At 35.5% G+C, this 72,089-nt stretch overlaps 3 protein-coding genes across 4 annotated transcripts; 1 reads left to right on the top strand and 2 right to left on the bottom strand.

Annotated features, from left to right (window-relative positions):
- The first annotated feature begins 18,180 nt into the window (after positions 1 to 18,180).
- Positions 18,181 to 24,190, top strand: LOC142849057 (prolactin-3D1-like). Its single transcript, XM_075971174.1, has 5 exons — positions 18,181 to 18,211; positions 19,163 to 19,320; positions 20,811 to 20,918; positions 22,724 to 22,903; positions 23,996 to 24,190. Exons 1-5 carry the CDS (start codon positions 18,181 to 18,183, stop codon positions 24,188 to 24,190), a joined length of 672 nt encoding a protein of 223 aa, XP_075827289.1.
- Positions 24,191 to 29,508: 5,318 nt separating this feature from the next.
- Positions 29,509 to 34,192, bottom strand: LOC142849058 (prolactin-3D4-like). The gene is made up of 4 exons (XM_075971175.1): positions 34,043 to 34,192; positions 32,487 to 32,594; positions 30,803 to 30,982; positions 29,509 to 29,697 (listed from the first exon to the last, which is right to left on the bottom strand). The coding sequence occupies exons 1-4, from the start codon at positions 34,190 to 34,192 to the stop codon at positions 29,509 to 29,511; spliced, it is 627 nt and encodes a 208-aa protein (XP_075827290.1).
- Positions 34,193 to 38,124: 3,932 nt separating this feature from the next.
- On the bottom strand, positions 38,125 to 46,017 carry LOC142848812 (prolactin). 2 transcript variants are annotated; one of them, XM_075970987.1, is made up of 5 exons: positions 45,990 to 46,017; positions 44,136 to 44,305; positions 42,468 to 42,575; positions 39,769 to 39,948; positions 38,125 to 38,316 (listed from the first exon to the last, which is right to left on the bottom strand). In XM_075970987.1, exons 1-5 carry the CDS (start codon positions 46,015 to 46,017, stop codon positions 38,125 to 38,127), a joined length of 678 nt encoding a protein of 225 aa, XP_075827102.1. The 2 variants fall into 2 exon arrangements, with proteins under 2 accessions (XP_075827102.1, XP_075827101.1); XM_075970986.1 differs by having other exon boundaries at positions 44,136 to 44,308.
- Between the last annotated feature and the right edge of the window lie 26,072 nt (positions 46,018 to 72,089).

A 72,089-nucleotide genomic window follows, 5' to 3' on the forward strand; every position in this document is an offset into this window, starting at 1 on the left:
TGGAAACTTTGCACAGTAGAAACCTGAAAATTTCCTGCAACCTCTGCTGGTGGCCCTGTGGAAGACCCTAATAAAGTGGGATTCAGAGCCTGATTCAGCCATTTTACTTTCTTATTTTAAAAAATTCCATTTTTGGACTTTGTATGATAAAGTGACAAGTCATGAAAAGATTGAATTTTTGAATCTTACAGTAAGAAACCTTTTAAAAATTTTTTAACCTTTATTTGCACACTTATACACATATGACTCTGTCTAGGGACATGCATGTAGTTGCACACATTTTGCTTTTCTGTAGAGGTCAGAGGACATCAGGACAGGGTTGGTTCTCTCTTCGAATAGTGAGAGTCTCAGGGATTCTAGTCAATTTGTCAGGCTTAGAAGAAAATACCTTTAAGTTTTGAACCACATGATTATCCCCGCAAAATTATTGTCAAATAAATGAGTTGACTGGACTTACAATGCGATTCCCACACTATTCTTAGAGAAGATGCCACCCCTAGGTATGCTCATATGACTTCAATCACTGACAGGCAAACTGTGTTTCTGCTTTTATGCGGGTGTTCTCCTACTTTCTCATGAATCTTTTTCTAAACTTCTATTGTTTTATTATGGCTTTGCATCTTTTCTATCTAAATATGTTTTGGCTATAAATGATTGCAGTGGGAGGCTGCTTGTCGGTTCCTGGCTGCCTGGCTAGCTTAGACCTGAAATAATCACACAGAAACTGTATTATTAAATCACTGCTGGGTACGTTAGCCAGTAAGCCACAGCGTCATGGCAATATATAGACTACTAGCAATGGGTTAAACTAAGATGTAAGAGTTAGTTAATAAGAAGCTAGAGCTAATGGGCCTAGCAGTGGTTTAAAATTTTTAGTTATTTACTTCCAAAGTAGTGTTACAGTTTAGTCACTGATGAACCCTGAAATCTTTCTAACTTCTTCTAAATGTGACTTCAATATAGAACTTTCTCCTTCCCCACAGCTTTCCAAAGTGCCCAATAATATGCAGATATGCAATTTCTACTTGAAATCATTTGGTGTGGGAGGTCCTTCTGTCTGTATGTTGCTTTTATTGGTTAATGAATAAAGAAACTGCTTTGGAACTATAGCAGGGCAGAACTTAGCTATGCAGGGAAAACTAAGCTTAATGCTGGCACAAACTCAAATGATTTTTCATCTTCTCACCCAGAATCTTGCTCAGATATTCATTCTTGCTCATTTGTAGTATCCAAAATTAGAAATAGCATCAGTGTCAATCATCTGAAATAGAGACAATGATGAAAATGTGGCAAATTTATACAATGTAGTATTATTCTGTTCTTATGAAAAATGAAAATTTCAAGAAAATGGATGAAGCCAGACAAACCTTGGATCCAGAAAAACAAATATTAATTTTTCCCTTATATGTGAATGCTAGATTATATATATACTGTAGAAATTTGAATGTCTTTAGACTAGACAGCTTACCTGGTTTATATCAACTTGACACAATAAAGAAGCACTGTGAAAGACTGAACATCAATTGTGCCATGTTCTTTGCAAACCCACTGAGTTTCAGTAAGTCTTACTTTCTCATAGACAGGGTAAACAACCAAAGGAAACTGATCTCATTACCAGAAAAATAGTAGAATGAAGAGTAAACACAAAGTAAGATTATTTTGAACAAACAATAGAAAAACATATTAATATCTAATTAGTTTTCTTTAACAAAATGGAGTACATAGTTGAAAATTTATATTTCTACATTTAGTCTATATTATGAAATGATTAACAAATACTTATCAAATACAAACGCATGCTACAGTCCATGTCCTTTCTGAAAAAAAAAAAGGTACCTTTGGAGCTGCATGTCACCTAGTTTAATATGATGTCCAATGATGTTTGCTAACAGTGAATACTTTCTGAAATCAATCATCAATATTTCTCATGCCTGTGAAGAACTGCTGAAACACCTGGCCGCAGTGGCTGCTCTCCAGGAGGGCTTCTGGTAATATGCTGAACACAGACAACGTTGTGAAGGACAGAAACAATGTGCTTCTGGAGGAACTCAAGACTATACTCAGCAGGGTTAGCAATTTCTACAAATATCCTTGTTTGATCCTATGCATAAAATTGGTGAATTGTATAATGGGAAAAGAATTTTGACGTGCTTCATTTACAAAAGTGAAATATAGCTATCCAATTTGTTGACAGTGCTAGTGAGGGGCTGCATGCAAAGTCAACACTCTCCCCTTTTCTCTTATAAGAAGCCTACACATGAGCGTTCTTAATCTAAAGTAGCGGTGCTGCACTGTAATTTGGACAGTATATTTCCTGGATGTGTTGAACACTCTTCCTAAGTCAGGTCTTATAACTGTCATTATCTGGATCTCCCTCAGCTTTGCACTTTAGATGAAATGCTCATGTTGTGTATGGTTACAGACAAGAACATAAGATGTAGGATGTGTTCAGTAGAAACTTAAGAGATAATCGGGGCACACTATCAGAACCCCTGAAGTATGAAGGAGACACATCAAGGAATGCCCTGAGGACACCTAAAACTCACCAAAGTGAAAGAATTGTTACATGAACCTAATTGCCCTTTAGTTAAATTCGTATTCATAGCTAAGCAGCACCTTGCTCGTCACCATGTGTCTACTTGTGTATGGATATACGTCATCTGAGATCAGTGATACATCAAGAAATCAGAAATTGTTTCCCTTCTCAGTTTTGAGGGTTAATCAATTTACCTAAAAATTCAGGATTTTTTACTAAAACTTTATACTCTACTATTTTCTTACCAAACCTTTTTCAAAACTTAGAAAATTTGTGCTGGGTCTAGGTGACGTCTTATCTATGTAAGTCTCTTTTTTTTTTTTTTTATGTGTGATGGCCTGAGTCCTGTTTCAGAATTTGTATAAGAAAGAGATATGAGGGATTTGATATTTTCCTTCTAACCCTAACAGTAGGTAGGCAGAATGAAGATTTTTCTATGACTTCCAGATAGAAGTAATGTCAGTTATCTCAAAAATCAAGGCAGAATTCCTTGAAGTAACTTTAACCAAAGTTAACCCCTGACAACAGAAACCATGTGCATATAAATATTCATGCACATATACCCACGTCTATATACAGTCTTACATACTTGCATACATACAGAAAGTGTTAAGGAAATACCCCTGGTAATAATGTCAATAATAATTTTCCACTTGATGTTTAGTGTTAGATTAGAGTTGTAGAAAATGCCTATCATGCTTGGTCTGGATGAGCAGATTTGCAGTCGTTTGACGAAAATACTCAACTTTTTTGCCTTCATAAAACAAACCAGACTCTCTGAATGTGGCTGATGGTGGAGGCTGACGGAGAAGCCAAGGACAATAGTGCTGGGTTTTGATTTTACTGCATGGACAGGCTTTGTGGGAGCCTAGTCTGTTTGGATGCTCACCTTCCTGGACTTGGGGGGAGCAGAGAGGACCTTGGACTTCCCATAGGGTAGGAAACCCTGACTGTTCCTTGGACTGGAGAGGGAGAAGGAGGGGAGGGGAGAGGGGAGGGAAGTGTGAGGAGGGGAGGAGGTGGAAATTTTCAATAAAAATTAAAATAAAAAACTACTTAATAAGATATTTTTTTAAAAAAATAAAAAAGATAATTAAGACATGGTGTTAACCTCCATTTTTCCCATGTACCTATACAGGTAATCACAAGCAGATACATGTATATGTGTACACCACACACACGTATCCATGGATATCTAGTAGTTTACAAAGGCAACTTTCTGTGAGTGAATTTTCAGTCTAATAGTAGAAAATACAAGTTCTATTCTACTGTAATATTGATAAATACCCTTAGTTTTACATGTTCCCACAAGTACTAAATGCATCAAAATTCCTCCAGGGCCCCTCCGTAAACTTTATCCTCCTTAGGGACATCTTAGACCAATTCCACATGTTTAGATTTCTGTGATTCTAAAAAAACATGCCATGTTATATGTATTACATTATTAAGTCATTCTTCCATCAGCCTCTAGTTTTTAATTCACATAGCAGTGAAGACTCAGTTTATATATTTGTATCATTATCTCTGTCTTTTTTCTCTTCTTCATACTGAGGTCCCTGACAGTTTCATGAGATAAGGACAAGTGTGAGACTAAGACACTAAAGTTGATAGCTAAAGGGTTCTATGGACAATGCCTCAATACCTCTGAGAATCAGATGATTCTCTTTTTCTGACACTAGTGCTATCATGACACATTGAATGGTAAAATATCAAGGAATAGTGCTTTGATTAGGACCCAACCCATGATAGACTGTTCTCTCCATCTGTGTCATCCTTTCCAGATGCTGTGGATAGTCCTCTCTCCAGGAGGGCACACTGCTCATAAAAACAAGTAATGCCCTTCCTCCAACTGATGCACTCGTCACAGGCTTCAGTTCCAGTCCAATACTCAGACAATACAGCAGTGAGACACTGTGGATGTGATTTTTACATAGGAACCCCAGTTACTTGATTATATCTATACCACATTTTTAACTGAGTTATTTATTTTCTGGGTACCAAGTTTTTCAGATTTTTATATGGTTGAAATACTAGTCCTGGTAAACATCTTTCCTTATATTGTAGCCCGGCAGTTTATCTGAATGATGCTGTCCTTTGTAGTAAAGAAGTTGTTCAGTTTCTTGAGCCCAATTTATCAGTTGATTTTAGTGCCTGAACTATTGGAGTTCTGTTCAGAAAGTCTTTTCTTGAGCTGATGAGTTCAAGAGCATTCCCCACTTTCTCTTTTAACAAATCAGTGTATCTAGCTTTATGTTGAGGTCTTTGATTTATTTGAACAGGGTTATAGGTATGGACCTATTTATACCTTCTACTTTCAGCCATATATTTGAGCAATACAATTTTTTGAAGACGTTGCCTTTTTCAATGCATATTTTTAGCTGTTTGATATAATATCAGGTATCTGTAGTTATAGGGACTGATTCCTGGACCTTCTATTTGATTTCATTGATAAATGTATCTGTTTTTATGCCAATACCATGCTGGTTTTATTGCTATAGCTCTGTAATAAAACTTGAAATTGGGCACACTGATATCTGTAGCAGTTCTTTTATTGCTTAGGATTGTTTTAGTGTTGTACTGAGGTTTTTTTTGTGTTTCCATATGAAGCTAAAAACAGTCCTTTCAAGTGCTGTCTTCAGGCTGATGAGGGAAGGGGAGTTGTTTGGGGGAGGCGGTGGTGGTGAGGAGGCAGAAATCTTTAATAAATAAATAAATAATTAAAAATTAAAAAAAAAAGAAAATTGTTTGGGCTTGTATTGACTCTATAGAATACTTTCAGTAGAAGCCGGGTGGTGGTGGCGCACGCCTTTAATCCCAGCACTCGGGAGGCAGAGGCAGGCGGATCTCTGGGAGTTCGAGGCCAGCCTGGTCTACAAGAGCTAGTTCCAGGACCGGCACCAAAAGCTACAGAGAAACCCTGTCTCGAAAAACAAACAAACAAAAAAAAAAGAATACTTTCAGTAGAATGGCCACTTTACTATATTAATCCTACTGATCCATAAACATGGGATATCTTTCTTATGATATTATCGATAATTCTCATTTCTCCAATGTGCTTAGTAGCTACCAAACTCTTTTTTTTTTTTGGTGGGGGGCTGTTTTAGGTAGGGTTTCAATTGTGATTAACATCATGACCAAAGGCAACTAGAAGAGGAAATGAAATGTTTATTTCACTTCCTCTTCCAAATCACACTTCATCACTGAAGTGATTCAGGGCAGGAACTAAAGATAAGAACCTGGTGGCAAAACCTGAAGTAGAGGTCATTGAAGAATGGTACTTACTGGATTGTTCTTTATGACTTGCCTTCCATGCCCCATCTCTGGTGCTGTTCAAATCAATAATCAATCAAGAAAATGCACAGCAGATTGCTCACAGGTCAATCTGGTGAAGGCATTTTCTTCAATTGATGGTCCCACTTCCACAAGGCCTCTAAATTGTATTATGTGACAGATAGAGGCCAACACAGAAGTCACATAACAATCACATTAATATATACGAAGTGAAATCTAACATCCACATATAAGCAATAACATAAAATGTTTGTCTTTTTGCACCTAGGGTATCTTAATGACTCTGAGAATGAACAGGATGATTGATTCTGGCTCCATTCATTTAGCCCCATTTTTTTAAACAGCTGAATGACGTTACACTTTGTAAATGTAGCAAATTTACTTATATGGGTGACTTTTGTGGAATATATATTTTTAGTTTTATGACTATCCAACTCTACTGATTTCCTTAAATGCCTGTACTACTTTGTACCCCTACCAGAAATCTCTTTCTCTGCATTTTTATCACCATCTAATGTCATTTGTTTTATTATTTTTTCTATTCTTACTTATGAAGAATAAAATATGAAAGTAGTTCTATTTCACATTTTAGTGGCATTGAACTTTTTTACACGTTTTTCAACCATTTGTGTTTCAATTTTGAGAAAAATTTATGTAGGTCCATGTACCATATATAGTTTTTTGTCTCAAAGATCAGTTATTTTAAGTGATTTGAATTTTCTGTATACTGGACATCTGTCGAACATAACTGATAAAGATGGTAAAGCCCTTTTGTTGAAGATACGACTTAATTTTATAAAATAAGGTAGAAAAATCTAGCTGGTACTCAACTGGAAGCTTCACCCCTACTGGCTAGTGCTTTCATGCTAGAGTTGCTAATCGTCCTGCCAGAGTAGAAAAGAAGTCTACTCTTGAACAGCTTTCACTCAAGAACTACAATAATGACCTGTCTGCAGGAAATGCCTACTGTTGCAATAGCACTGATGTTACATTGGCAACAATGTTTTGAATGGACTCAAAGACTGCTCTATGAGATAGAACATACATAGACAAGGTATGTAAACATAGCAATACTCACAGAGATTGTGGCAGTATGTACAACCTCTGCATTAGATCAAACAGGACAAAATCCCATCAAAGAGGAAGGGATATTTGCCCAATGTCTCACCCATCACCAGACAACTGTTGGCAACAGATAGATTCCAGGTGAAAAATAATCAGTTCTCTTAAATGTTGTGTCACTGAACATATCTACCAAACAAGAGCAGTTCAGTCTTAGGAGTGGTTACTCTAGATAAGATGAGTTCTATGTTTTTGTTTATTTTTTTTACCCTTTTAATTGAGAAGTAAAATATGAAGTTGGATGTGTAGAACATGGAGGAGGATCTAGAAAGAGTTCAAAGGAGAAAATATATGATCAATAATTTGTATACAATTTTCAAATAATATAAAAATCATTATAAGGGGTAAATGATTTTAGGCATCTGCTTTAAAAATAATACTCCACTTTAATCACTGCTGAAACTTGAAAGCTTCCTAAGTTTCTAAAAATGAAGCTTCATAGAGAACTGATTCCTTCCTAGTAACTTTCTAAATGCTCAGTAGTAGCCAGAAATGCCCTTTCTATATAAAATCTTTCACGCCACAAAAATAAACGTGTATAGAAAAGGCAGGAAGTCAAAAAAAAGCAATGGAATATTATGGCCATTAATTCTTTATCAAGTGAGAAATGTCACACATGCTTAAAAGCAGGACCACAATTTACATGTCAACTTCAATGAGCAAAGGCATATGAGCTTACTTGGAAGTGGCTCATTTTTTTGATTAGCAAAAAGAAGTAGTTTGTTTGAATTAGTAAACTTTCATTCTAGTTAAACAGTGTTTGTTAAACTTTATCGCCAAATGTAGTTTTTACCTTCACCAAAATAGTAAATATAAATGTTTTCTATACATATTTGCCGAAGGAAAATAAATTTAGTTGTATTTGTTCCAAACTCAGTTGTAGAAAAACTGTTATAGCAGTTTTTAAATTTCATAAAAAAGAAATGAAACACAGGCCCGAATATAGGCAGCTTTTCATTTTTCTTTTAGGCAAAATTATGTTTTCTTCAAATCTATTTTCCATTACTTCCCTTCATTTTATTCCCTGTGTACTTCCTACCAGTTTTCTTCCAACTTCATATCTTGTGATTTTACATTTGGAATACATCCATTTAGTGCAGCTGGTATGGGTCACGGGGTTAGCATCATCTTCTTGAGCATGGGTAGCCTCTCAGTGGGTTAAGTCTTCTATAAAATTATCTCTCCTTCCTCGAATAGTCACCATTGACATTTCTAACTTGTTAAATGTGAAACTTCTTGGAGCAATAACTCAGAAAACTAGCTCAGCAAGTTGTAGGCTTTCATGAAGTCCCTTTTCAGCAATGATGGGTTTTTTGCTGCATTGATCATACACAGCACTTATCAAAATATTCACAGCTGTGATTTAATATGTGCAGTGCACAAGTCATATCCAGCAAATATTATCTTACCACAGATATCCATTACCTTTAGCTCTGACATTATTTCAAGTTCATCTTCAATGATAATCCCTGAGCCTTTTGAGAAGACAACATTTGTTGGAGGCAAACACTATTTTATGTATTTTACTGTTCCTGTTACCAATTGTCAGTTTCTGCTCAAATACACATGAGGCTTCCTGACCTCATGTGTTCCTGACCAGAATGCATTTCCTAGTTTGTGACGTTGAAGTTGACAAAACAACATGTTCTCTGGCCTCTATAACGGTACACACACCTTACACATGCAACACGCACACACATACACAAACACACACACATAAAGACAGACTTGAAAATGCCTGAGATCATCAATAAAAAAAAAAACAAAAAACCAAAAAAACGACCCACTTACATGATTTTTACTTAGTCATCAACTATGAGTCAATGTTGAAGTTACAACCCCTGTTTGATATCAGACTACCTTGGCAAGTCTACCAGTGTAAAGGAATTCCCTGAAAAGTAGAAGCCTGGGAACTGATGGTCATGAGCTTTCCCGATGGCAGATTTACAGGAAAACTGACCATGTACGGATGGATTCTCTAAGCCAGTTTCCAAGATTTCCCTAGAAACCAAGGAAAAAATAATTAGTAAAGAAAAATGAACTTGATTTTGTTTTTTACCTTCTGCCAGAACTGCGGAGAGTTAGTTTAGGGTGGAATGTATGAAGTGCATGATTTTATAAGTAACAACAGACACTGCAATGGAAACTCCTCACCCTTCTTAACTTGCCTGAGTAAAAAGACTTGGTAGTAAGCAACCTGTAGACAGCAGACTCATTTAATACAAATACACAACATGAGTTGGAAGCAACACTGCGGTGGAAATCTTAGCGATGCAGCTGTCTTTGACGCTTGCTGTCACTAGAAAGTAGTCATTTGTCTATGTACCTCAAAGGAAATGTTATCAAAGCATATTTGTTTCGGAGAATATTTTCTTTGGTATGATCAGCTATGCATCTCTGTCGAATAGTTATTCGATCATGCTTCCTCTAGAGACATGGCAACATAGTAATTATATAATTTTAGACTGTATTTGCTCAATTAACTTTGAAATCAGTGTTTTCAAATGGGAATCATCTTTGTGTTACAGACACAGGACAATGCTCATAATTACTTTGCATTGTCTTTATTATGAGAAAAATAAAGAGGACAATGTTACTAGTATCTAAGAAGCACCAGCTGTTTAATACTTTCATTTGCAAACATCACCTTCCAGAACAAAAATTAATACAACTCAGAATGGTCTATTTACATTATTGAGATTTTGGGCTTTATTTAGAACACAAGATTAAATGAAGAGTCTAATGTATTATGTACAGAAACAGGAAGTTTTAGTGTTTTCAGGTCTTGGATATGTGTTCACAAATAAATCCACCTGAACAAGCATTCATTTATGAAGTCTAATGTAGACAGTGATAGTTTTGTATCTTTAGGAGTTTGGAGTATGTCAAATGAAATGCTAAAAAGAAAAAGAAAATAAGACTGGTGCCCTCAAACCATTTTGCCTAAGTGGTACCTGCAAGGGTAATTAATTAGTTAGAATCATAAAATTTATTTAATTAAAAATAGTTTGCCATATATTACCAATATTTTCAGACGTGTGTACACAATAGCAGGAAGACTGGCTCAGAGTAATCAATGCTCCGTGTATTTGCAAAGTGTAGAAGTTCTCCCAGAGCAAGTTCAGAGTGTGGGAAGTCTCTAATATTTCCTACTCTGTTCTGTACTGGGAAATGTAACTATTGCTCTATACATTCCTAGTTGTAAAAGTGAATACTCTCTGTCATCAGAGAAAACCAAATCATGTAGCAGAGGGCCCTGAGAACCATGACATTCCAAGATAATTTAATGGTTGCAACTTCATTTGAATACACAATCTCAATGTTGTTTCACTGACAGCAGGGATGCACCTCTAGCTGTTGGTATCAAATCTGCTCCTCTGGTAGCTTGTAACCTCCAAAAAGATGTCTTTGTATCCACTGAAGACCTGTATTGTTTGGTGTGTGAAGAGTCTCATACTGCAAATGTCCTATATGCGGAAATGTACCATGAGTTTGTAAGTGCTTTCTTTGCTTCTGAATTCTTAATCAATTCCAAATAATACACTTGTATAAGTAATAAAAAGTCAGAAACTAAAATGTGGCATGCACACAATGGAGAGTTTTATAAAATCTCAAGAATTTGTAAAGAATGAAATATTTCAAGGATTTCTATAACAACTTTAACAATAACAACTTGATTTCAAATTTTTCTTTAGATATCAGTTCCTAAAAGTATTCCAGAGAACTGTGATTTCCTGGGTATACATTCAGAGGTTCAGTCTTTGGGGGCTTTCATTACTCATAGTTCTGAAGATATCTAGTGCAGGAGACCTGCATGGCAGGTAGCTGTGTGTTGAGACTATAACCAAAGTAAATTGAATCTCTATAAACAGGGGAAAATGAACACAAAACAAAACAAAATTATGTTTTAAGGATTGATTTAGCAGTAATAGTCTTTTTTTGAAACTTTGCAAAGAAGCTTTTATTTATTGTGTAGCATGTACATTACAGGAAACCAAACACAAGATGCCAAGAGCAGTCACCCAGTCATGTGCAGCTCAGCTTGATGTGTCCCTCTGGATGCAGCAAGTGTACATACATTTGGTAATTGAGGTTGGACAGTATGTTCCATGCTTGCCCCCACATAAAGAGTCTTAATACAATAGATGGATAGAGTAGATGAAAAGAAATATATTCTTTCTTCTTTACGGATGTAAGTGACTTTTTTCAAGATCTGTCAATGAGAAAAGCACAAAGAAGAATTCAACTCCAAATCTGAATTCTGAATATTTTTCTAGATTTGCAAGGAATGCAATTTCCTGTTGTTATTTCTCCTCAGTAGAGTCTTTTTTCTAAAATTCCTTATTTTTCATTCGCAGTCTCTCAACTACACAGTATTTTTAGAAACCCAATATACTTTATAAGCTTTCTGATAGTTATAATGAAATAATTTGCATTGTAAATAATAAATAACTGAAGTATATATAGTTTTTGATTGTTTAATACATAAACCTTTTTAAAGAATATTTTATGAATTCTTCATTCAATAATTGCTAGTTAAATACCTTAAACTATTACTAGAATTTTAGGATTAATTGTTGATTATTTCAGACTCCAGAGTGATAGTCATTAAACAATAGAACCTCCTCTAATGATCATATCAATTTTGATGAATTGTACATATATCACAAACTTGTTAAAGACATAAAGGAAGGTTTGATGATATTTGAGAACAATGTGATAAATACACGAATCGTAATTAAAGGAAACAGAAAAGTTTTACACCAATGAGAAACAAGATATTAGTAAATACATATGAATAACAGCAATCTTATAACACAAATCTCAACTCCTAAAGAATGTTAATCAAAACCTGAATGAGAACTCTCTCCCTCTACTCCACTCCTCCAACACCTGATCACCAACTTCTGCCCTCACCTGAGCCCAGTTTGCTCATAAATTCTATTTTATTCTCCTCTCTCAGGAGATCAATGCTTTGGGGAGCAATGAGACCCCAGATCCTGAATTTCTTGTAATCCCCTGATCTGAGTGCCTACAGCTGCTCTGAGCACGAGACTTTCAGGAGTTCCTGATGGCAGGAGAGTGGTTTCTGGTGGGTTTGGCTGGGGCGTGGCTATCTCTATATAATCTGCCCCTGAACACATTAAAGGGGGCATTCTTGGGGAATTCAAGGATGACCCGTGTCACTGTCTCTCTGTCTGTGTGTGTCTGTGTATTTTAACCTCCAGCCCCCTTGCCCGAAGCTCGCGAGCTGGGTGCCAGAGCACAGAGCACAGAGCACAGACACGGGGGTCGCGGTGCATGGCACAATGCATCTCCAAGATCCTTCATTTTTACCTAATATCTCTGGGTATATAGATTGTAGCCTGGGGCTTGATTATAATTGACTTAACAGCTAATATGCACTTATAAGTGAATGCATAGCATATTTAACTTTCTAGGTCTGTGTTATTTTGCTCATTATGATTTTTTTCTAGTTCCTTCCATTTGTCTGCAAATTTCATTATGTTATTTTGTTAACAATTGAGTAATACTACATGTGTAAATGTATCACATTTTCTCTATCCAATCTTATGTTGAGTGACATCTAGGTTGGCTCCAGTTTCTGTATGTTGTGAATAAAGCATCAATCACCACTCTATGTTGTTCATGTTGCTTTCAACATTAACATGCACACTAATTTCTTTTATAGATAATACCAAAGGATATTGACAGAGCTGAAGGAAAAATTTGAGCTTGAAAGCAGAGAGTTTTCTACTTACCGAGAAAAATAGACTATGTTGAAATACAAAAGTAACAACCACCATGTATTTGAAGAAAATACCTACTAAACATCAAATTATGTATACTAATGGATATGGCAGTGAAAATTTTATGTAAAGAAACCTAGATTCTTTCTTGGCTGTGAACCTAGTCTCTCATGACTGAACCATCTCTCCAGCTCAGCAATGGTGGTGCACATCTTTATTCCCAGCACTTGGGAGGCAGAGGCAGGCATATTTCTGTGGGTTCCAGGCAGACCTCCAACCTTATCTGTAAGGGTAGTTCCAGAACACTTAGGACTGTTACACAGAGAAACACTGTTGCAAAATAAACAATCTAAAATTCTTGATTCTGTAGTAATTACCTTTTAAAATTCTGTGTCTCAATAAATCCCTATTAGCTTCTCCCTTCTACCTCCAATCTTGTCCTTAATCTCTTTTTAAATAAAAGAATACTACTTTAAAAAATAAATGATTTGGAGATTAAATACATGTTAGTGCTTTTTTTCAAACAATATTATTTAGGAAGAAAATACATTAGTGAAGAACAAAAAAGATTGGCCAGCCAGCAATTCAGTTTGCATATATAAAGTGAAGAAAAGTAGGCAGATGGTATTTTCTTCTTTCATCTGTTTCTAATTTTGTGTATTTACAGACTTTTAAGAATTTAAAGTTCAAATCCATTCATGTTATGGTCATGTTTGCTTCTATTCAATTCTAAAATCCCAATAAATTGAATCATTTAATTTCTTCCAGGATTGAAAGTTTGGCATGGGAAGTTGGTTAAGGGACAGGACACTCAGCATGTGTCACATTGTCTCCATCCATATTTCAGAGAACCATGAGCAAGTTCTCAAAACAAAAGTAGATTTCCTCCCTGGTTTCACCAAACAAGTGAAGCTAAGAAGAAGATAGTTGTGATGTGGTGTGTGTATGATTACTGAGACCATAAGGTGTGTGCTTATTTCAACCCCAGCAGATGAGGAAAGACGCAACTGTCAGAGAACCGTTACATCATATAGAATCACTGAAATACCTGGTGTCTGCAGTGGTCATTTTCCCAGGAACTTCTGATAATATACTGAAAAGAGCTAATAATATGAAGGACAGGAATCATGGATTTCTGGAAGGACTCAAGACCATACTCAGCAGGGTAGGCCATTTCTACATGTCTTTGTTGATCCTGTGCCTGAAATTGGAAATTTTTAAATGTCAATAAATTCTGAAATACTTCATTTGCAAGAATAATTTTTTTTCTACAATTCACTGGTTATTATTCTAGTTAAGGTCTGCTTGCAAACCCAACTTTCTCCAAGGTTCTTTAATAATATTTTCACATAACAATGATCTCAATAGAAAGTAACTGTGCTGCATAATAATTTGAGAGATAACTTTTTGAATGGGTGGACACAACTTTTTTTATTATGATCTTGTGACAGTCATTGCCTACCTCTTCTTCAGCTTAATACATTAAATGACATAATAATCAAGTATAAGGATTCAGAAAAAGGATATAAGATGTAGAATACATATAGCTGAAATATATAAGAAAGTCAGGTTACTTACTGTACCAGAACACATGAAGTATGAAGGACAAACCAAGAAAGCATTGAGAATATATAAAACCTAACTAACATGACTACAATCTTGACTATTATAGATGACTATCTATTAAACTATATTTTTAATTATATATTACATTTTTAAATGAACTTCACAATCACAATACCTTAGTCAAGATCAGAAATATATCTAACAAAATTGACATCAAATTTGTATCAGTAAACCAAGACCATACCAGTGGAAATTATTCATACCTATATCATATCCCCTTTTAAATGTAAACGAACAGTTATAAACAATATTTGGGAATATGGACATAGTTCTGTCCATACTACTTCCTGCTATTTGGGGGCACTGTTAATCAGGTCTTTCATGTTGTATCCTGTGTGCTAGGTTCATCTCAGTCAGCAGCTGGGCGAAGTGATTTTTTGAGGGTACTGACAGCAACCTTTCAGAAGGTCTTGTCACATCAAATTCTAGGAAATGTTTTGCTCTAAGGACTAGTTACTCTGAATGTATTGAATTTTATGTTGCAGTGTGCTACTTTCTTTACCATTTATTTAGAGGGAGAGAGAACATGGAGTTGGCAGGTAGAACATGGAAGACTTCAAGAAAAAGGAATAATAATCAAATAACTTGTATGCATTTCTAAGAGAATAACTGAAAATAGGTTTAAAGTTAGATAATTTCAGAAATCTAATGCTCAATCTTAGTCACCGTCGAAGCCTAAAATCTTTCTGCATTTCTAAGAGAATAACTGAAAATAGGTTTAAAGTTAGATAATTTCAAAAATCTAATGCTCAATCTTAGTCACCGTCGAAGCCTAAAATCTTTCTAAGTTCTTCTAAATCCTACTGAGTGTGATAAATTGCAGGGTAGGCCTGAATCTGTGGAACTGTTTCCTACCTCAGCTGGATGAAGTTCCCCAAATGGAATTTTTCACACCCTCTTAGGACATTTTGTTTCTCGTCCCTTCTGTCATTCTTTTTCTTAATGAATGTCTCACCAAGATGGACGGATTTAATTATAGTGGCAATGACTGAATAGATGACTGACTTCATATAACGTCACTCTAGGATGATTCCACATAACTTTGACAAAAGTTAGGAAAGAAAAAAATTTTAAAATAAACACAAGATTGCCACATAAGGCTAAGCATAATCCCGAGTCTCAAGAATCTTTTTTGTATCATGAAAACCTGAAATTTGAAGCCATATATAAAAACAAATTGAAGGCCGGGCGGTGCTGGCGCACACCTTTAATCCCAGCACTCGGGAGGCAGAGGCAGGTGGATCTCTGTGAGTTCGAGGCCAGCCTGGTCTACAAGAGTTAGTTCCAAGACAGGAACCAAAAAGCTACGGAGAAACCCTGTCTCGAAAAATCAAAAAAAAAATTGAGCAAAACATTCAACCAAATTATAAAATATACCTTGTTTACAAATTGTTGAAAGAAAAAAAAACTGAATTTCCATAACACTTTGAACCATGATATTCAGTAATCACAGCATTCTTTACATATAAAATTCAGCACGCTATAATTGAAGGCTCTCTCTGGGCAGTGTTTTCTTATAAAGACCTGAGTTGGATCCTCAGAAATAATGACACCTGGCATGGTGACATGCACTTGAATCCTAGCACTGTGGAGAAAGACATACAAAGATTCCTGGATGCCTGTCCATTTAGTTTAAACTAATTAGTGAGATTAAGATCAACAAGGCAATCTTTGTAAAATTATGTCAGCAGTATTACTAACAATGGCATAATATGCTGGTCAAAATAACTGCACACACATACAAATGCACATAGATGAAGACATAGAAACACCTGAAAGCATCACAAAATCAACCAATATGCGTGTGTGTGTGTGTGTGTGTGTGTGTGTGTAGTGTATAAAATGTATGTGTGTGTTTACCTATTCATCAAATGTGCATTGAAGTAACAGTTACAGCCTCAGTATTATATGAAAACATCAGAAAATAAAATCTACTAACTTTAAGGAATTCCCTGAAAGTGACCAGAGGGGCAGTTGGTCATGAATTTTCTTGATCATGAGTTTAGAAAAAAGCTGTCTATTTGCAGGGGATACTGAAAACCAATGCTATCAGTTTCTACAATTTCATCAGAAATCAAGTAAAAGGAGAATTATTAAAGGATAAGGAACTTTCCTTTACCTTCTTAATAAACTAAGGGAGGGTGTAAATTTCTCCCTTGACCCTGGGGAGATCCTACAATATCTGAAACTATTTAGGACACAGTTGAGATCATATCTACGTATGACTGTGTTGCTGAGAAATTGTCTCTATCATGAGCTTTAGGATCTGTGACCCCCATAGTATCCCTGCTCTCTAGTTCAGACAAACTTTTTGTACCATATAATAAATTTAAATAAAATTGATCTGCAGATTTATATTCTGGCTAGACAGAGGGTAGGAACTCATCTTTTTGGAGACTGCTGCTGAGCCAAACTGCTACATAATTGATGGATATGTTATAATGTGTCCATGGACAAAACTGATAGTTTGATAATCCAAAGCGTAGGGCACAGTCACTTTAATCAGAATATAATCAGAAATCAGTACTAAACCATAGGATGATGGCTATCATAAGAGAACTTAGGGATGATCCAAGTATTTAAGCATCCATGATAGGCTGTGGGGGAAAAAAGTATGTCTTTGAAAACTAAATCAGTTTAGGGTGAAACAAGTACAAAGGCATCAAAGTATGCTGTCAAAATATCCCTTTTTATTAAGAATATGCAAGGGAATGAGTTAGGTTGACATATGTTTATATAATATAGGGGTTGTATCAGGATGGTTATAGGCAAACTTACGTTATTGCAAGCAATTGTAAATCTTAAGATGGAAATTTCAAAGTATTTCTAAGGCCCTCTAAGTAAAACTATTTGGTCAATAAACAACCTGTAGCCACCAGAATGGTACCATCAGACCAATTGCTAAAGAAAATTGAATATTTCTGTCAAGTAACAAGAAAATTTTGGGATCCTATAATATAGAATCTATTACAAAATGGAGTCACTTTCATGATGCCACCCGTCACTATGTAGATTATTTCAAGTTAATTACCTGAAATAGCTCTAATTCAAGGATATGATAAGGACCTCAGCGAATCTGGCAAAATGTGGAAAGTAGAGAAACTACAGCACAACAGTTACCATTGCAATTGACATGAATCTGAAGCCACACAATGAGTATGTTATATTGTAAAACAAGAAAAATAAGCTAAAAAGCCTAAAAATGTTATCTTCTGCTTTTATAAGTTGACTTTTCATAAATAAATATGATGTGCTTGTCAAAATGCCTTCTAAACCTTTATGATAAGACCTCCTTATTACTGGAACTGTTACCTAGTCTATTGAGATAAATATTTTACAATTTTAGTAGTTAATGTAATATATTTGTTAAAATACAGAATTAAAACAATCTGTAATAATTGACTTCTGTGATGAAAGGGTGAAATATTGAAAGCAATTATAATAACCAGAACCAGTAGGAAACTTTGTAGAAGGCATGGCAGACCTATAAGATCTGGAACTAGGGGAAAGTATTGTGGGAAAGCTTTCTCCTGCTTACCTGGAAATGAGTAACCAACCAACAAAGATGGAGTTGTTGATTTGGAGAATGACTGGAACTCTATTGATCATATGGGGGGATGCAGTCTGATGACACATATTGACAAATAATTGTGGCAAATGTAAAGAGGATGTCAATCAACCCTGAGGAAAGAACGTCACTGATCTTTAGGCATTGATTCAATATGGCTCCCAGCTCTGCATGGCTTTGGGCACAATCTGGTGGTATATATGGGAGGTGGAAAGTTGACGGAAGGCAGAATTTGGTGACACAGCTTTCTTCAATTGAGGATCACACTGTGGTGGATCTTCTCAGAGATGCAGCTCACTATGACATTACCAAGCTCCGGTAAGTAACTATTCATTATGTACCTCTAATATATAGAGTCTAAATGAGCATTAGTATATTTCTTCAAGGTTGTTTCTACGGTATATTTTCTTTGGTGTGACCTATTCTGAAATTTTGGGAAAATTATATTTGATTATGCTTCATCTAGACACAAGTTAACACAGAAGTGAAAAACGTCTCTCTATTCTACTTGCTCAATTCGTTTCTTCTAAGGGTTTATCAACTAGAATCTTCATTGTGTTGCAGAAACAAAGCAGTTCTCAATTATTTTGTGTTGTCTTTAATAACAGGATAGTAAAGTGGGACAGTATTACTAGTATTTAATCATCATTAATTATTAAAAACCTTACAATTCAAAAGTTGCCATTTGAAACATAAAGAAAATACAAATACAATGCAAAGATGTTACAGAAAAATTATGCTATATTGAAAACACAGGACTAAATGAGTGGTCTGATTTCTTTGAACACAAAATCAGGAAGTTGTAACTACTTTGTGAGCCAAGGTTGGATATCTACTGAAATAAGTCAAATGGGATAAACTATCAAATCACCTAACTCTTAAGTAATGTACACACAGAAAAAGAGTTAGTTACAATAATAAAGTATTTTTTTAAAGAAATGAAAGACAATCATAAATTTTCTAGAATGTCAGATACATGCAGGTAATGACTTGGAGTCTCTGGCTCATGGTTAGACAAACTCCTTGTGTTTGTAAACCTGAGGAGCTCCTTTGGAGCAAATGCAAACTGTGAACTACCTCCCACCTTTCTAACTCTCTTTTGGAGACACCTATCTATTTCTCTGCATTTTCCAAATTGTAAAAGTGAACAGTCAGTTAAAGTACATCAACCCAAATCACATAGCAGAGGCCGTCAGAGCACATTCATAGCTTGTTTAGCTGTCTGCTACTTCCTTTGTATAGCTCATCTCATTGTCGTTTCTCTGACAGCCGGGATGTGCATGTTGCTGCTACTGTCAAGTCTGCTCCTTTGGGAGCATGCAGCCTCCAAACCAACTGGTACTGTGTCCACTAAAGACCTGTATGATCGTGTGGTTGAACAGTCTCACACCACATATGGCCTGGCTGCAGATATCTACCATGAATTTGTAAGTAATATCCTTACTTCTGTATTCTTATCTAAAAGGGCCTTCAAAGAGCTGACCACTAATTAAACTGGAATGACTCATGTGTCCAATTACAAAACTTCACTTTTTCAGGTAATAGGAAGAATTGTGTAATGGGAAGAATGTGAAGCTTCATAAGAATCTCAAAAAATATTGTAAAGAATTTAATGATATTTTAAGTTTTCCTGTCCTAACTTTAGCAATAACAACTGAACTTCTTCATTGGAATTTGGATTTCCTGGTCATATTTCCAGGGGTTCTGTCTTCTCAGGCATTCCTTACTTACTGATCTGAAGATAACCAGTGCATGAGAAATGAAGTGTAGTTAGCTGTATAGAGAGAAAACAATCTAAAGAAAATTGAAACCATGTAAACAGTGAAAAACGAAAAAGAAACAAAATAGCTCTACACATAAGTTCATAAATAAAAGAATCACAGTTTATTGTCTCAGTAATGAGTGTCTTAGTAATATTGACAGACTTCTGTAGAAAGAAAATGTGTTCTCTCTTCCTCAGGGATATAATTCATCTATTCAGGTTGTGCGATTGAGGAAACAGCAAAGCAAAATTTCATTTTCCATTGAGTATATAGATTACATATCTCAACATTTATAGGGAATATATATTCCCATAGTTATTTTTTGTTATTAGTTTTTCTCATACCCTTTATTTTTCTCTCATAAATTTTCAGATTCACACATTTCTAAGAACCCATTAACTATTTTAATTGGCTGATAGGTAGAACTAAGTAATTTGTATGTTCTTAATAAATACCTTATGCAAGTACATCCTTCATATAATTAATAAACATTAAATATTTTCTAAATTCTTGCTTCACTCTTTGCTGAATATTTCCTTAAAATATGCCTAGAATTTAATGATTCAAGTTTGAGACCAGGCAGGTCTACAAGAGCTAGTTCCAGGACAGGCTCCAAAATCACAGAGAAACCCTGTCTCTAAAAAAAAAAAAAAAAAAAAAAAAAGAATTTAATGATTCATTGCTGACTGTAACACCATGAATGAATCCTACATTTATCATGAACTTTTTACGGCATTGACACTTGGTGATGCTTGAAAGCAAATTTATGAATGAACATAACATTTTTAAAAAATAAGAGACTAATTTTTGCAAACAAAAAACAAGATATTTTAAATATGTATAAATAATAGCAATTCTACGACTCTCAGCCTAGTATAACTGATCCTTAAAGGTGTAGGTATTTACAAGTTTTGGTCCATTTTAGTGTTTTCTTTCCAAACAATGTCATTAACAAGCACTACAAGGGAAGAGAATGGAGGGTAGTCAGTTGATTTACTCATGTAAAGGAATAAAAGGTAAGCAGATGATGTTTCCATCGTTCTAGTGTCCCACATTTTGCTCTTAAATATCAAAAATCTGCAGGTTATCAAACTATCACGTTGGTTTTTATTCAATTCTGAATTCCAAAAAGTTAAATATTTAATTTCTTCCAGGATGTAAACTTTTTCAAGAGAAGTTGGTTTACTGAGAGGATGCCCAGGATATGCCACACAGCTTCCATCCATACTCCAGAGTCCCGTCAGGAAGTCAATGAAACAAAAGTATGTTTCTTCTCTTTTTGTTTTAACTAAAAATGTCATGCTATACACATGTTAATTGTGCTGTGTGTGATTACTGAGCCCGTAAAAGTTGTGATAATTTCAGACAGAATAGATAGAGGAAAATGCCGCTGTCAAGGAAGAATCACATAATGTTAGCACTCAGTCAAATGCCTGCCAACTCACACGGTCCCAGAGTTGTAATTGTCCACATCGAAAACTATTTTTACCAGCACCTTCTGCTTTTCCCTGGAAAGTTTTGATCTGAACTGAACACACATTTCTAATATATTCATATAAATGTGAAGTAAATACAAATTCCTCTGTGTTTGTGATATAACCCTAAAGAATCTTCCTATGGCATCATGTCACTAAACGAGTAGTGTGTCCTCTTAAACTCCTAAACTATCCTGGACCCCTTGCTCTTTTGTCATTCTTTTTACAGTCCTGCCTCATGGATTTGCCTTTTCCTATGTCTTAATTGAACTTAGGCTGTTTAAGAGATTCCTCCGTAGAACATATAATATTCTTCTGAATGATTTCTCTTTTGATACGTCTACATAACTCTGAAAATCTAATGTATATGTGTTCTGATCTCTTCCTTCAGGCTACGTACGTAAGCATCAGTTTTATCTATGTAATATTAATAATGTATATCCATCTCACACATATAATTTATTCTCCAGTCATGAATTTATTCCCAACACAAGAAATTTTACAGAAGATATTCTCTGGAATATCATGTGTTTATAATAAAGAAATAAACTGAAGAAAACACTTGTACATATTATTTCCTAAACAACATAAATAGCATACTGTTGATACAGAAATACAGTCTTTGATAATAGAACTCTTAAGAAGACAAAAAACAGAGGCTCCAAACAGTATGCAGAATCCATTTCCCTTGAATATAAGAATTTACACTAATCTTCTTTTATGCCATGCAGTTATTCTTAATCATTATTGCCTGATGCTCCTAGTAATATGTTGATGATCAACACTTATCTGTCCATTTCGATTATAAACTTACTTTTCTATGAAATTCTACTTGAGCTTCTCTCTAGTCTTTATTTTCATACTCATACAAACATCAAAGTCAACAACTATGAAAAGAACTTATTTTGTATGACTGTGTCTTTGACCTAAGAATTACCAGGTTAAAATTGCATTCTGATTTCTACTAATGCCTGTAATTAAAGTAATCCTTTGTAATAAATTTTCTTTCAAACATGTCAATAAATTGGCAACTTCTTTAGTGGCAAGAGCTCTGGGATCATACAGATAAATGAGAAATAGGATTTTGAAAAACATTTTGCCTGCATTCATTTGTTTTGATATTCTATTGTAATATAAAATATTAAGTAAGTACATGAGAAACTAATTTTTCAGTATTGTAGAAATTAGTTGAACCACTAACTCCTGACATTTTTGGCACCTATGTTACATGAGTCTTGTCTTTGGACACCTACTAAGCTATGTAAAACCTGGTTTTCTCACAGACAGGTTAAGCCATCAAAGAGAACAGTTCTAACAAGTAAGACAAATGGTTGAAGGTTGAGGACACACAAAATATGATCATTTGACATAGCCAAATTTATTAAAATCCAATTAGTTTTATTTATCCAAGTGGAATTCAGTAATTGTCATTTTATATTTATGCAATATTTCTATATTATGAAATTATTAATATAATATTAGTAATAAAAATACACTATAGATTGTCTCCCTTGTTAAAAAAAACTACAAGAATCTATCTACCCATCTGTAAGTTACCTAGTTTAATATGAAGTCCAATGATGTTTGCTTAGACTGAAGACCTTCTGAAAGCAATCGTCAACATTACTAATGCCTGGGAAGAACCTCTGAAACATCTGGTGTCAGCCATACCCTCTCTTCCAAAACCTTCTGATAATATGCTGAAAACAACCAATGTTGTGAAGGCTAAAAATATTATTCTTCTGGAGGGACTTAAGACCATACTCAATAGGGTAAGCTGTTTCTACATGGTGGGTTTGTTTTTCCTATTTATAAAATTCATGCATTATGTCATTCAAAAAGGCTTTTGAGACATCTCAAATACAAGGTTACTTAATAAGCCCATAGAACAGTGATCTCTGTAGAAAATAGTAGTACGCCTCATATTAATTTTGACAGTAACTTTGTTGAAGAGGGTAAATACTCCAGTCTAATTCAGAAGATCTTACACCCGTCACAACCTAGATATCCTGCACCATAATACATTAAATGAAATATTCTGCTCATGTGCAGGGATCCAATATAGTATGCAAATGTAGAGTGGATTTCCCTGTAAAGAATAAAAGGATCAAGACCCTCTATCAGAACTAATATGGTATGAAGGGCACATCATGGAAAGGACTGTATGTAAAACTCCCCAAAGTGAAAGAACTGATACTAGCCTTTTCATCGTCATTTAGTTAATTCCATGTACACAGGCAATAGTACCTTGCTGGTTCACTATTTGTCCACTTGTGTGAATGTGTCTCATCTGAGATCAGTGGAGTGTCAGAAAATACATATGCTTGCTTCAATTTATGTTTAGGTATCTAATGACTTTACCTTAATTTCCAGAATTTCTCACTATTAATGTATAGTCCCCTATATTACCAGAGTTAATTAAATATTTATGAGAAAGGTGCACTGGGAGATACATCATGTCTTTAAGTACCTTCCTTCCATGTGTGAGGACCTGAATCTAGTTTCAGAATTTGTGTCAAATGTGTAATGTGGTATCTTCACTTTGTAGCCCTCAGACTAGGGAATCAGATCTAAAGGGGTCTGCCATGAACTGCAGGTAAAAGTAAGAGCAGGTCTCTCAAAAGTCAATGTAGATGTCACTGGAGGAAATTTACCCAAAATGGATCGCTGACATCCAAATCATATGTATGTATTTCACACACACACACACACACACACACACACAGAGAGAGAGAGAGAGAGAGAGAGAGAGAGAGAGAGAGAGAGAGACAGAGACAGAGACAGAGAGAGAGAGAGAGACAGAGACAGAGAGAGAGAAAGGGATAAAAGATAATGTTAATAATACCTGTCCATTTAATTTTTAGACCCAGATTGTATATGAAGAAACTGACTCCCCTGTCTGGTCCGGACTGTCAGACTTAAAATCAGCCGATGAAGACACTCAACTTTTTGCCTTTTATAGCCTGGTCCGCTGCCTAAAAAGGGATACTCATAAGATCGACACTTTTCTCAAGGTCTTGAGGTGCCGAGTTGTCTTTAATAGTGAGTGTTTGTTTTAAAAATGAGTGCTAAATGCACATCCCTACAATGTCCTGCTGACAGAGACCTTGTTGAACCAGAATTTTAATTCTTTTTTCTTCTCAGTTCATGCATGACTACAGTGGATTTTCTTATAAAATAAAATATAATTATTTTTAAACAAAAGATTCGGTGTTATATTTTAAGAAAGTCTCCTATTTCCATCTAATATAGCTCCATGTTTTTGTGATGTACACATAAAAATATAAAGTTTGACAAGCACGTAAGACAGCATAAAACTTGCTTAAGTTTTTAGTGAATGAAGAGAGATCATTTATGTAAAATCAAAGCAAGAGATTGTTGCTACTCATATGATCCTATGTATCAAAGGAATAGATATCTGAGGTCATTTGTAAAAGAAAACTATTCTGTGAGCAAATTTTTAGTCCAATAACAAGCAATACAGGTTCAATAATGTGAGACTATCCATAAGTACTATGAATTAAAATGTTCAAAAATGTAATAGGACAGAAGTAGGAAACAGATCTATATTTCTCTAGTGCCTTCCTGCCCCTTGATCATCCTTTGGACCACCTTAGGAAAGAATCAGAATTTTCCTCTTCTTTTGCTCAGGATCTAAGACAATTCTAATACTTTAAAAGTAGAAAATAGAAAACAAAGAAATGTTTCCCACATATGTAGACACAGTGCAGCAGACCAGTGGACAGGGCAGCATGTTTCTCAGCAGTGACATTCTAATTGAAGTCTCACGGTTTCTGACAAGATTAAGAGGAACTATAAGTGATATACAAGGTCAGCAAAGGAAAAGCCGAATAGATATATGAGAAGAATTAGCAGTTACTCACTTTGACACCAGAGTGGTTCTGCATTGGACTGCTTCTAGGGTATTCAACTTATAAATTGCATATAAACAAATTATCCTAGCACAGGAAGAATAGCAGATATCAGATTAAAGCAGAAAAACTAGTTGAATAATATTGATCTCATAAATTAATAAATCACATGATGAACCCTAGAGGTACAGAATGAGAAGAAAGGAATTTGCTTTTTAAAGATTTTTTCTGAAATTATGGTTATATGAATAAACAACTGTTATACTAAGATCAGTATAATACTTGATGCACTCAAATAAAAAATCCCAACACAATTCTTCACATACCTAAATGCAAAGACTATTCAACTTCATATGGTAAAAACAAAGAGTTTTAGGAAAGCTAAAACAATTCTGTACAATAAATGAGCTTCTGTAGCTATCAACATCCTTGAGTTGAAGATCTTTTATTGAACCATAGTAATAAAAATAGTTTAGTATTGGCATAAAGCATTATGAACTGTCTCTTTGGAACTTATTCCCTATACTGGAATGCCTAAGAAGAACAATACTTAACCTCCTATGGAAAAACAATAATGTCGAGAATAGTTAAACAATCCTGTACAATAGAGGAAGTTGTAGAAATACCACTATCCTTGACTTCAAGCTCTATAGATTGTTTTTGGTAAGATTGGCATTTTTAATTTGCTCGTCTTACCAATCCATGAGCATGAGGGATCTTTCCATTTTCTGATATCTTCCCCCGTATCTTTTTTCAAAGTCTTAAAATTCTTGTCATAAAATTCTTTCACTTGTTGGTTAAAGAGTTACCCCAGGATAGTTTATATTATTTGTGCATATTGTATAGGGTATTATTTCTCTGATTTCTTTCTCGGCCCATTTATAATTTGTATATAGGAAGGATACTGATTTTTTTAGTTACTCTTACAACCAGCCATATTACTGAAGCTGTTCGTTAGCTGTAGCAGTTCTTTGTAGAAATTTTTGGGTCCCTTATGTATATTATCATATCATCTACAAATAGCAAAAGTTTGACTTCTTCGTTTCCAATTTGTATCCCCTTAATCTACTTTGTTGCCATATTGCTCTAGCTAGAACCTTGAGTACTATATTGAATAGATATGAGGAGAGTATACAGCCTTCTTTTATCTCAGATTTTAGTGGATTCATTTTGAGTTTCTTTCTGTTTAGTTTGATGTTGATTGTCAACTTTCTGTGTATTGCCTTTATTATGTTTATGCATGTTCCTTGTATCCCTGAAATCTCCAATATCTCGAATCTGTCAAAGGTTTTTCAGCCTCTAATGATCATGTGTTTTTTTCTTTCATTTTGTTTATATGGTGGATTTTATTGACAGAATTTTCTATATTGAATCATCCCTGAACCTCTGGGATAAAGCCTACTTAGTCATGGTGGATGATTTTTTTTTATGTGTTCTTGGATTCAGTTTGTCAGTATTTTATTGAGCATTTTTGCATCAGTGTTCATGAGGGAGAATGGTATGTAGTTATCTTTCCTTGTTGCATCTTTGGTTGGAGTATCCATGTAATTGTGGCCTTATAAAAAAGAATCTGTCAATGTTCCTTCTATTTCTATTATGCAAAATAATTTGAGGGATATTGGTATTAGCTCTTCTTTGAAGTTCTGATAGAATTCTACATTGAAACCATCTGGCTATTATTATTTTTTTTAGTTGGGAGATGTTTAATGACTGATTTTTGTTTTCTTACGGGATATAGTTTTATTTAAATTGTTTATCTGGTCTTGATTATATTTTGGTATTTAGTACCTATCAAGAAAATTATTCATTTCTTTAGATTTTTCCCATTTGCGGAGTACAAGTTTTTAAAGTATGACCTAGTGATTCTATGTATTTCCTCAGAGTCTGTTGCTATATCCCCTTTTTAAAGTCTCTGATTTTATCTATTTGGATAGTCTCTTTCTTCCTTTTAGTTACTTTTGATAAGGGTTTGTCTATCTTGTTGATTTTTCCAAAGAACCAACTCCTTCTTCATTGATTCTTTGCATTGTTTTCTTGTTTCAATTTTATTGATTAGGCGGGCGGTGGTGGAGCACACCTTTAATCCCAGCACTAGGGAGGCAGAAGCAGGCAGATTCTGTGAGTTCGAGACCAGCCTGGTCTACGAGAGCTAGTTCCAGGACATGTTCCAAAACCACAGAGAAACTCTGTCTCGAAAAACCAAAAAAAAAAAAAAGTACATTCAATTTTATTGATTTCAACCCTAAGTTTGATTATTCCCTGTCATTTAGTCATCTATTTTCCATTCCAAGGAAGATCCATTTATTCCCCTGCCCCAGAGTCTGTGGTTTGTAGTATGATTGTCCTTTCTTCACAGTTAATATTTAATTATGAGTGAGCACATACTATATTTGTCTTTCTGAGTCTGGGTTACCTCAGTCATGATGTTTTCTTTTCCTAGTTTTATCCTTTTGCCTCCAAATTTCATGATGTCTTTATTTTTGACAACTACATAATACTCCATTGTGTTAATGTACCACATTTTCTTTATCCATTATTTGGCTGAGTGACAAATAAGTTGCTTCTAAGTTCTGGCTATTACAAATAAAGCTGCTATGAATATAGTTGAGCAAGTGTTCTTGTAGTATGATTGAGCATCCTTTGGGTACATTCCCAGAAGAAGTATTGCTGGTTCTTGAGGTAGATTGATTTCCATTTTTCTAAGAAATTGCAACATTGATTTTCAAAGTAGCTGAAGAAGTTTGTACTTAATAACTGGATGATGACTAGAGGTTGTTAAATATCCTGCCTGTAAGAGAAAATGTCTGAATCACAGTAATCCAAATGTGTGGAATCCTCCTACATTGGCCCTAAGAAGGATCGTGATTTGAGATAGGTGCTGAAGGAATATAAAGCCATTCCCTCTTCTTTCCTAATACATCTTGGAACATATAAAAATGGTGGTACTTCAGGAAAGTGGAGTAACATACAACTTGTACGGTCTTATTACCATGAAAATTTGCTCACTGAATGGCTTGTCTTTATAAATTATCCCGGATGTCCATCCAAAAGATTTACTTAGCAATAGCAATGGATTGTTTCAGTTTAAATTAATTTGGTCTTCTTTATTTACTCTGATTATATGTTAGTTGTCTTAGTTTCTCTTAAAACAGTGTATTTGTAAAATTTTTTTAGGACCATCACAAAACAAAGGATTGATTGTATATTAAATAAACACAAGAAACTGACCAATTTTCACTTTGAATTGGGTATTTCTAAAAAATATTTTTTGAGAAGAAATACATTGTAACAATGGATGCATTCAGCTTGGCCAAGTCATGAAGAAAAAAAAAACATTAAAAGTTTGGAAGAAACTGAAAGTCTGGTTCACCTAGTCCATCTCAGCAGCATGGTGCAGGGATGTGAGTGCACTTAACAGTTATTCTTTTCCCCCATTTTTATTATATTATTTTATTACTTAAAATAAATTAAAAAAATTTTTAAATTTGAATATATTTCAATCACATTTCCCTTGCTACAAGTCCTTCCAGATCCCCTTCTTCTCCTTAGCTACCCAACTTTAATTGATTTCTCAAAACACAACAAAAACCATATACAACAACAAAGCCCTCTCAAACCAAGAAACAAAAATAAATCAACCTTAAGGGGGGAAAACCCCACCAAAAGGTAACTAAATAAAAGTGCACATATAAAAAAGAAAACAAAACTTTGAGCTGGGCGGTGGTGGCGCATGCCTTTAATCAGCAGCTTGGGAGGCAGAGGCAGGAGGATCTCTGTGAGTTTGAGGCCAGCCTGGTTAACAAAAGATAGTTCCAGGACAGGCCCCAAAGCTACAGATGAAAGCCTGTCTAAAATAAAAAAAAAAAAAAAAAAAACCTTTAGAGTTAATTATATATTATTCTATTATTCAACTACTCCTAAATAAAGACCTGCTCTGAAGTGGTCAATATATTCAGTGTCACTCCATTGGAGAAAACTGATTTCCCTCTCCCTAAAGGTATAAGTGATAGTTCAGTTAATAGTCTTTATTGTGGTGACAGGATTCCATTTATTTATTCATTCAGTTTTTTTTTAACATAACAAAATAAAATACAGACCAATGAAAGGAAAAGGGCCCAAGAGAGGGCAAAAGGATCAGAGACCCACTCATTCCCACACACAGGAGCCCCAGAAGAACAATACAATGGAAGCTGCAATGTAAATGCAGAGAATCTGGTACAGCCATACAAGCCCTGTGCATGCTGCCTCAGTCTCTGAATTCATGAGAGCTTTTCTCCTATTGACGCAGAGAGCCTTGTTTTCTTAGGGTTCTCCATTTCCTGTGGTTCTCACACTCTTTTGCCTCCTCTAATGCAGGGTTCCCTGAACTCTGAGGAGAGGAATTTGATAGAAACATCCCATTTAGGGCTGAGTTCTTTAAGGACTCCCAGTCTCTGCATAATATATGGCTGTGGATCTTTGGAATTTTTTCTTTTCTCATCTGGTGCAGGAGGAAGTTTCTCTGATTAATAGTTCTCCTTAAAGATGACTCGGGCCTTCAGGACTTTTAGGTAACTTTCAACCTTTTGTGTGTCCCTTTTCAGGCAACGGCAGAGGTTATACATAACAAAAAGGTGAGTGTCTTCATCAGATGACTGAAGTTCTCTCAGTCCTGACCAGTGAGGAGGAAAATTTTCTACAGCTCCAGGCTGGGTCTACACAACGAATGGATAGAAAACATTAACATTATAAGGATTTATTTCTCCTCCCACTTTATGCGTATATGAGTGCATAAATGTGTATGTGTACAGGTGTATTTGCAAATGGATTTGCTGATCAGTAGTCAGTCTTCAGTAAATATCCTCCAATGAGATCACTTTTTTTTACTTTATTCAGAATCCACTTTAGATCTCCATATGTCTTCCTCCCTAAAGCTGCCCTTTTATGGAGAAAATACTACACCCCCTTTTGACAAGAATAATGAGATTAAATCGGGTCCTAAAACATAGAAAGATATTTACAGACATGAGATATATCCTCAAGCCCAGCAGATATTTCTTCTAAATTTTAAATTGTTCAGTAGAAAATAGAGGTATGTAAACTAGTTATAAACCATGGATTTTCAGACACATGGGCCAAGTAGCATAAAGCCATTAATAATCTAAGTGTAGAAGTCTGATGAATGTGCATATTTGGGGCATGCTGTTGATCCCAGATGAAATATATCAATATACGAGTAGGCAGATGGAAAGCCCCAAAGTTGTACTTGGCTCCACACAGAGATTTGAATCAGAGAAAAATGGACCAGCAAGTGTGAATTCTTTCAACTCAAGGAATATTACATATCCTTAATACTTTCCTTGATGTGTCTTTCATAATTCATGATTCTAGTAGAGTGTCCTAATCTTTTAACTTTCAAGTAAATATATTCTTTGTACTCTGCATTTTCTGAATCCTTAGACATGATAAGCTTATTTCATTCAATGTTTTAAGATGCCGTCTAGGAAAACCAGGAAATAGCTGTCATAAGAAGACCATCTATATTAAGCAGGGGTTTCCACAACACCCGAAAAGCTACTTTCCAAATTACTATGAAGAACATTGGCTTTTTGTTGGTGGTGTTAGAACCACTTGTTTACACAGTTTTCAGTAAACACCTTTGGTGTTAGATTTACAAGTGGTCCCTTACTCACTAAATTGTCAACAGATGTGATACAAAAATTTCCGTCTTGCAAATAAATTATTTAAAAATTCTACTCATTGTCCAAAACACCACTTTCATAAATAACATAAACAAAGAAATTTGAAGAGACAACTTACCCTGCTTAGTAGGATCTCAAGTCCCTTCAAAAGTTCTATAATTCCATGCTTCACATCATTGATTCTTTGCATCATTTCATTAGACTCTGTTGGGAGAGCAGCCGTGGCAAGTATCAGGTGTATCAGAGGATAGTCCCAGGCACGTGAAATTGCTATGATGGATTTCAGAAGGTCTTCTGTCTAGGGAAGCATGACAAAAGCCACTTTAAATGAAGTGAGATTCAAGAGGGTAGATATCTGTTGATTTTACCCAAAGGTGGTGAACTATAATATGTATTTCTTATTAATACATATTTTTCATAGTATCTACACATAGTAGAATTATAAAATTTTAGCTACTGTACTATAGTTTGTTAAATAAAATTTTCTTTTATACTGACAGGTCAAAATAATTGCTTTTTACTTTCCCTCTCTATTCAACCATCCGTCTCTGTGGTGGCTTGACAGAAAATGGCCCCCAAAGAAAAAGTGTGACTTTGTTGGAGTAGGTGTGGTCTTGTTGGAGGAAGTGCATCACTGTAGGGGTGGGCTCTGAGGCGTCACATATGCTCAAGCTATGCCCAATGAGACAGTTCACTCCCTTTAGCCTTTGGATCAAGATTCAAGGACACTCAGCACCAGCACCACAGTCTGCCTGCACGCTATCTTATCCCCCGCCAAAGATGATAATGCATAAAACCTCTGTAGCAAGTTACCACAATTAAATGTTTTCCTCTATAAGAGTTTCTGTGGTCATGGTATCCCTCCACAGCAATAAAAACCCTAATAAAATATGTTCTTTTGTATTACTAACCTCTCTGTGAGAAAGCGAGGCTTTCTGGGACTCAGTAAGTGACTTCAGGACTTGGTTTTAGATAAAATAGATAACAACACTGTCAGGTGAAAGTGGTCCAAATAATTTCCACACTAATAAATCACACTGGTCTCTCATAGATCACTCTGGGCTTTTGTATTATGGAAGAGTATTAAAACAATGGCATATTGATGGAAACACAGCTTTCAAAACCATATTTTTCTACATCTGCATGACTCCCCATTATATGAGTACACATATAAATTTATGGTAAATCAAACCAAACCCTATTTCACATAGAGAGTGAAAAGGGAAAGATGCTAACACAGAACTATGTGTTTGTACAGTCCTCACCAAACAGGGGCCATCTTGTGACAGAAGATAACAGGAAGAAGAGGAGCTTCTTTTACAGCCTCTCCTCTAGTGAGAAAAAGGCAGAACAGTCAGGGAAGACTGCACGTAATAAAGAAACTGCAGTGGGACCAAGAAAGTCTTATAAACTGAAGTAGCATGCTGCTAGAGGAGGGGCCTTTAGTGTCAGAACATAAAAACTACTGTATCTGCATTTCTTCCACATGTTTGTGACTGTATACCCAAACAAAAGTGTCCAATTCATATAAAAGCTTCCCAGAGAGTAATAAGAGCAACCCCACCATGACGATGCTAGAAATTGTGCTCGGAATTTCTGAATTTACTGAAATGTAAGTTGGCATTGGCCTGGTGGGTAAGTTTTCAACTGTGAGATGTGTGAATTGTTTGCTAACTGTTGCTTCCTCCTCCATGCTATGGATCAGAGATCATCCATATTTGGCCCCTGTAACCCACGTGAAGAACAACTAAACACTGCTCAGTTTTATTTGTTTCAGTGAAAACCAAGGGGGAAAAACCTACTTTTGTTTCACGGATTTGCTTAATATTCTCTGGAGTCGTGATGGATGCAGTGTGGCACTCGATGGGCACCTTGTCGTTTAACCAACTTGCTTTAGCAAACTTTATGTTCTGAAAGAAATGATATGATTCAGTGTATTGGTTTTCAGAATTGAATGAAAATATATATGACCATAGCATCAATGTTCTTGACAGAACTTATTTTTTAAAAAATCAGTGAGAACATAAAAATTAAAGCACAGCAATAAAGCAATTATGTTTGCTCATTTTCCCCATTAGATATCTAATCTCATTTACTGACCTCCCAACTTCTAACTCTTCTCTTCTTTAATATTCTCTTATTTGTCCCTTAAAATGTTATTGTTGGGAGAACAGGCACCAAAAACCTTACAAACTCCAAATCAAAAACTTACAGTGTTTAGTATAGTTTTCCCTAGGATTTGAACTGTGTTATAAAATAGTAACTTTTTGCAAATTTATAAATGTCTTGTTTACCCATTGACACAAACTGATGTTCTTCCTTTAATTCATAATTACAAATTTATCTTTATTCTAACATTCTACTATGTCTTTATATTTGAATAATACCATATCAGTGGTGAAAGTAGAATGAAGTAATGTTGATACAATCAAAATAAAAAAAAAATCTAGCCTTATTTTATTTTAAGAATCTATTTCCCAAAAAGTGAAGGAAAATGCACACAATATTTAAAGTTTATATAATAATCAGTTGTGAATTATATTTCCTCAGGTATTTATTTTTTAAATACAATTTTTTTAATACTAATCATGAGAACATTTGGAGAAGGTTAATGGGTTTCTGGGAATGTCATGCAGTGGAAAAATTTTGAGAGACAATCAGAGAAGGAAATGAGTAAAAGAAATTTTCACCAATGAGTGAAAAACACAATGGGGATGTATATTCTTTTCAACTCTAAAGACCAATTCTCCCAGATTTTTATCTTGTATTTTCGTTCTTCACAGAACCTAGAGGTCACGTGTCATCATTAGGAAGGGAGGAAACATTTCTCGTCTACACAAGCTCTCTTTTGCACACACACTGAAAATATTAAACAATATTTCTTCACATTTTGGAGTATCTGAGCAGTTGGATATCACCCCCTCCCAATTTACATGGTTGTGATTATTTAGCTTTTATTTGTTCATTCAATTCACTGCAGTAATCATCCTACACTGAATATCTGCAGGGGGTGAGTTGAGAATTTCCATAGAGAGTGGAGTCCTCCATAAAAGACCAAGAAGTCACAGTTCCATCCTGTGATTCTTTGGGGATCTGATGTTAAAAGTGAAAGTTCAAAATATGTTTTTATTTTTAAAATATATTATTTAGAAAATTGAAAAATTATTCCATTCTTAAAAACGCTTGAGATTTTATACAACCTCCCAGGTTCTCCAATTCACATTTTATTATCTGCTTCTTTCTATTACCTATAAAATTTTGTCACATCAACATCAGATAGTGGTGATTTCTGATTTAATTAGTAGCATTTTCTGCAGTCCCCATTAGAGAGAAAACAAGAAGCAAGCGAGGAACTTACAAATTCGTGGTATATGTCTGCAGACATGTCATAGTTGGTATGAGACTGTTCAATCACATGATCATACAGGTCTTTAGTGGACAAGAGATCTGGTGTGGAGGACACATTCTCCCAAAGGAGCAGATTTGCCAACAGCAGCAACAGACGCATCACCGCTTTAAGAGAAATGAAATGAGAGAATCTATTCAATGGATTCTTCAAGAGTTAAATTGTCTGGGAATGTTGTCTCTTCCGTAGGCCCGCTGCTACACAATTTGGCTTGATATAGGTGAAGGGGGAATATTATTTTTAAACTGGGCCGATATGGGGAAATAAATATATTTCTCTGACACACAACTTAGAACCAGAGAAATCATTCCACAGTTAGGGCTTGCAAGGTGAACTTCTCAACTATGCAAATACGTGGAGCTTTAATTAACCCTATGTCAGCATCTTCAAGTCATTTTTGGCACTTGTCAGAAAGTCTTAGGGTTTTATGTTCACTTTCCATTTCAGGAAATAAACTTGACAGCTCCAACTAATCCATTTTCTTGTAAATACACCTTAAATGTTAAGATTGTTAGCTCAAGAGTGCTTTTATTTTTTTCACGTCCTTTAACATGTTCTAAATTGGTAAAAACATAAACCTGCTATTATCAGCTACATTAGGCTTCATAAATGAATGTTTATTCAGATTGATGTATTAAGCAAGCGAATACATAACTAAACCTTGGTAATCAAACATAATTATAACTTCCTCTTTCTGTACCTAAAATAATTAGATCATTGAATCTTGTATTCTTCGCAATGAACATTTTCTCTGTAATGCAAATTGGTCAATTGAGTTGTATTATGAAGGAGAGCATGCAATGGAAAATGTTTATTGCAAGGTACCCCTTAGATATTAGTACTACTGTCCCCCCTTACCTATCAATATTGTCTATCAATAAAATGCAAAATGAAAACCATTGGTCTCACACTTGACTGAGTGATTACATCCTAAAACATTCTCTACCCTATGTTGTCTTATCTCCAGGAGAGGCATAATCAAACACTGGTTCTTAAAAGAGCAAACCTGATCACACCATAGAAAATATACTGTTGACTGATGACAACTTATGTTGGAGAGGTTATGGGGTAAAGGGAAGACTCCTGCATTGCTGGTGGGAGTGCAAGCTGGTACAGCCCCTTTGGATATTAGTATGGCAATTTCTCAGAAAATTAGGAAACAGCCTTCCTCAAGACCCAGAAATACCACTTTTGGGTATATGCCCAATGGATGCTCAACTGTATCATGAGGACATGTGCTCAACTATGTTAATAGCAGCACTGTTTGTCATTGCCTGAACCTGGAAACAACCTAAATGCTCCATGACCAAAGAGTGAATAAGGAAAATGTGGTACATTTACACAATGGAGTACTAGACAGCAGAAAACAAAAATAATGACACCGCCGGGCGATGGTGGTGCACGCCTTTAATCCCAGCACTGTGAGTTTGAGACCAGCCTGGTCTACAGAGCTAGTTCCTGGACAGGCTTCAAAGCCACAGAGAAACCCTGTCACGAAAATAATAATAATAATAATGACACCTTGAAATTATCAGGCAAATGGGTGAAGCTAGAAAACATCACATTGAGTAAAGTAACCCAGACCCAGAAAAACAATTATCAGATGTACTCACTCATTAGTGGTTATAATATAAAGCAAAAAAGAATCAACCTACAAATTACAGTCTCAGACAACCTAGACAACAATGAGGACCCTAAGAGAGACATATGGGAAGTAGAAAAAGACAAGATCTCCTGAGTAAATTGTGAGCATGGGGACCATGGGAAAGAGTTGAAGGGGAGGGGAGCCAAAAAAATGTATAGCTCAATAAAAGAAAAGAAAAGAAAATATACTTTTCAAACATACCTTCATGAAATAATTCATTGATGAAGCTTAGGGGAACATGACAAAGGGCTACTTACAGGAGCAGGGTTGAGCTGAAGTCAGCTGCATCTCTTAGAACTTATATCACAATGTAGTCTCCAATTCAGGAAAGCTGCTGTTTCACCTCACTACTGGTTTCATTCAATGTTCTACGTACTATATATACAAACAGAATTACTCCAAGCTATGCAGAGCTGGGGGTACAGATAGAATCAATATCTACACATCAGTGACCCTTTCCCTTCCGGGAATATTGACATCCTATTTACCTCTAACACAGTCCTACTTATATGTGCTACTTTATTTCCCCCATGTTATCTAGAGGCTTCAAGTCATTCTGGAAATCTCCAAGACCATCTCTGTTTCATAATTACTCATTTCCAGGTTAGTAGTAGAAATGGAATTTTCACCCAATATTTTGCCATAATTTATGATCTTATGTCTGTCATATTTTCTCCAGAGATTCTTGAGTGTTTCAGGTGAAGATAAATGCTGTCGATGTTTATAGGAGCATGAACCACCCTATCTCAGCAACAGTCAATAATCCTAGATGTTTTAATCAAACACAAGTCTATTTCCTTAGCCATAAACACTGGGAAATGTTTCTCTCAACAGATAGGTAACAGTTCTGGGAATCAACATATCTGACGAAAATTGTTTAGAAGACACTTTGACAGATCCCATCATTTAACAAAACTTTGATCAGATCCTTATTGGTGGGTGATGACTTCCTTAAACACTGTTATTTTTTCTGTTTGCTTTTCTTACTGTCTTCAAATATAACATCTGAATTTTCTCATGTGAGGTGAGTCTTTAATCAATTAATTGTTGATTGCAGTTTGCAACTGTTGTGCCGCAGTTTCTTTAAGCAGAGAAAACTTTGCCAGGCTTCCCTTACGATGTTGCTGAGCTATACCAATTATTGACAATTATCCTGAAATATTCTATTGAGGTTTTTTTAGTGTTTCAGATGATAAATGCTTTTGGTACTATGAAAGCCATTGTAAGGGATGGAAATTTCTTTATCATTATAAACTCATTTTTTCAAAAAAATTATTTTGCAACAAAGTATTCTTCAGTACCTTCAGTAATAGTGTCCATGCCTTTAATTATGCTGTGTAACCAGCAACAGTTCAGAAGTCTATGTAGATTAGGGGCATCATGTGCCTCCTTTTCTAAAATCTCCTGAAACAGACCTTATGCACTCGCCATTATTCAATGACTTTATAAATGTCAGGAATGTCTACTCTTATGTCTGATGGGTACCTATGTGCAAATTTTTAAACTGTTAGATTTATTGGTTTTCCAGATGCATTTTCCCACTAATAATTCATGTAGATGATAGAAATTTATTTATAAATAAATAATGGAAACTTATTTACCAGTTTCAAGAGAATGAAAAATTGTCACTTAATTAATATTTTGTAAGAATAATGATACAGCTTTAAGAACGTCTCCTACAGTATGGTTTGTGCTCAATCTGGTATCAACTCTTTCTCTGAAAGCAAGTTGCTCAGTATGTATGGAAAACAGTGCTCTACTTAATTTTCTGTAATCTGCTATCACTCTGTCTGAGTTTCTTCATATTGTCATATGGAGTAAAATGATTAATGTAAGGTCTTGGGAGTCCAGAGGAGAATTGGTGAAGTCAATTTTTAGAGCTATCTAGGGTTAATACATGGTTGTATGCTAACACTTTGGGATTGCTTAGTGTACTGTCTAGAAGCAACTCAGTTCCATAGCACTTGGTTTATCCAATTCTGTACTAAAAATCTGTCTCATAGAAATGGTCTAGCTTTCCATCTTTTGGGCAGACCAGATGGACTTCTTAATAATGACTTCTTTTTTCAATTCTAAAGCTCTTTGCCCATATTAAACATTTTACACTTTTTGGTTTCTTTGCCATCTGCATTATTTATGAGCCTTGAGCCTGTTATTTGTGACAAAATTTGATGATATGATGATGTCAGTGAAACATTTTATAATAAATTAATAAACGAAGCATTGACAGATTGCCTTTTCAGACTTCAACATTTTCAAAAATTTGTTTTTATTCTTTGAGAAGAGACCCATGCACCCAAGCATGCACTGAAAGCCATAGTACTAGTAGAAGTTTTGAAGAACTAGACTGTTAAGAACCATCTCAGAAGTACATGGAATGAATGTGGGCTTAGCAGTTGTTGTTATGGACAATTCTGCATCTCAGGAGCTTGAGATAATTATCAACCTTATGGGAATCCCTGCGCAGGCAGCGGATCTTGTTGTAAAGAGCCAAATCTCTGGATTCTTCATCAATTCCCTGCAGGGACGGAAACTGCGACCAAACGGAGTAGATCTCATTTCCTTTGGCTTCAGGATAGGCCTAATTAGAAAACAGAAAATTCAAATTCATATGTTAGAATTTTTATATCTGTATTTCATCTTATGGTTGAATGCATATTCTGGAGGAAAGACCAATGTAAAATTTTAGCCAGATTCATGGATATTTTTAGGCAGGGTGCAAGTCTGTCAGGCATCTTAAAGTTTGAAGCAGAGTATATAGATATGTTTTGTATTAGGCATGTGATCTGAGTTGAAATTTGTCTTTTCCATGTATAAGGATGATAACCAGATCCTCAGTTTTTACCAAGGTATGGTGAAAGACAGAGTATCTGCTCCCTTACCTAAAGTGCTTCTCTGTATTAACAACAACCTTGTGCTTTGCTGCTTCTGATAATGGATCACTTGTCATCTTACTGTTTTGAACTGAATTGCACACATTTGGAAACTTAACAATGACCAAGAATACTTAATGCCTTATCGTGCCTTGCTATGAAATTACCACTAAGTCAGAATGTAGCCTCACAGAAATGAAGACAATACCTTGAAATCAGAATGTTTACTGCATGTGTTGCTGGTTTAATGGTTTTATTTGTATTTTCATTTGTGTGTGTGTGTGTTCACCAGAAGTACACATTTTCATGGAAATTATAAAAATATGGCATGTACACCAAAACATATGTGGTGTTAATATATACCAAATAGCTAAGAAGAAATCTAAAGCAAGTAGTATGTATGTACTCCTACTTATTTTTATCAAATGTATTTTATCTTTGTGATTTTCAGTAAGCTGATTTGGTATTAATCTCACTAGCACTGACAATTATCATAACTGGAGAAATTCAAAGTACAAATTCAACTTTAAGTATGTCAAATGATTTGGACATATTAAATTCAATGACACGAGTTTGATGTAGGAAACCAGAGTGAAACAACATATAGGATGAGCAGTTTAAAGAAAATGTACCTCTTTTGAGAGTTTTTGGAACAGTATTGATGACCCATCCTTAGCTTTCCAGTTTCCTATGGGCAGGGCCAAAGATGGCAGGAGAGTTTCTAATTTGATTTCGATTTTCTTTTCTCTCCTTTAACACTTTACTTCTCTGGTGTATTTGTGAAAGAGGTATATAACCAGAATGTCAATACATATACATGAATTCTCTTCAAGAATGCTTTATCTTGTCAATTTTTTAGTCTGTTTTTCTTTTACTGTGGAACATTTACCCATAAGTGTCTAAGAAACAGTAAGCTGTTTATGCATTACTAAAAAGCATCAGGAAGACCATACCCATCCAACACTGTAGTAGAAGTCCAGGATTTAGAGATATTAGAATCTACTGTGTAGGAATTTAATTCTTTTTTTAATAGCACTCTACAATGTAGAATGCCTGAGCTTCGTTCATGCAAAGAAGAGTTTTTCATAATTTGTTTCTCACTGTAAGCGTCAGGTAATGCATAAATAATGAAAGAAATGAAGTTTCAGGGAACTGCTCACCTGGCCAAGTATCTTCTCAATTCCCTCTAGAAGGCGCTTGTTTTGTTCCCCAATCTCTTTGGCTCTTGATATGATAGCATCAGAGGCTTCATGAATACCATCTACTTCAGTTACTAGTTGAAACAGAGGGCCGTTCCAGGAGTGCACCAAACTAAGTATCAGGTTCAGAAGGACTTCCGGCTAAGCAATCATGTTGAACAATAGTTAAAGAAAGTGAAATACAGCTGAGTTAGTTACATATGGCTTTTCTTCACAAAAGTGGAACTAAAATATTTATTTTATAATTATGTGTGTACTAATATGTTTCTAGAACACACATGTTATAGAAAAGTCAAGGTTAACTATTGGCATATACTTTGAAAAAGGCAAAAAATGTCTTATTTAAATTACTACTTTTTTTTCTGTATGTGTGTTTGTGTGTGCCTAGTTTGTGTGTGTGTGTGTGTGTGTACATGCAGGTATGTATGCGCAGGCTTTTGGAAGCTTGGAAGCTAAAAATCAATGTTAAATGCTATCACTCACATGCAGTTCACTGTTTTGTGAGACGTGGTATCTCCCTAGCCTGGAAATTTCCCAGGAGCCTAGGCTGACTAGCTAGACTGTCTTCACCTTTCCGGGGCTGAGACTGTAAGACTGCAGGCTCAGGCTTTGTTTGTTTGCTTGTTTGTTTGTTTTTTATAGTAACCTTGGTGGATTTTTTTGTTCTGTTTTGTTTTGTGTCTTGGCTGACCTAGAACAGAGATTAACCTGTTTTTGATTCCTGAGTGTTAGAATTAAACGCGCGTACCACCACGCCAAACTACTTTTATGACTGGATTTTTAAAGTTTTGAGGATCAAATTCAGCTTCTCATACTTACATGGAAAGAAATAAATTTAGTTATATCTCCTTAGCCTTTAAGTTACTGGCTTTTCTACTAAGACAAAAATTCTCTGTGCTACATAGTCCTCTGCAATTTTACCATCTGACCTCATCATCAGGTCTTTTTATTCTATTTTATTACCTTGCACATCCAAAACAAACAAAAGTTTGGTGGTACTCAGTAGGTACCAGAACTCAGGAGGTTCCAGGAAGACATCAGGGAAGATACATATCACCCTTATCAATGATTAGGAGCCCAAATAATTTTCACACTCATAAATAAAACTGATTATTATGTGAATATATTATTTTTATCTTATTATATTTTGTTAAAAGAAGATACAATAAAAAGTGCATGACTCCCTTTTCATCATTTCTAGAAGAATGGCCCATTAGTTGGTGTGTACAGTGAAGAATAAAGACACAGTACTGTATTTAAATAAAAGCATAAGTGGAAATCACAATGGAGTTTTGAACACCCAGTGTTTGTTCACTTCCCAAACTGTACATTAAACTCATCCCTGATTTGAAATGCTTACTGTCAAGATGTTTGTTGTGTATTCGAGTGGTAGTGGAAATGAAGGGTAGAGCACAATCCAAGGAACATTACAATAGAAAAAAAGTATAGAGCATTTGAGGAAAAAGAGTAGTGCAAATTGTAATGGCAACAAGGGTTCCTGGGAGCACAACAGCACATGAATAAGAGAGCTTGAGTTAGATGAAGCCACCACTCCTTTTCTACCAGCACTGAAACTGACACAAACTCAGTATTACCTCTTGGAGGCCAAGTTCCTTATCTCAGCAAGTGAAATAATAATACATTGCAACGTGGAACTTTTTGCAAGGAAGAATTCAAGCAATGTAAATAGTGTGCTGTGTGGAGAGGCTAGCAATGGAGCATCTTTCCTCAAATATTTTTTTTTGTCCTCATCCTGTTATTGCAGTTTCTCTTTGGTTATCACTATAATATTATTGAGAATAGAAAAAATACAGAACTCAGATGTGTCTAATAAAGTAGGGAACATATTGTACTTTGGTTGTATATAATTACATATATATATCACATAAATTTATATATAAATACACTATATATATATATATATTGATATTGATTGATTGAGAAAAGATGAATGTCAGTAATTAACCAAGTAGACCAAAACATCTTTTGAGACAAGATCTCTCTCTAATGTAATCATCTTATGTATATATTTTGATTTCAGACATGTTGAGATTGGTTAAGACATGGTTTATAAAATTGATAATTAGACCTGCTATAACATTAAGAAGTTATTATTATAAGAGATCCCAGACACAACTGTGAGAAACACAAGCATGTATTTTCCTGATACTGCTTCATGAGGAGACTTTCAGTTAAGGTAGGGAAGAAGGCAAAGAAGTCTGGGAAGAACGCAGGTGTTGTTAGAGAAATAGAAATACGGCCAGGAGAACTTGAAAGTTAAGAGGCGAAAGTGTAGTGGTCAGTAATGGATGCTGCCTATGGAGGAGTTCCTGAAACAACAAACAAATGCAAATGAGTTCTCATTTCTTACATATGTATGAATGTCAATATATTCATGATCATGAAATTAATTTCAAAGTTTCCTCCAGAATAACAAGCGATGTCATCTTCATGGACAGCTCGGTTACAATGTTATTAAGTATGTCATTTTACTCTTATCCCTTCTCCAATGTGTATATTATTTGGGAAATAATTCTTCCTCTTTTCCGTTTTTCATGTGCGATTATTATACCTATCTCAGTATTCTAATAACCTGGAGAACACCAAAAACCTGTGTACTACGTCAGTTATGTCCGACATAAAATCAGGTGAGGACTCACAGGGACCTGCTGGGCTTCTTCCTTGTCTTCCGGGGTAGCCAGGGAAGAAGTGGGGCAGTCATTGATGGCTTTGGCAATAAACTCATGATCTTGAGCATACCGCTTTTCCTGGAAATGGTAGAAACATAACATCAATAACGTTTAGGAATTAAAAAAATATATAACCAGAATATTAATGCACTTTGTATAAATTTGAGTTTTAAATTAGTGTAACTCTTTTAATTAAGGAAGTAAATAGCATTATTTTTACTTATTTCTTAAGTATATCCCTATTTTTCTTACCATCAATGTCTAATATTCCAAACAAGTCTATACTGTCTTGTTTCCTTGTCCTATCTTTTTATAAATTACTATTCAGAAACAAGCATAAAAGTACCTAAAATATAAAAATTTATTTAAAATGTCATTTTTCATATTTGAGCAAAATGCCATATCATGTTTTGTCTATATTACTTTATTTAATTTTCCCATGACTTCAGATTGATATGATTCTCTTAAGTAGTTATTATAAAACACAGATTTTTATTCAAGTGCTTCTGAACCTATATACTTGTATAGTACAAATTTCTTCATAAATGCTGAATATAATTATGTGGATTGTGAAAACATAAACTGGAAATGCTGAGCAATAAACATTTAAGATAAAAAGTTATCTATTTTTTTCTTTTGAGACAGGGTTTTTCTGTAGCTTTGTGGCTTGTCCTGGAACTAGCTCTTTTAGACCAGGCTGATCTTGAACTCAGAGATCCACCCGCCTCTGACTCCTAAGTACTTGGATTAAAGGCGTGAGCCACCACAGCCTGGCCTAAAAAGTTATCTAATATATCAATTGCAATTAATGTTTAATCATTTAGATAATTTTATTATTTATTTATTGTATAAAGTATCATCAAAAACTAAACTTACTAAAAATTCTGAAAATTTAGAAGAATGTCTAAGAAGATTTCAAAAGCAAAGTATGATCAGTCAATAACTCAAAGAAATGCCAGTGAGTACAGAGAACAATATGATTAGTATTTATTGCTAATGATGAGTTACTTTATGCATACACATTGATGTACTAAAACTGTCACTGGCCGTGAACTTGTAGGCTAACTCAAAGAAATAACAAAATCCTCTACAAGATCTTCAGCAGCAGAAGACCCTTTTCTACTTCTGAACCAGCCTTCCTATTGTAATTGAAGCCATGCTCTGACAGTTTTAACACAGGACTCTTAGCACTGGGGGCTGTTTGAGCACTGATTGTTTGTATTTCCCTTTCTTCATGTGTGTTCGCGTTAGGTTAATTCTAGCCCATCCACAAAGTTTACTAATTCCATGATGTTTCCCTTCTCTGGGCATCTGCAGAGCACTAAGTGAAAAATGCCCCTGGAGCCAGGACCCACACATGTAAGACTAAGAGTTTAGATGCTTTCCCCAACTATACTGAGGGCTTTACATCTCAAGTTTAAGTTTAGAAGCATTATATTACAAAAAAAGGAAAATCATTTCCCTTTTGCAAATCTTTAATATTTTGTGAAATTGCCTCATTCTTGTTCTACTTTTTATTAGGTAGCATTTCTTTTTCCCATGAAGATGCAGTCTTTGAAGTTTGGATCATTTTTTTACTTTGTACTGTAGCAAAAAAGGTCCCTTTCAGCAGATGCCAGAAGTGAGTGAAGTACTTACAAATTCAATGAACATATCTGCAGACATCATATAGACGTAGTGAGAGAGCATGATCACCCGGTCAAACAGCTCCTGGAGAGTCATCTGGCAGTTCCCACTGTGACAGATTGGCAGGGGGTGCACGTTTTGGCAGAACAGCAGGTTAGACATCACAAGCAGCAGGAGTGTCCCTGCTCAGGAAACACGGACGCCACTGTGAGATGATTGTGTTCAACTGAAAGGAAACCTTATCTGTCTCTAGCACGTTACACGAATGGTTGCTTCTGTGGGGAAAGAAGACTCAGCATCTTCCACGTTGCATGCTTACCCAAATATTAACACTTTCACAGATATGTAGCTTGAATCGGTTGGCTCTTGTCGTTTTGTTTTGGCTCAGAAGCGGTTGTGCGCTTTGTAAACATTTTGAGCATAAATCACTGGGCACAAATCAGTCTAAACTACTGTATTTAGTCAATCTCTGAAGATAATTTTATGTTGTGGTAGTTTCTTCTGGTCTTAAGTAGTCACATTCTCTAACCAAACTGCTATACAATGTTACTAAATAGCCTATTAGATGAAAACATAAAGTGCAATTGGAATATAGTTCTTATAAAATACTTCTAATTTTCCAAAAACGTACTTCAAATATAATTATGTAATGCAAAATACATAAATGTGTGTGTGCAAGTGCATGCTCTTGCACTTATGTGTGTATTAGGAGACTTGTAGTTTATATGTGTGAGAGAAATATGCTTTGCATATATGAAGCTATAGCAGTAGCTCTTGTAAATTCATAACTAGATAGATAATCTCTAACTCTAAGTACACTTTTTTGAACATTTATCATTTGAGGGATTTTCAGTCTAAGATCAGATAAAATAGAAAAAGGGTTTGTTATGCATATTACAAAACATATTTTATGGTACTACTAATACTTTCATTTTTTTAAAAAATGACACCAAGAAAGCAATTTCTTAGTACTAGCCTCCTTACTTTTCCCCCTTCTATTGAAATGTCATTTGGCTTCAATTAGATTGTTAGAACAGTATAAAACAGATACCTACTATTATTATGTGGATTATGCCTGCATCACTGAAAGTTTCACCAGATTTATTTAAACTGGCCAACTTATTCAGAGATTTGGCAACCAGACAATATTTACTGCTTTCTTCTAGAGTCTGACAGGTGGACCCAATGTTCCTGTGGTCTGTGACAGTGCAAGTTCTCAGTCTCAGCAACACCAACTCTGTGAGTGGGGTTTCTCCTTGTTCTCAAGCTAACTGTGCACTAGAGGATATTTAAGACCATCCATTCTTTCTACATAGTAGCTGCCAGTAGCACCCTCCTTTTACCTTTCTTACTTCCATTATGTTAGCACAAATGGCATCTAGATATTGTCACAACCCGGGAAGGACACCTCTCCCATTAGAAAGCCACTGATATAAAAGTCTGTTATATTAAGTATGAATAATTTTTCAATCAAGTAATAAGAGAGACTTCTAAACTCCTTTAATTCCAACAACTACATCTCTGAAAAGGTGGTGACTCATTGCTGGAGTGCAAGGTAGGTGTCCTATGATGCTCCCATTACCTTCTGTGGGATATCAACAACCCTACCACCCTTGCTCTAAATTTAATTTTCTTTATTTTTATTATCTGTTGCTATGAATAAGGGATTAAGTTATTTTGTACATCACCACAGCTTTCTTGGGTTCATGTTGGCTTTAGTCATGCCATGTCTGGAGCAAAGCAGTTATTCCCATCTTCCTCTAAAGTGGAAACCTGCATTAGGTAAATTTTTACACTAGACAACCCTATATCCCCTCCGCCAAGAATACAGAGAAAGCCAATTACTCACTGAACTGCAGCACATACCTTTTCGATCTGACCCTTGGATGTTCATGGTGGTGATTATTGCTGAGAGCACCCTTCACCAAAGAAGGCCCGAGAGAACCACATCTTTCTCATCCGCAGATATTGGCTTTATAAACCTTTGACATCTTCATGAATATATATCATCAGGCAGTTTCTTCCCCTCCCTGTCATCTATTTCCGTCATTAAGATTGCCCCCATAATTTTAAACATCAAGTGGTATTTTATTTCTTATTCATATTCAGGAAGACATATTGGCCAGAAATGAAGGATTTTGATTAATTATTGCAAAAGGAAATGAGAGAAATGCTGGGGATGAGACCTTGAATCTAGTCTGAGCTAGAGAATCTATAAAACTTATAGAAGGCGATTGCTTTAGAATTTACCCTTATTTCTTCACAGAATCTACAACATGTATAGTGGTTTTTGGCTTACAAAATAGCTTCAGACAATGCAGTTTATAAAGTTTGTCATTCAAGATTATTGGGCGAAGTAAAAGTTTGAATATATATGCGCTGAACACAAGAAAATGTGGACTTAAGTTTGAAAGAGCAGAAGTTTCTGTTCCCTCTAACATTCTGAGTCCCTATAACTGGGCTTTGACTTCCAACAACCTATTTTGTTCTTTTAAAAGTAATATGTATGATGGTTATGACTTTTGGTTATAACACACAGTTTTATATGTTCATCTCTTGATTTTAGTATGTGAAGTTGTATTTTTTACTTAATGTATATAGTAAAAAGCAAAGGTTTGGGGTGACTCTATGCAAAGGCAGTAGACATTCTTTTATAATGAAGTTAGATGTAAAGACGAGAGTTGCTTGAAGACCAATGGGAAGACTTGTGAAGACGGAAAAATGCCAGTTACAATGAATCTATGTGTACTCATATCTAAGGAGAACCAGATATCACTCATTCTTTACTCAGTTTATCTAGGAAAGAAGTATAGTCATTTTTAGGTTAAAATATAGTTATGCATATTCTCACACACTTGTTTTCACGTAGACACAAGTACACAATAAAATCAACCACAAATCTAGACACAATCTCCTCTTACCTGGAAGATACAGATAAATAAACTGTTATGAACTAAAGATCTACCATCCTCTTCTGACCCCAAACCACTCTAGGGCAAGGTGACAAAAATGCATTTTCCATGCACTCAAAAGTTCCATTCACCTTTTAGAGATTACCTAAATAATATTATTATATTGAATAAAAATGAAGTTGCTGATGACTTTCTTTAATTTTGGGGTTCATGCATCTGAAGCAGTTTGTGACCTTTAGTTTTGGCTTTATTGGGTATGGGCTAACAGATGCAGTATTTTTTTTTTTACCAAATCATAACATTTTTGATGTTTTCCTTTACTCTATTTTAAAGCAATTTAAATAATATTTGCTACATATATATGTATATGTGCTTGTGTATAGGTGTGAGTGTGACTACAGATACCACAGATTCAAGAAAAGGGTGTTACATGCTTTAGAGCTAGAGTTATAGGTGGGATGAAGCCTCCAGAGTAGGTGCTGGGAACTAGACTTGGGTCCTCTGAATAGCCATTTACAGGGACTGTTGACCTTTGAGCCATCTCTCCAGCCTTTCTCCTTACAGTTCCACATATATGTGCCTTAGTGATCTACATAGTTTGTGCTCTTCTGGGAATGAGAAATCTTACTCCAGAATACCATTCTGAGCTGCTTTCTTGATAAATGTCTTAGTTTTCTTGCTAATTGCCGTAGTATAATCAATGTCAGGTTTCAAACTAGAAAAATCAAGTGTGCACCTCACAGATCTATTTATCTAAATGTAAGTTTGGCGTCTTTCCTGCATGTATGCTGCGTATCCATCTATCCTCTCAGACAAAAAGTCTGAATTTTCACAGAAGTAAAGGTATGATAATCCTGTGAAGCCCTCTCCTTTCACCGCATAAACTCCAGCAGAAGGAAATCTTCCCTAAAACAGAGGCTGACAACATAATCTTGAAATTTAAATGTGTTATCCCCTTTTTGGAGACCAGAAAAGGAGAAAAAGTGAGAAACGTTCATTGATTTACAGGACTGCAAAGCAGCACATTCCTCCCTAAAGTTTACAATTTGCTGCTCGCTGTTTCATGGCCCCACATTTCCTGTGAATGGAGACTGTGAAGTCTAAACGACTCACAATCATATGTATGTGAAAATTCACAACTATCCCAATTTTGCAAACACTTTTTGTGCTTCTATTTTCACTTAATATTTGTATATGCTATTTTGTGAATATTCTATTTGTCAAAGTGTGCCCTTAAATGAGAGAAATGAAAACAAGGGACATACTCTCATTTTTCAAAGTTCATTTGCTCTCACTTTGGATTTTGATGGTTCCTGGTAAAAGTGGGCTGACAACTAATTTCTTTCAAAGACATCAGATTTGCCTAGACCTTGTATTTTATTCATTTTTTATTTATCTGTTCTGCAGTTAGCAATAAACTTGTTTTTCTTCTTCTTCAATTTATGATATAACAAACACTTTTCAAGTATTATATCACCTGGAAAAAAACGTAAGATATAATGAAAGAAGAAAAAGAAATTGTTGCTTAAAATTCTCCTAATAAACTTAATGAATGTATCTACTGGGTATTTTTTAATTCACATTAGTAATTAATTGTTTAACAAAAGAAATTTGCTATTTATAAATGGTATATGATTTATGAATTTAAAATTGTTAAACATCTGTCTTTCAAAAGTTGGTGTAAATCTTCTGACAAACTAATCATCATTTCCAGCATAAAAGGTCAAATCATATAAAGAAAGTCTTGGAGAAAAAGCCAGGGCTACTTTCTCTAATGGTGTTTTTTTTCAGGGAAGTCAAAAAATGATCTGTTAATTTCATCTTATTATTTAGGTTATCTCCATGAATATCTATATTTTTTTCTTTCTAATTGTCCATGCCCAATGGAAAGTATATTTGAAAAGAGTTCACTTCCATCATCAATCAATAGTGTACTTGTCTATCTATCAGTGATCATTCTCTATAATTTATCTATGTATTATGAAGACATGTGTTGATATCTATCCATAATATATCTATTTCAATATAGTCTATTATCTATCTCTCATCTATCTACATATATATTGTTGATGTAGTCCATTGTCTATCATCTTCAAGATAATCTAACATCCATCTAATCTATTTGTCTATTTGTTAATTTATCTAATCTATTTATCTTTCTATTCTTAGATTGTTTGATTTCCATTTATCAATCAATTTGCTGTTCAATCTACCCAGCCAACCAACTAACCAGACATTCATTTATCTATCATTATTAATTTAATGAGAAATAAGACTCTGATCCTTGCCTAGATTCAGACATAAATTTTGTAATTCAAAATTGTAATTAACACTAATGCCAGCAGTTACAACAGAATGTTACAGCAAAAATTTAGAGTACTAAGGGGACCAGAATGACAGGCAATAATTCTTTGCTGCTGGATCGAGAGATTGTAGGACTCATAGGTAGGGAGCTGCTGTAGTGGGAGGGAATCAGGACACTTGTGAGGTAAAGACACTATTGTACAGAGAACTTCTTCAATATTATAATAACTCATAAAGCTTTATATGTGTTGACACCTTTCCTCCACCTTCCTTCACTGATAATTCATACTGAGAAGTAGGGCAAAATCTGGAAATGAAATGTCTTCTTATCCTGACTGTTGCTCATTCATCCTGAGGGTTTTTAAAATTAGCTTTAAATACCTTTTCTGTATTATATCCTGTATCATATTTTTATTTAAAATGCCTTTACTGCTCCTTTAAGATTTTGGTTTATTATAGGTGGATATGCTGATCACCTTCATCCCTCTTTTCTATCTTTTCCCAGATCCACCCCTTAAAGCTCTATGAGTTTATTTACTTTAAATTTTATGATTTTATGTGCCCCATATTTTTCCCTGTGGTTCCTCTACTTGCTCATCAAAATTCTTGAGCTCTTTTTAAATTTCATCATTTTATGTTTTTCATACACATCCTAGTGAGTCCATTGCTTTTATATACATATTTAGGGTTGACCACTTGGGATTGGATAACTTATCAGAGGGCTCATTTCTGAAAAGAACTGATATTCTCTCTCTCTCTCTCTCTCTCTCTCTCTCTCTCTCTCTCTCTCTCTCTGTGTGTGTGTGTGTGTGTGTGTGTGTGTGTGTGTCTGTCTGTCTGTCTGTCTGTCTCTCTGTCTCTCTCTCTCCAGCCATTAATTGCTAATAGCTCCTCAGTTAGAAGCTGGTCTTTGTGAGATTTTCCTTGTTCACATGAACTTGTAAGCTAGAATTGTCATTCTGCAGGTGTTGTTTAGGCCACCCCGTTTTTGTGACTTCATGTGTGCAGCTTGTCACTCATAGAAGACAGTATTTCACAGCAGGTATCCTAATTCTTTGGCTCTTACAATCTTTTAGCTCTTTTCCCCACAAACCTTAGGTGTATGGGTTTTGCTGTAGTTTCATCAGCTGAGGCTCAGTGTTCCATTGTCAATTATTCTCTGAATTTTGACCATTTGACAAGTTGTGACTTTATTTTATATTCTTTCTATGGCGCAACATGAAGCTTCTTTATAAAAGGGGGAGGGCTATACTCCTCCATAGGTATGAGGGTAAATATTTGCATTGCAGTAACTAGTTTAATAAGTAGCAATGGCTTCTCTTTTAATATCCATGGCCTCACCAGTTTATCTAATTGATGAAACACTTTTTTCTTAAGCAATATGTAATTTCATATTCAGACAATAGCTAAAGCAATAATTGCTTAACTAAACTCCTTGTCATTTGCTATTAACATGAAAGAAAATACAAATATAGATATGAATTAATTCCTTGATAATGAACTCTATTAGTTTACAACAGGTAAAATATATAAAAATCAGCATCTTTAAATGATAGGGCACAAGAAAGTTTTAAGGTCACAAGGAAGACATCTGAGGGGAGAAAGATCACAGAATCTTGATGGTGCCTGGTTCTGATGAAATGAATGGATATTATGCTCTAAAAGTTAATAAGTACACCTGTGATCAAAAGTAGAGAGCAGTATGGTTTTGTTGATTTTGTTTATAAACAGATATTAAATAATACAGTCGAAATGATTTGGGAAATAAAAGATTTCACAAGATAATGAGAAATAATGCTTATAACCTAAAAATTTTTAAAGAGATTGTATGCTTTCCACTTTTGAAAATATGAAACATTCCATTTGACAAAAGTTAAAGAATATAATAAATAGAAGTAAAATACACAAAATTAGAACAAGTTCAAATATATGGGGTTTCTTTAGTTACTAAGAGAGAGGATGTGACACTCTCTTTAAAACACTTCAAAATTCAAATTCATATCTGCATTCAAGTAATAAAACTTTAGGGAAAGAAAGATTTCTTACTTTGTCCACTCTAACTTTATGGCCAAGACTCTTAAAGTGCAAACAAGAGAAATATATACAATGTCTCTTAATTAACTTAATGTAAATGTTAAATTTCATACAGCCTTTAGAAATGGCAATGGAACCTAGAAATGTGTGTGTTTATGCTTAAGTAGAAGGATGGGCAGACAATTGTGTAGAAGGATAACTGGAGAAGAAGTAGTCTGTGCTAATAGCAAGAAATGTAAGTGAACTTAGAAAGGTTCTCTGCTTGTTTGGTTCTTAATCATATCACTGTCTTCGAGTGCCAGGGAGGTGTCCCTGTGATACAGGGTCTTGTGACCTACTTTATAGAAAGTTCTGGGCATTCCTTTATGTTCTGCTTCAGGGGACAGGGATGAGAGAAGGTCTAAGAATGGCCTCTCTGCTTCTACATTCTCTTAAATTAGAGGCTGCTGTAAGTAGGGTAGGGCATCTTGGGTTCTTTAGATGTAAAACTGGTTTTCCAAGGACAAGGAGTTAGTGGGTGCTTTGTGTTTCAGTTGGGACACATATGGATGCCTCAGAATATTTTTTTTATGATACTGCTGCCTTTTGATAATTAAATGCCAGATGTGATGCTAATTTTCCGACACACACAACAACCTCAGAGCAACATTATGCTATCAAATGCTAGTCGGAATCTATTAAGAAAGGCTGATCTATAGTGAGGTGCGTAAGAAATGTTAAAGTTTATCATGCTTAAAGAACCTAAGAATAAAATGATTCCTAATGAAATATTGCTATTCCCATGCTTCTACATAGATCCCAGGGCACCTCTCAGTACTCATATGAGAAGCTTCTTCTTGTAATAGATAACAAACAAAAAAAGATTCACAGCACACAGAGACTGAAAGGCTTTGGAATGCTCGTCCCTAAATGGGTTGTTTTTATCAAAGCCCTACCCTCAAGACTGAGGGATTGATATAGAAGAGGAGATGGAAAAATTTTAAGAGCCAGAGATGATGAATGGCTCCAAGGTAATAACATCATCAAGACACAATGGGATTGAAATACAACGATCTTAGAGTGTCTATGACAACACCTACAAGACAGTACAAAATGTACTTCATGTGTTTTTGTGATCTTGTTTCTTCTGGTGCCTTTTGCCTTATTGATTCTCCTTTTTAAAGATTGTTTTGCTTTTCATTTTTTGTTTTATCACGTGCTTTTTTTTTAATTTGAGAGAGAAAGAACATGAGGCTGAGCTCATAAGGAGGTGGAGAGAATCTGCAAAGCATCAGGAAAAGGGAAATAATATGGACAAATTATAGTCTATGAAAAAAATATATTTTTAATAAAAGATATAAACCAAAAGGGAAAAATATTAAGGTATAAAAATAGGCAAATGAAAAACTACAATTAAAATTGCTGGAGTCACACATCTATTAATGAATAAAAGTGTTAAGTTAAAATACTTTGTGATATTTCATACAAAATCAGTGTAGAAATAATGCATACATGCTGGGTCATTATCTTTGTTAAATTTTGGTCAGGCCTACATTCTTGGGCTTGCCCAGCTATTTGGTATCCAAATCATCGTATCTATGACTATGACCCCAAATCTGTACCTTCCTTTCTTAGTATTCCGAGTTCCCATCCCTCTGACAGATATTTCTACCTACATCATTAAACAAAATACTGAATTACTAAAGAAATGTCATTTTCACTCTTAAGTTCATAGCTTCTAATATTAGCCCCCCAGCTGGTATCTCAGTTTGTCCTTGTCTTTCTCTTGCATCATACTCATCCTGTTGAGAGGTGGACATTATTTTGCCCCCAAAGCCTCCATGAAACTCTTGTTAATCCTCTCTTTGGTTTAGCTTGACCTGAATATTCATAATCGACTTCTTTTCTCCTTCATATAAACAATACAGTTATAATCTTTTCATTCATCATGCAGAATATCATTCCCAAGAATAACTTCTGAGCCTTCCTATTTGTTTTAGAGTGTGGTATTCAATGAGTCAGAACAGTAGGATAAATCTGATCAAATGCAGCATTTTATGGACAAGAAAACGAGATGAATTTACCCAGTGTCTTATAAACTGACATTGTAAGCACAAGTACAGCAGTGATACTTATGGCCTTGTATCGTCAGGCTCATCTGCACTGTATATGGCTGTCAAAACATTGTATATGGAAGTCTTTATGTGGAGATGAAGATGTGACCTTGAAGGTATACTGAAAACCATGTTGTTACCTCAAGACAAAAATGTCAAGGTAATTAGATTAGCAACAAGCAACACGAGAGAAGTGCCTTCAAGGAAACATTGCCCCTGTCAAAGGGAATGAGAGTACAATTCTAAATTATGCCATAAAAACAATTCAGTTGTTAGACAGTTTTTAATATGCTGTGTAGATAAGTGATACAAAGCTCTTACTTTTTTTTTTTTTACTTAAATTGGTCCTGGACTTATCTTCCATTTTGGTCTCTGGAAGTTATTTTACTAATATGAGTCTTGCATATGTCATAAAATCTTCATTTAACTTCTCTACCTGTCACTTCTATATCATTAGTAGGATGAAAGTCACAGGTATTTTGCAGATTAAAAAGAAGATAAAAGGTTACCTGTCAACTACTTGAGAGAGGCAGTATTATTAACACCATTATCAGTGACTTGGCATTTGGATATTCCCTCTTCTGCGAGCCATTTTGTAGTCACGTCTAAGAAGTCAGTGGAATAGATAAGCAATGGGTGTTTCTTCCTGAAAAGGGCATTCGTTTCATGCAGTGAAGAAGAGAGTGGATACAAGCTCTAGTTTCCGGCAACTTCCAGGAACAAACACAGCATCATTGCAATAGTGAAGGTCAGAGATTAATTATGTGGAAGCAGAAACAGGGTTGTGCGCTTTCATGGTTTGCTTCTAGAAAATTTCTTAACTAAGGTCACATTAAATACTAAGGAAAGCCTATTTGATAATTTAAAAAAAATTAGAGAAGAAAATAGGGATGATCAAAGTAGGTGATATATAAGATTGCATAAATGAATTTCATTATTTTGAACAATAAATATATTAATGAGGTAATATAGACAACAGATTTTATGTTACATTTTAGAGCAATAAACTGTAAAATGAAAATATTTTTGAAGCATACAGGACCACTATTTTGAAAACTATTCTCTCTTTAAATAAAATTTTAGTAGTTCAATTACTCATATGAATCAATATTAACAGATCTTCAATCCCAGTCCCCAATGGATAAGTTTGGTTGTGTGTTTTTGTTTTTTTTAATTTTCAAGAAATGTCATATCATATTTTCTTCCATGCATTTTCTCTGTTGCCATCTTTCCAACATTATAATAACTATCAAGGTAATCCACTTAACATTAAGAAAGTTTGATATTGGCTCAGAGTTCTGGAAGCTTCCATCTCTGCTTCTCCTGCTTCCATCTCTGGGGCCTGTTGGGAAGGTAGCAGCATTGCACAATGAGAATGCTTGCAAGGCAGAACAGACCTCTCAGCTGGTGGCTAGAAGGACAAAAAAAGGAAAGAAGAATGCTAGATCATTCTATCCACATTAAGGGTAGGTTCTCTAGTGTCTGAGACTTCCCACTGCACACCCCAATAGTAGTGTCACCTGGCCATGGTGTCACCTGGCCCTGTAACATTTGATCCTTTTTGAAGACCCTTAACAATCCTGTCAAATCAACTTCTAACTTTTGTTCAAAACATTAAGAACTTTTTAAAGATCAACAAACAAGAAGGTTAAAAACAGTCACAAATTGCTTGTTAGCCCCAAAGGCCCAAACACATCTAAAGTGAACTCTCAAGTACTTTTTGTTTTCTAAATTTCAGTCGTTCAAACCTATTATTCCAGAAGGCAGACCAGAATCTTTTGAAATATGAACACTGCCATATTGTTACCAATGTTGCTTGAGAGCTTTAACTGTAAACAGCATAGACGTAGTTTGCTCCCTACATACATATTGTAGCAGGGCAAGATATACACACACATACATGTATATATATGAATGTGTGCATGAGCAGAATCATGTAGATGGTTGAAATAGCTTCAATTGTATTGCAAACATTCACTTTGTTTAAGATTCATTAATTTTTTTACCAGTGGTTTGACATTTTCAGCTGTGTTTTAAAAGAAATATTCATGGTATTTGGAGAATACAAGGCTGTTTCTAGCAATGAAACTAAACATGAACATGATTCTGGTGGATCCTTAGGTTTTATTGAAAAAAGGTTGAGGACACAAAAGTAGAAATAAAGCAGCTTTTCATGAACCTAAAATATGCATGTCACAGATATGGTTTTGAAAAACAGACTTTTAAAAAAAAAGGTGCAGATAGCATCTTTTCATCCATCCCATTTCCACTCAGTCATTCTTGCTTCAAAGGTTAAATTCAAATGAACACTTACTAATTATTTGTGTTTTAAAGACATTCATTAAAAGTAGAGTATACCTTTCTATTTAGCCACTTCCTTAATGAATATATTTGCATTCAATAATAGAAAAGCACCTTTAGAGATTTCCTGCTCATTTTCTCCGCCTTTATCCTGAGCATCTGGATTTCCAAGGTTAAGACCAAAGGCTTTGTGAAAATGTCACGGCTTTGACCTTGTGAAAAATAAATCAAACCTTGTAGTTTATTTCGGTGCCATTTCAAGCTTAGAAATTTGATCCCCTTAAACATGTAGCCAAAAGTGTTGTTCTGTAGTTTTATGGAAGGTTTTATCCTGTGTAATTGTGTTTCTAATATTCACCTCTCAACACAATTTATAAGAATGACATTAAGATTGTTTTATTTTCATTGCAGTACAAAATTGTAAGGTAATAGCTTAAGCCTTATGTTTATAGAAAGGTTTTTATGAGTCAAAGTCAAGACTGTAAATAAATAAAAAGATAATTTTTCAGAACAAGTTCTAATCCACTGTTGGGGAATTGTGTGTGTGTATATGTATATATATACAAATATACACATAAGGGGAAGTGGTTTAGAACATAAAAAATACAACTTATTATTTTCTCTTTTTGTTGTCTCTTTTGATTGTACCTTAGGTAGTAAAGAGACCCAGGAACAGTATTAGTCAGACTAATTAGTCAAAAAGTATATTTATTAATATCATATTTTCTGCCCATGTCTTCTCTCAGGTTTTATATGAGGTCAACTATTCCTCTATCTATCATCTGTTTACCCATCTATTTACATATATTTATTAATTTTATGTTTATATGCTTTATTATTTAGTTTAATTGAATAGATTTTATATATTCATTTATTAATATATGTAAAAGAAATACATAAAAATAAAATATAAATATATTTTAAACATTTTACTATATACTTACTTCTGTCATTCATCTATCTGTTACTATCTATCAGATTATCAGTCAATCTTGTCTTTAATCTATCCGTTCATCTATAATCTACCTAACCAGTCATTTATTGAGCATCATATAGCTATCATATGTTTATATATTTCATCTCCTCATCTATCATCTATCTTTCTATCATCTATCATACGTCTTCTTTTAATCTCCTTCCTTTACTTTCTTTTTTTTAGTATTTATGGTTCTAATATAATTATGAGAAGTTTAGTGTCATTGTCTACTGTATCCTGTATATCTTCATCGGCCATTTCTTTGAATATAGATGTGTTGAATATAGTCTGCTGTTCCCAACTTAGAATTCCCCACTCTACCTATTCAGTCTTCCAGACATTATTTTCAAACACACACACACACACACACACACACACACACACACACACAACCACTTTGAGAAATACTTTTGCCTGCGTTTTTTAAAATTTTTTTATTAATTTTTTTAATTAAAAATTTCTGCCTTCTCCTCACCTCCCTTTTCCTTCCCCCTCCTTTTACTCCCCTCCCCCTCCCTCTCCAGTCCAAAGAGCAGTCAGGGTTCCCTGCCCTGTGGACAGTCCAAGGCCCTACCCCTCCATCCAGGTCTAGCAAGGTGAGCATCCAAACAGGCTAGGCTCCCACAAAGCCAGTACATGCAGTAGGATCAAACTAAGTGCCATTGTCCTTACGTAGCAGAGTGACGTACTAATTTCTTTTGAACAGAATTGGAAGGAAAGGTCTAGTAACTGTTGTGACTGAGTCTGTGCGTCACTGTCTCTCTGGAACTATTAGAGTTTCTGTCATGTGTTGGGACTAATGAGTCCTGGCCTTCAGCTGCTCTTCCCTCCTAGAACCTTCTAATTAAAGGTACTAGAAGTTGTGCCTAGCTTAGAGGATCAGAGGATGATCACCTGTTGGCCATTGACTGCAGTGTATTTAAGCCTACATGGTGCTAATAAAGAGGGGCTTTCGGTATCAGTGTTAAAAGGTCTGCGTGTCGGTCTTTCTCTGCGCGTGTTTTCTCAACCTCCAGCCCCTTGCCCGAAGCTCGCGAACTGGGGTCTAGCGCTTACAGTGCAGACGGGGGCCGCGGTGTACGGCAGTCATTCATTGACAAAGCGTACTGCTTATATTGATACAGCTGTAGATTAGATTTTGTTAATCGTGCACTGTGAATGCTTATTCCGTGGAAACTAAGTGCATCTCTTTTCTACTGTTTAATTGAAAGAATGGCCACCATTTTGAAAGGTTGGTTACATCAGTTTGAACCCTTCTGATTTTAGTAGTTGCTGTACAGTTTGAAACAAATACTTCTTTAATGCCTAGTTAGCATTAATATTGTTATGTTGCATCTAAAATACTGAAATGTTTGAACCATAATCATCTATTGACATCCTTTGTGTTTTGCGCTTTGCTGCTATACAGTATGAGGACAGAAATTTTACAAATCACAAAAGAATGTTGCTTTAGCTTTAAACAGCTATGTCTATTTTTAGTTTTAGAATGTGCATAGGAGAATAGTATTTGGTATTTCTGATATTTTCCTCTTTTTATAAGGGATCCATGTTTATTATTGATGTCATTTTTATAAAGAATTTCTTTTCACATGATCTTTGTTAATGTTTTCATAATTACTCATTTGGTAAGATTTGTGATAATCTTTTATTTTGGTATATATTTTCATTTTGTATTTACATATTTTTCATCCGCCCTTCCATCCTTCCCTCCTGTCCTTCTTTCCTTCTCTCTTTTCTCTCCTACTACCTTCCTTTCTCCTTTCCTTCCTTGTTTTCTCCTTTCCTTTCTTGCTTTCTCCTTTCTGTCCTCATTTCCCTTCATTTTTACTCTTTTTATTTGATATAGATTTTCTCTATGCATCCAGGTTTGTTTTGAACTCATGGTCTTCCTTTTATGGGCATCTAAATTCTAGAATTGCAGGGTATACCGCCATGCCCAGTATTGCTTTTATTTTTGAAAAACAGTTTTGCTGGTATTAAAAGAATCATATTTTAATTTTCAGTTTTGAATATTCATGGGTCTTCTGTGTGCCACGTGTCCTCTTTTCTCTGTAGTTTTAATCACCAGTTGTTAAACTACTTGTTGTTGACAAGAGTGAAATGTATTAATTTCTTTTTGAGTTTTGAAATTTCTTGTTAGTACCACACTCTTGTTTGCACATTATCTTTGAATTCACTTGCTTTTGTTTAATTAACATAATTTCCTCTACAGATTTATTATATTCACCAACTTTCTATTTTTGTTCATTATTTTTTTAAAACTTTTTGTCACACTTTCTATTCATTTGAAATTGAACTTTATGGACACTTAGTTTCTGGACCTTTTCAGTTTCTTCAAGGTCTTTATTCCTCAACAATACTTTCTATTATTTTACCTTCAAAGTCACTGACCTTTAATTTCACATTTCCTTTTTTGGCTACCCATCTATAATTAATAAAAATAAATACTATACTTTTCCAGAAATTTCAATTTCAGTTTTACCTATTGTTTTGCTGCTGAGATTCCTGTATTTTTATGTTTCTATGAGCATTTTCTTTTTATGTCAATTGATCATAAGTCTTGTGTGTTCATGAGGGCAACTGCATCATCTCAAGACTGACTTATGCTGATTGAGGTTTTTATTCCAATAATGCCTATAGTCTTCATGTTTCCACATATCAGGTAATTGGATTGCTCTCTTTACATTATAAATGATATGCTGGTTTTGAGTTTTGTTATGGTACATGAAGAATGCCTCTAATTGTTGATTAAAGAAGATAAGATCCTAATGTTTAAATCCCATCCCTCATCAGCTCTTCAAATCAAATGTTTATGGTGCTTAGTCCTGTTGCTTTGCATTTCTTTGACACACACAGTTCAGCCAACTATATGTGCATAATTCAAGATAACGCCTCTCAGTCTATTTTCTTTCTTGACTTTGTATTTCATGTTTTTATGTCTAATGACTATGAGGTTTCCATCAAAGATTTAGCCACTCTGAATGGCATCATTATTCTTTCACCCAGGCCAGAACCACGAAATAAAGGCAAAAATTCCTGACTTATGCTTACAGGGCATCTTATGAAAGTCTCTGTGTATCATTCTCTATATTGTTCAAGTTGGGTTCATAAATTTCAAGTTGCATAATTATTTTCTTTTTTTATTCTGCCCCTTTTTGCTGTCTTTACTTTTTTCCATCCCTTTCCTTTTACTCTTTTCTTCTCCTTCCTTATGACTTTATTTTACTTGTTCCCTTCATTTTCTGACTCTTCTTGTTATTCTTCTTCTTCCTCTTCCTCTCCCTGTATAGCATTTTCTATCTCCAGTATTCAGAGTATAAGATTTTATTTCAATACAAGAATATAAAGGTAATAAATCTTCCTTTATAATCTAACAAAACACATACTTTTGATATTCTACATTGAAAAATATAAATATTCCCATGGTTATTATATAAATCACTAACTCTTTTAAGAAGATAAAGATAACTGCAGTTAAATAAACATAGATCCTATTAGTTTTTGCAAAGCTGAATGCTTATTTTACTTGTTATAGAAGGAATATAAGAAGATAATCAAAAGTCCACTTCTATCTGAAATACCAGCTCTCTTATTTGTTTTAAATGCTCTTAAGTTCAGTATTTGATTTCAAAGTTATCTTTGAGAAAGAAGCAAGAAAATATGTGCACAGATGTTGTTGCAGTCAGGTCACCTTAACTTTTCATGTTGTTATAAAGTTCTCAATATTGAAACATTTTAATCCTAAAATTTAAAAAAATACTAAGTACCTTAGAGAAAAAGAATAGTGTAGTCAATGAATTCTAAAGCTAATACAAACCCAAGACTATAACAGGCAAGAATTTAATCTTAACAAAGCTTGATAGATGAGAGTTTCTCTTCCTGAATGAGAGTAAAACATAATTGTTTTGCAACTTGCTATTGGATGAGTGACAATTAGATATGCCAGATTTTATCTAGTCTTAGTCTAGTGGAGAGTAGGTATACACCATCCAAGACAAAATTTTTCCTACAATTGGTCAATGGAAGCAGAGAGATGGCTCTCAGAAAGAATAAGCAAATTTAATAAATTATTTCTTAATCTGACTTTATTATAGCAAACAAAGGATATAATAGCTTTTTATGTGTATATACATCTTTTTTGTATATACATATAATGCATTTTATGAATTCACACTTCTGTTCATGCAGAACAGTTTAAACCTTATACTAATTAATTTTTGTGGATAAGAGGAGCTATCCTAAGCTCTTGGTGATGGGTGGTCAATTATTTACTGGCATGAGTAAATATTTGATTTTCTTCCTTGAAAATATTATCGAATATGATACCAATGTGGTTGTGAGTGGGTCCTTATGACCATGAGCTGGAACATCAGTGATGGTTAAAATGTGTATGATCTTCACAGTTTAACGGGAATTGTGGACTAACAAGTGGCGTTGTCTTTGATTCCGTTTCAGTGCACATTGTCATCATGGCCTTCTACGATCCCAGATTGGTACTGCATTTTCCACACATTCTAAGAGGTGTTGATCCTAGAACTGTGAAAATGTCAATCAACTATTTTCATTTGTTCTGGGTTCACAGAAAACCTCAGTTTTCAGAACCGAAGCCTGGACTATATTGACTCCTGCACATCCTATGGTCCTGCTCCCAAACCTGGACCATTGACTTCTGAACATCCCATAAATCTGCTCCCAAAACTGAACTGTTGGTTGAGCCCTGAACATCCCATGGTTCAGCTGCTGACATCCTATTTTCCTATTTCACCTCTGTTTTTTTTTCTTTTCATCAAACTAAAGGAGCCCGTGATATTTAGATTTTTCATGAGTGTTTGTATTTCATTTTCCTGATATCCATTCATGCACTTTGCTTCTGAATTTCAGTATCTACATGCATAGCAATTAGCCTCTTTCCTCATCTATATTTTGTTTGTTGACTTTGTTATACTTTTTAATGTATTAAGCTTTCCTTTCTCTACTAGTCACAACTTAAGCTGGTTTGTCACTTGTGTCTTGCACTCAGATTTGCCTGAAATTATGAGGTGTCAGCTTCATCATTGCGACACTCCAGTCCTCCTTAAATTCAGTGCTAATTTCCAATTCCATTCCTTACCCCTTCTCCATTTTGGTCTTTCTCTATTCATTGCAATTTCAATACTTTGATCCTTAACTTTGATATTAATGCTGATATGCTATAAACCTAATGGACTAGTAGTTAAAAATATAACAGGACTAATCAACATTTTACTTCAAAAATATAATTGATTTGCTGCTAATTTCTTTCTATATAGATAGATAAATATATATCCATAACAACATTGAAGTCATCTAGCTCACTATTACTGAAAATGTGGTTCAGTTTTGAAATAGAATTTAGAGAAACATCAATATTGCATTGTTTTTTCTATGTCTTGTGAGTGAGAGTATTGACTATAGCTCAATTTCAGGCAATTTTAGAGGTCTAAAGGATGATTGCCATTGAGTGAAGGATGTATATTATGAGCTGTGACCTTCAGAACAATAGATTAAGTTGAAAGAAATCAGGCAAGGCAGATGCCCAAGTCTTTTATTGCTCTAGAGGGAAAAGATAAATATATTTAGTTTTTAAACTCATCAGAATTGTTCATTTTCCTCTTACTGTTTGTTACACTGAGTGTTAGTATCTATGTGGGAATGGAGAACTTTCCCATGAGTGTATCTGAGAAAATACAGACTGAAAAATTATGAAGTTGTCTAAGTGCCATTTAGTAGAAGAGTTCGTGGTTTATACAGCCAACAGTAGAAAGAAATGATAAAAGTCTGTCTCTGGCACTCATGTTTTTGGATCTTCCGAATACTTAGCAGTGCCTTCTTTTTAGTGACTGCGGATGGGCCAGACTCCATTAACATGGTCATTAGTGTACATGGCAGATGGTCCTCACAAGAGCCAGATTCACTTATCACTTGAAACAGACTGTTAGGAGTAGAAGCTACCCATGCTCTCCTTTAGAGAAGATCCTAAAGGCTGAGATACTACAGAAGAAGTTAGCTTGTGCAAGCTTAGAGATCCATTTATCCTCCCAGAACTAGATAGATGGAGAGTCTTTGAGCTGCTCGTGAATAGGAAAAGTTGTCATATATGTATGCTATTTTAACCCAGCCATGTGCATGTGTGTGGGTGTGCATGCACACACATGTATGTATACAACTACAATGGCAGCATAAATTAAGACTCTCATTTTGTATTTTACAAATAGTTAAAGATCTAAAAATTAGACATATTGCTACTTACCTTGTTGTTAATTACACTCTGAACAGAGTAAATTTGAAGGAGGGCAATTTAGGGCCCATATAACAAAGCTTTGAAATCATGATAGAAATTTTCATATTCTTGATTCTAAAAAAAAACAAAGAAAATTGGATATGTTTTAAAACGCAAACATGCATGCACACACAGTGCATCTTAACCAAGGTGCCATTATTTTTTTCTCTAAGATAATCACAGCATTTGTAACAAAGAATCGCTGAAAGCATTCATTTTGATGTTTGTGTGTGCCTGAGCACACTTGTGTCCATGTACACATGTGCATGCACATATGGAGGCCAGAAGTTGACACCAAATGTCTTCCTCAATCACTCTCTACCCTATGTTCTGAGAGAAGTTCCGCCATGGGCCTGGAACTCATCGACACAGAAAGCCACACAGAAAGCCTAGCTGGCAAGTGTAACCTGGGGATCTGCTGGATGAACTGTCCAGCTGTGCGATACAGGTGTGCATCACCACGTCAAGCCTTTACTCAAGGCTGGGCAGTTCAAATCAGATTCTCATGCCTGCTTGTGCTGCAAGCTCTTTATAGGGTAAGCCATTCCTCTAGGCTAAGGATGGATGCTTTCATCTGGACAAAACTTTCTGTTGCCTGAGCACTTCACACCCTAAAAACTTTCTGGAACCCCAAGTAAAAGATGGATAAACTTCCTGTCTGTGGAATATTACCATCTATGACACTGTTTTGAGTTCCTTGGATGTTTTTTGCTCTGAAATGGTTTCTAGTAACACTTTATTTACCACATAATACATATTTTGTATTAAAACAAATTTGCTTCTTCTTGGTCTATAATATGGAAATTTAAAAGATTTTCCAGTAGTAAAAGGTGTATTAATATTATTGTTATTATGACTATGTATTGGGTGGATGTGTTGTGTTGATATATGTTAATGTGTGTGCGAAGGTCAAAGGAATGCTACTATTAATAGATAATTTTATTGGGTATAGTAATTTCGGTTGATCATTGTGGTCTTTCAAAATTTAGAATACATCCTTCCATGTCATTCTGACATAAAGATTTACTTTTGAGTAATCAGGTGCTATTCTGATGGGCCCTCTTTAATAAGTGATTGGACTTTCTCCATTGCAAAGTTTAATAAAAATTTTTTATTCGACATGTCTGATCTTTTGCCTATAATATGTTAGGGGTGCGTATTTTTCTGATCCAAATGGAAACAGAAACTACAAAATCTAGTTGGATTTTGTAGACCTATTCTACCTGAATGGACATCCTTCTCCATTAAGTTGAGAAATTTTCCAAAATGATTTTCTTGTTAATATTTTCTATCTCTTCTATGTTTATAGAAATATAGAAGAGGGCTGAAGAGATGGCTCAGAGGTTAATAGCACTGGCTGCTCTTCAAGAGGTCCTGAGTTCAATTCCCAACAACCACATGGTATCTCACAACCATCTATAATGAGATGTGGTACCCTCTTCTGGTGTGTGTATACATAAGTAATAAAGATTTTTTTTAAAAAATGAAAGAAATATGGGAGATATTTTCTATCTTCTTCCTACAATCCAAAAGATTAGGTCTTTCCAGGTATCCCAATGCTCCTTCACTTTCTGCTAATATTTCTTATTTTTTAAATTCTTTTTAGTAGCTCTTTTTTTTTTGTTTTGTTTTGTTTTGGTTTTTCAAGACAGGACTTCTCTATGTGACAATCCTAACTGTCCTGGAACTGCAACTAACTCCTGTAGACCAGGTTGGCCTTGAACTCATGGAGATCTACTTGCCTTTGCCTCCTGGGTGCTGGAATTAAAGAAGTGCACCATCACCACCCAGCTCTTTTTACTAGTCCTTTAAGTTTCTTATGCTTAGAACATATTCTCCCTCCCAAACTCTTTCCAGATCTACCCCTACACACTCAATTTTGTGTCTTACTTTCTTTATACTTTCAAGATCAATTTGTACTGCTCAGGTATTCCTGAATATATGGGCTTCAGCTGAAAAGTGGATAACTTATTAGGGCCTACATGTTCTCAGAGAAAATTGCCTCTCCTTTTCCCAGCAGCTAAGAAGTACCAATAGCCCCACAACTAGCACTGAGATTGTGGGCTGTAATTTGATTTTTCTTTGGGCTACCATCTTACAAAAAATGACATAGAGTCTTATTATTAATTACAAAAGCTCAGCCTTAGCTTAGGCTTGTCCCTCTCGTTCTTATCACTTAAATTAACGCATGTGTTGTAATCTGCATTCTGTCATGGAGCGTGGCTCCTCATCTCATCTCTCCATACTGCTCATGCTGCTTCTTCCACATCTCGGGGCAACTCTGCCTTGTTCTTCCCAGAGTTCCTTCTCTGCCCGGAAGTTCCATCTATGCCTCCTGCCTAGCTATTGACCATTCAGCCTTTTTTTTTAAACACCAATCCTAGCAATACATTTTTAAGCAGTGTATGTGCTGAGCTCTTCTCTCTGGGCTGTAATTTGTGCTGTCATAGGCTTGCACGGGTTTTGTACCTGTCTCTCATGCTGCGGGCTCATACGTGCAGCCGCTCTGCTGTGTCCATAGATAATATTTACTTATCATCTGCATCCTCTGTTTCTCACATTCTTTCTATGAACTCTTCCTCAATGATCCCTGAGCCTTGCGAGCGGAGGTCTAGGTTCTATATCTGTATTTCTAACTGTAGACATGGGTTTTTATCCCGCCCAGTCCCACAGCTCTTCCATCCCAAAGAAACACACATTAATTATAAACTGGTTGGCCTAGTAGCTCAGGCTTCTTATTAACTCTGATAACTTACATTGGCCCATAATTCTTGTCTGTATTAGCCAGGTGGCTTGGTTCCTTTCATCAGTGAGGCATTCTCATCTTGCTTCTTCTGCATCTGGGTGATGACTGCAGACTAAACCTTTCCTCTTCCCCAAATTCTCCTATTCTTGTTGTCCAGCCTGGTCACTCTGCCTATACTTCCTGCCTGGCTACTTAACATTCGGCGTTTTATTAAAATGTAAGTGAGGCCAGGCGGTGGTGGTGCATGCCTTTAATCCCAGCACTTGGGAGGCAGAAGCAGGTGGTCTCTGTGAGTTCGAGGCCAGCCTGGTCAACAAGAGTTAGTTCCAGGACAGGTACCAAAAACTACAGAGAAACCCTGTCTCAAAAATTGAGAAAAAAAATGCAAGTGACAGGGTACAGACCATTGTCCCACAGCATATAACTATGTATATCTATCTATTTACATGTGTGCTTAGGTGTATGTGTGGTATATATGATATGTGTGTTCCCTTTATGGCTGAGCATTTTGAATTCTTTTATTTATTCTTCTACACCTTGGCCAGGTGTGAGCCTCTGTTGATCACTACCTACTTTAAGTATATATTTACACATTATTGAACCAATAAGTAGATGTTTTCAATCTAGACATTATAGCAGAGTGCAGAATTCATAGCTGGGTATGATTGATGGCGACTTTTCTTCTCTAATACTTAATCCTTTCCACTCTGTGAAAACTATCCCAGACATATCAAGCTTCAAGGTCCATACCAGCCTGATTTTTCCATATCTTATAGCTCGAGTATATGATATCTTCAGAACTAAGATATTACCATCAAACTTTTCAGAATAACCAATAGCAATGGCAATAGTGTATAGTGATCTTGGTTTTATAGAAATTCACCGACCATCAGCTCAGAGAGAAGCCACCAACTCCCTAGGACTGGAATTTTTATTTATTAACTTATGTATTAGTCAAGCTTTGTTGTTGTTGTTAGGTTATGGTATAGTCAAGTTTTTCTTTTTTTAAATTTTTACTTTCAGGTGGTGGCATTTGCAATCTGTACTTCAGAAATATATCCTAGTAGGACAGGGGATTCGTTTTCTTCCATGAGAACAGTGTTTCAGGCCAGAGGCTCTACTGAGTCCTCCTCTGAGGGTGGATTATCATCTTGTGTTAGCCAGGGCCTCCCACCCGTGTTGCAGCTTGTCCTCTGAGCTATGGAAATTTTCACAAATCTTTAAGACTTACTGAGAGTCAAATCCGGTTCCAACTCTGGTTTCTTGATTACAAATGCAGTTGCTGGGGAATTTGGAATGTCTCAAACAGCTATGGGCCTAAAATGGAGTCACATCTGGTCCCTACCCTCATCCACATCTTCCTTTGAAGTTACTTTGAGTGGTGGAACTCCTCAAACACCATTGGCACTTATTCTGGTTCCAGACTAGTCCACCTCTTAGTTTCTCCACAACCATTGGAGGTGCTCAGAGATATGACCCTTATTTACTGGGTTAGGGCAGGATATTGGGTTAAGTTCACTGGCTCAGCCTCTTGGGCTTATGATGTTTACCAGCACAGCCACAAATTATTTTTAAATGAGGAGCTTTAAATTAAAGCTACAAAAACTTTCCATAGGTTCCTTTTAAAATACTTTGGACCATTTCAGAGCTGCCAAATACCTCAGGAATGACCTAATCTTACTCCTTTTGCTTAGTTTCAGAGTGTGAACCACATCAGACAGCGATGAGTCTCCATTTTCCAAATTCCTAAAATGGTCAAACCACAGTCTCTTCTAAAGATTAATCCACTTCATTTCTCAACAAACCAGAATGCTGGAATTTTTTAAATGTATACCTTCAAGTTTAGGCTCACCCTGGTTTTGGACTTTTTGTACTCTCCAACGTTAATAATGCTTACTCCATTGAAGGCATTTCTTAAATTCCTGGCCTGCTTTTTCTATAGGTCAATAATTTTAAACATTTACCATTTTTCATATGCCTTATTGTATCCCATATTCTCTCTTGTGCATATTTGGATACATGAATTGATTTTCATATTTAAGGTTATATATAGTTTCTTCACACTTTCCAAAGCATATTTTGCATCCATGATTTTTTTTATTTAATCCTACCAATAAACTTGTGATATACAGGGGCACAGTGTGCTCCAAGTAGGAAGCAATGAATCTGCATGGAAGGGAGAACCATTGGCATTTGAGCTGAAGGTCAAACAGAAAGGGAGACGAGTGTGAAAACATGGTGTAGCACAGTTCCCAAACACTGTGCGTGCCTAGGTTAGCCTCCCTTTCCAGGTGCTCTCATTTTCTTAAAATCAAAGGCCCTCACTCTCTTTTTGCACTCTCTCCTAGTTTTATGGGCTCAGTGAATCACTGAGAACAACTTACGCACAAAAACACACAGCATGCTGGCTGTTAAGGCACAGACCTTCATCACTGAACACACTGTGGCCAACACTACTCTCAAGTCTTCCCTGGTGTTCCTTCAGGTGTCTGTATGCTTCTCTGCACGTTCTTTCTTCTGAGGCACAGAGAGGAGGTGGGGCGCTCCACACATTAGAAAAAAGAGTCAATGCATAAAATTACCTCATAAAACAGAATCTTAAACTATTTTTATCCTGAAAAAAAAAAAGCTAAATCTGGTTTAAAAGTTAGAAGACTTTCGTGATGTTAAAAATAAAGAACTTTTTTTTTACAAAGGTTTGAAAACATTAACCTATATATTTGGTCTCTGTAAAGTTAAACTTTTAGAACCACAGGAAGTTGTGAGGAGGCAAGGCTGAAAATCAGATCAGATGACAAGGGGGCTGAAAGTGGACACTGTGTTGAGTCTTGAGTGCTAAGGGTCCTGTTCCTAGTATGAGAACCAAGGGCAAAAAGGCTTACAAGACCCTGAGGGTGGTGGGGCTAGCCGTCCAAAAGTAAAAATGTCCTGTTCTCTTCACTCCTGAAAAACAAACAATTTTATTTGAAACTGGAAACTTTAGGGGGAGATTTTCGAAGTTTTAGGCTCAAGAAGCCATCTGGTTCTTGGAGTTCACAGCCTGGTCGCGACGACGGTGCAAAGTTTGGCTTGGCTGCCCACTTTCTAGAGCAGTTCAGTTCAGTCTCTACATTGATGTCTAAGCTGTTAGTTTTTCAAAGTTAGCACTCAATTTGTAAAAATCAGTAGAACTCACTGTAATATACCTGTTACATTTTAAGGGTGGTTTTACTGCCTGCTCCAAAGAGTATTTAGCTCAGCAAGTGAGTTTCCATTCTGCTTAGCTTCCCCCGCTGTGTAGTTTGGATTTTGTTTTGACAGTTGGTGACCTTTAACCCCCTGAGTAAAATGTTTAGGCTGAGGAAGGCTGCAAAGAGCTTTCAGATGGGATGTTTCCAACCTCTCCCAAGCAGGAGCGGGCTTCCACTCGGCACAGCAAATCCATATATAGAAATGGTTTTCAGCCTCCACCGGGTGTTCTGGTGGAACAAATCAGATCAAAGACTTGCTTAATATGTTTGAAAAATGCACATCCGCATTGCAGAGCAAAAACATGTTATGGAAATCAATAAGATCATATTCAGGCATCCCTAACTTCAAAGCAAATCTTGTGTGTGTTCTCAATTTCAAAAGAAGATGGAGAAAATGAGACTGCAAGCTTTGCGGGCTTAATTCTGTTTGCAACTGAGCAGAGCTCCCCCATGTCTCTTTTCTGATTTTTGACAAGTCCCTGGGGACAGGAGAGGGAGGGCAAGAAGATTATTAATTGGTAGCACCTGGGATAATTTCCTATTCCTAAGTTATTAAGTTGACTAACATTCCTCCATGTCACACGTTGTAAGGGAAATGATTTGGACATCAGTGCAGGAGTGACACGTTCAGAAAAAATATCAAAGGAATGATGCAGAGCCAGTATGGATTAGCAGGTTGGACTATGCATTATTCCAGACAACAGTTTTGTAGTGATAGGTCTGTCTCCTTCCAATATTTGTTGGGGAGATACAGTATGGCTATCTCTCATTCAGCGACATACACATTGATTTTCATTTTAAACGCTAGAGTCATTTGTGGGTGTAGTAATGCTTCTTAAATGCAACGAGCAAGCACACCTGGATTATGCAGTTATATGTGGTTTTCTGTGTGTAGTGGTTTGATATTCAATACCAATACTTTTTTTCCCCACCTGTTGCATGCCTGTGCATCCTATCTGCTTCTTTTTTCTTCTCTGTGCTTCATTTCTGGGAGAGTAATAGTGAAGTAATATTGTGCCCTTCATGCTGATGACTTAGAAAAAGAACGTTAGGGTCTGGCTCTTGAGATGTGTTGCTAGACTTTGCCTTTACTGCTAAATTTCTTGTTACAGATTAGGCAAGGCAATATTGTTCTTCCATAACAATAGCTTGTGTTTTCTTGCTCCATATTGATGAATGTTCATGGCTAAAAGCTCTTTCCAGACAGTTTTAATATGTCAAGGTTCTCATGACAGACAGAGATAAAGCTTTTTGAACTGCAAGTTGTATATGCTTCTCGACAGTCGTTTGTTTAGAAATCAGGGAGACTCTAGATTTACCAGATGTGATACACACAGACATTTGTCTGCTGCATCCAGGACCAGAGCCACACGAGGTTGAATCTTGCTCACCAGAAATGGAGTGCCTTGCTCCATCTTAAGCCCAAAATAGGAATCCAAGATTTTTATCAAGTTCAAATTATAAGATAATTTGTCCAAATGGAGTAGGCTACAACTCCCATCAAAATGCAACTGCATCCCCGAAAGAACATCATCTTACAATGCTTTCTACATGACCATGGACAGAAAGGGCTGAACTAGACTGCTTGCTTTTATACAATTTTGCCACTTGTGGAAGAGAAATGATAGCTTAAAAGCATTGGTGGCTGAAGATGCTAACTGAGGCTCAGGACTTTGGGTCTTCTTTCACTCATCCTTATTATTGTTGCCTAATTTCAAGATCCTATTAGCATTTGCCTCTTACTTCCTGCTAACCAGACTTATCTTTTAAACATCCTGTTAAGTGTTCTAAAACTAAATTTCATTTTTGGCATAAGTCTAATTCTAAATTGTTGAAGTTGGGGGTGGGAATGTTGATTTGCATTGATGAGCAATAGCAAATAAAACTTACACAGGTGCTTGTTACTTTTAAAAGTGAGTATAAGGTCACATAAATTTTAAAAAGGCACACTGAAAGAACGCTTAAAATTGAGTAACAAAAACAGTTCAATGGGTAAAATGCTGTATGAGGACCTGAGCTGCTATCCCCAGCATCCTGTCTAAGTATGGGAATGGGTGTCTGTAGTCCCAATGCTGAGAGGAAAAAACAAGGACATCAGATGTCAACCTCTGACAGCACAAGTAAGATAAACCCCCAGTACACATGCACAGGAACATAGTGCATACACCACAGATGAGTACATAAGCATAAATATATCATACATATATACCCATTAATTTGCTACATGTGCATACACATGTATATACCACACACAAACACACTCGTGTGCACACATGCGTATAACACACATAAATAAAACACACACAAATGCAAATACACACATGTATACGAAGGTTTAAATAGACTTTCTTTCAGAAAAAAACATAAAGAAATTATTCTCAGTTTCCATATTTGAATTTTCTTTGTAACCTTAAGAACTAAGTTGAATCTTCATATTAAGATTACCGAGAGCCACAGAGTGTTCTGATATTCTTTGCTGAAGTGTACAAGGTCCTTTTCTGTATTTTTACTTAAATTTCAACACAGCAAGCCTACTACTGTTTGATTCAAAACTATTATAAGACTTTTATGCATGCAACTTTATGACCATTAGTTTGTGATGATGTCAGTGTCAGTGAGTGCATATAGTCAAGCTTTTATTTTACTGTATTATATTTAAACTCTTTCTTGGTCAAGTTGTTATCAAAGGGGGTGTGGAAGCTTTATTTTTAAGATTAAAATGACCCCTGGGTCCTGGGTAAATTACAAATTGAAAAGCAGAAGACATGACCAATTGAGGAACTTTGGCCTTTGGCCCAGAACTATATCTCTGGCTATATTTTCACAGAGATTCTTAAATATTTCCACTGTATCTTTTTGTGCATTTATTCCCCACTGTTTTTTATTAGCTTCATGTGAACACAATTCATGCTCCAGAGATGATGTTTGCAATCTTGGAATTCACAAAATTTGTCTGACTCACCAAACAAAGCTCTGAGTATGGAATTCAGAGCTTTCAGCCTGGAACACCTGAGCTGCAGGACAGGAGAGGAAAAGCGCTCTGAGAGCTGTAAATTCTACATGCACACCTGC

This window comes from Microtus pennsylvanicus, chromosome 4 (genome assembly GCF_037038515.1).
Source record: "Microtus pennsylvanicus isolate mMicPen1 chromosome 4, mMicPen1.hap1, whole genome shotgun sequence".
Taxonomy (NCBI): domain Eukaryota; kingdom Metazoa; phylum Chordata; class Mammalia; order Rodentia; family Cricetidae; genus Microtus; species Microtus pennsylvanicus.

Excerpts from the sequence above, each read along its gene's own strand:
- LOC142849057 (XM_075971174.1), top strand. The coding sequence starts at position 18,181 with ATGCAGCTCACTATGACATTACCAAGCTCCG. Across the intron at positions 18,212-19,162 it reads TATGACATTACCAAGCTCCG|CCGGGATGTGCATGTTGCTG; the intron begins GTAAGTAACTAT and ends TTTCTCTGACAG. Across the intron at positions 20,919-22,723 it reads AGGAAGTCAATGAAACAAAA|ACTGAAGACCTTCTGAAAGC; the intron begins GTATGTTTCTTC and ends ATGTTTGCTTAG.
- LOC142849058 (XM_075971175.1), bottom strand. The coding sequence starts at position 34,192 with ATGCGTCTGTTGCTGCTGTTGGCAAATCTGCTCCTTTGGGAGAATGTG. Across the intron at positions 30,983-32,486 it reads AGCAAATCCGTGAAACAAAA|ACAGAAGACCTTCTGAAATC; the intron begins GTAGGTTTTTCC and ends ATGCTTCCCTAG. Across the intron at positions 29,698-30,802 it reads TTGAGATCCTACTAAGCAGG|ACCCAGCCTGGAGCTGTAGA; the intron begins GTAAGTTGTCTC and ends TTCGTTGTGTAG.
- LOC142848812 (XM_075970986.1), bottom strand. The coding sequence starts at position 46,017 with ATGAACATCCAAGGGTCAGATCGAAAAG. Across the intron at positions 44,309-45,989 it reads CCAAGGGTCAGATCGAAAAG|CAGGGACACTCCTGCTGCTT; the intron begins GTATGTGCTGCA and ends GTGTTTCCTGAG. Across the intron at positions 42,576-44,135 it reads CAGATATGTTCATTGAATTT|GAAAAGCGGTATGCTCAAGA; the intron begins GTAAGTACTTCA and ends TACCATTTCCAG.